Consider the following 72,089-nt stretch of genomic DNA (forward strand, 5'->3'; position numbering starts at 1 on the left):
ACCAATAGTACATACATCTAAAAGCTGTGTATTGTACGAGTACAAATACGGGTGCATACGAGTAGAATTGTTGATGAAATTGAACGAGGATGTAATTGTAAGCATTTTTGTTAAGTAGAAGTATTTTGATAAGTGTCTTGAAGTCTTTCAAAAGTGTATGAATACATATTAAAACACTACATGTATATACATTTTAACTGAGTCGTTAAGTCATCGTTAGTCGTTACATGTAAATGTTGTTTTGAAACCTTTAGGTTAACGATCTTGTTGAATGTTGTTAACCCATTGTTTATTATAACAAATGAGATGTTAAATTGTTATATTATCATGATATTATGATATATAATATATTTTAGTATGATATATATACAGTTAAATATAATTACAACGATAATCGTTACATATATGTCTCGTTTCGAAATCATTAAGTTAGTAGTCTTATTTTTACATATGTATTTCATTGTTAATACACTTAATAATATATTTACTTATCATTTAACATAATTAACCAAGTGTATCAATATCTTAATATGATTCATATGTACCTAGTAAGACGTTGTTATAACGATAATCGTTATATATATCGTTTTCGAGTTTCTTAAATTAATAGTCTCATTTTTATGTATATAACTCAATGTTAAAATACCTAATGAGATACATACTTATAATAAAATCATGTTAACTATATATATAACCATATATATGTCATCGTATAGTTTTTACAAGTTTTAACGTTCGTGAATCACCGGTCAACTTGGGTGGTCAATTGTCTATATGAAACCTATTTCAATTAATCAAGTCTAAACAAGTTTGATTGCTTAACATGTTGGAAACACTTAATCATGTAAATAACAATTTCATTTAATATATATATAAACATGGAAAAGTTCGGGTCACTACATCATCCTCCTTCACCCGCATTTGATGATACCCAGAACGTAAATCAATTTTTGAATAAATTGACGAGCCTTGTAGTTGATCAAATAAGTCGTCAATTCTCGGTAGTGGGTAGCGGTTCTTGATGGTAAGTTTGTTCAACTCCCAATAGTTGATACACAACCTAAATGTACCATCCTTCTTCTTGATAAACAAAACAGGAGCTCCCCACGGTGATGTGCTTGATCGAATGAAACCAAGCTCTAAAAGTCCTTGTAATTGACTCCGAAGTTCCTTCATTTCGCTGGGTGCGAGTCTGTATGGAGCACGAGCTATTGATGCAGCTCCCGGTACAAGGTCTATTTGAAATTCAACAGATCGGTGTGGAGGTAGTCCCGGTAATTCTTTCAAAAATATATCGGGAAATTCTGTTGCGATGGGAACATCATTGATGTTCTTTTCTTTGGAATTGACTTTCTCGACGTGTGCTAGCACAGCATAGCAACCTTTTCTTATTAGTTTTTGCGCCTTCAGGTTACTAATAAGATTTAACTTCGCGTTGCTCTTTTCTCCGTACACCATTAAGGGTTTTCCTTTTTCTCGTATAATGCGAATTGCATTTTTGTAACAAACGATCTCTGCTTTCACTTCTTTCAACCAGTCCATACCGATTATCACATCAAAACTCCCTAACTCTACTGGTATCAAATCAATCTTAAATGTTTCGCTAACCAGTTTAATTTCTCGATTCCGACATATATTATCTGCCAAAATTAATTTGCCTTTTACTAATTCGAGTAAAAATTTATTATCCAAAGTCGTCAATGGATAACTTAATTTAGCACAAAAATCTCTACTCATATAACTTCTATCCGCACCCGAATCAAATAAAACATAAGCAGATTTATTGTTAATAAGAAACGTACCCGTAACAAGCTCCAGGTCTTCCTGTGCTTCTGCCGTATTAATATTGAAAACTCTTCCGCGGCCCTACCCATTAGTATTCCTCTGATTCGGGAAATATCTAATAATATAGCCCGGTTTTCCACATTTATAACTGACTACGTTGGCATCTAAATGTGTCACCCCTAGGTCCATGGATTGTTTTGAATTTAAGCCCTATTTAAAATGTTTTAGTAATAAACTTTATATTTTTCTTTCGAATAAATATAAGGTTAAGACTAACTAAATAAAATCTAATTTTCATCGGATTCTTTTTAGATAGCTACTATTCCTTAAGTATTTAAATTGAGACCTAGCCAAGTTTTGACTTTCGCCAATACCCAAATCGTAACGGTTTCCCTTTTTACAATTTCACTGTCATATAATTAGGGTTATAATACTTATCCATATAGCCCGGTGTTAATAACTTATCCATAAATTCGTCTAGATCATTTTTAATGTTGAAGCTTAATTTATGTAAATAAAAACAACTTTCGTTATTTAAATTTAATAAATTAAGTGGCAAGGATTAAATACCTAATTACACAATAATGGTTCTTTTAACTAGGCTCAATATTAAAAATACTAAAGTTACATTTTAACTTTTACAAATGGTAACAATCCATTTCACTAGGGGCTCTACATCTAAGCAAACACTATGAAAATTTAGCTATTCATTACGCTAGGGTAAACATAAAAATATGGATATGCAAACATAATAACAACGATAATTTTAACTAAATAAACTTACTAAAAATTCTTCACTTTCATTAACTTCAAATGGTAGAAAATTACAATAATAACACCCTTTTCACGCGTACAATAACACCCTTAATCACGAATAATACACCCTTAATATTTGAAACTATCCTAAATATTGAACCTTGAGATTAAAATGAAAATGATACAGAGTACTAAAAATAAATGACAATAATTTGTATGTGTGTATATTAATTGTATGATATCCCCCCTCTTGCTTTCAACATGTACTCAGTATTTATCATTGAGAAATAGTAGTAGGTGAAGCTTAATTGGTTCCTTGCTGTAGCACAATTCAGAAAAAGAATTGATTTTTAAACACAAAAGCAGCCGCCCCATTTCAGTTTCATGATTAACTCGGCCTAACATTACGCGTTTCGTGTAGAGGTCACACGATTCGCGTAAGGCTAAATTACTACGCGTTTCGTGTGACTCTACACGATTCGCGTAAGAGATAATGGCAGTTTTCTTTATTTTTCTTTTTCGTTTGTTCTATGTTGATCCCGTGTTGACGTTAAATTGACTTGGCACTTTCCATTTGAACTCTTTTCTTCAATTATCTTGTACTTTCATTCGGATAAACGTTTCTTGATATAAATTTGGTTAAAACTATCGTTTTATCGTCGTTTCTTCGAATAGCAAGCTCTTGTCTACTTTTATCATTTTTCTCGTGAAATGCTCATTGAATTTCTTTGTAGATGGTGAAAACCTATGAAATATAAGTGATATTGCGTCGAATAATATGTATGTTTAGAGCAATATCAAAATACCCCACACTTGAACGTTGCTTGTCCTCAAGCAATTACATCTTTGAACAGAATCGGAACATTATATATATCTTTATTATCGAACATTAGATCACACAACACACACTACACGAAATGAAACACACGCTATGTGAAATATATTACACAACACAGTATTTATTGGATCACACGCACACCACACGAAACGAAATTCTGACAATAGAAACAAACATGAAACTCATGATTAGGGTTTAAAAATTTGGATCCTTAGGGAAAATTGGACCTTGTGAAAACGTTTTATGATTTTATAAAATGTCATGCTAGTTTTTACACTAGACACGTTTTCCGGTTTTAACCTCAAATTCCGGTTGAGGGTAACTGAAAACCGAAGTCTCAGTCGGTGATTAGCAAGCTATTCGCCCCCATGATTGTAGTATCATGGAACTTGAAGCCGAATGTCCAAAAAATGGTTTTACACAAATATAATTCATAAAATAGCATAAGTTTTAGAACAAAATTATATCGTGTCCAAATATCATCGGTGAACCATGAGTTTGCACACCTCAATTTGTTATGGCATATGTATGTTGACCGCGGTCAAACATAGATGCGGTTAATCTTTACGGAGATTATCCATCTGGGGATTAGATTCATTAGTCTTAAAAGCTAATTTGCATTGTGCCCCCCCATTGTACGAGACAGATCCATCTCATGGTTAGGATAAGTCTGACCACCAAAAACCCTATTTGATGCTGAGGTTAGGTGGATTTCCAGCCGATTTTAGGGATGACTTTACAAGATTTTTCGTCAACCTACAGCTGTTCTGGACTACATCTTCTAACATAAGTTAGCAAGTGTGTCAATTTGGAAGACCTTACTTCCTTACTGGATGGACTTGATTCATCCTCTATTACTCGTAATAATGGAATATTCAGGTTTATACGTTCCAAAGCAATGATATCTGCAATAACTTCATAGAAACATGTGATATATGGTTCTCAACATAAGGTTTTATAAATTCTTGTTATACTTGGTTTTCTTTTATAGGTTTTAAACAAAGAAACTTATGCGTTTTTAATGTATTGAGACAACAATTTCAGTTTTTGACACCTGATCTTTAATTGCTCGTAGTTACCTTAAAAATTTATTTGTTATATTTGTTTAAAGATTTTCAAATTTTCATAAAAACCAATAACTTATAAGTTCTCGAGAATTTATATATTCCCACCCCACACTTAAGATTGTGTAATGCCCTCATTACATAAAATCAGATAATAATGTATAAATTTGAGATGACAAATAGTGTGAAGTATTTGGAACTTCTTTTGTATACCGATTTGGATTTTCAAATTGTTTTACCTATGATTTTATCCAACGTTTGTATCACAATGTATTTCGATGTTTCGTTTCGTCTAATTGCATTTTCTTCTGTACCTGTCAAAATCATGTTAAAAACATACAAAACATGGGGTTGTACTTCAATCGTACAAAACAATATTTCCCCACACTAATTTCTTACTAATATATAATAAAACATAAGAAGTATAAAAAGTATCAATACACACCATACAATTATGTTATTACACACCATAAAAATAAAAATGTTTAAAACAATAGAACTAGTCAAATGGGCTCCAAAATGGTCCTCCTCGTTCGCCCTCCTCCTGTTGCTGTCGCTGCCGTTGCTCGTTTAGGCGTTGTTCCTCGTAGAAACGCCTATATGCATCCTGACTCGCGGCTATGGCGGCGTTATGGTCATAGGGTGGAGGTATAGGGTCATTGGGTGTCTGCCATGGGGGATATGATGGAAAGGCTGAGGGTGCGTAAGCTTGCGGGTTAGACGCGTATAGATATGCCTGTTGGTGCGCCCACTCTAATTGATTTCCCATTCCCCTCTGATCATATCGGATGTTGGACAGCATATTATATTGATCTAGCTGGGTATGCCTGATGTCCCCTAATTGCCGAGATAAAGCAGTGTACTGATCTTCTGATCTCGCTCCTCAGTTTTGATATGAATTACGTACATCTAAACTCAATGCGTTAAACGAGTTTTGGAGCATATCGAAATCAGAAGTACCTGTATGAGACGAGCTAGCCTGATCTGTCTCTCTGCGTCTCCTCCTAGCTTCCCTCGCGGGTTCATCATCCTCCTCCATAGGTGCGTGAGCAGCAACTTCCTGTTGCCTTAAACTACGTACCCCACCCCTTACACGTATAGCCTTAGCTGTCCTATACACCTCCAATCCCAAATTACGAACCGGTTGATCTATTGGTTGGATTGGAGGGTCAAATTCGTTCGGGTCGAGACCGAACCAGGCTGCCAAACACGTGACATAGTGACCCCCCGACATGTCACTGGATCCTCGAGCACCCTTACCAAAATGGGCTAAAAAGTAGGCCACTCCATAGGGTATACTAATAAATGTATCCCTATCTCTAATTGCATCCAAATACCAAAGGTCAACATAATTAATCTTATCTGTATTAAGGAATGCCCTTTGGTTAATTGTGTTCGCTATAAATTTATGAATTATTCGATAGCGAACATCAGTGATCTTAAGGTATGATTCTTGGCCTGCTACATAAGTATTCTTTTGGGAAAAAGAGCGCCAGACACTCAAAGAATCATAATCTCCTGTATACCTAGCTCCTGTAAAAATATATTCCCAAAAACCTGGAGCATTCATCTCATTACCGTCGTAAATCCCTAAAGCCATAGTCATGTCGCCTAGGGACATTACTCTATCTACACCACCCAATCTAAATTGTAGAAAACTAGTATCTTCGATATTTTCCGGGTGTATATTCATCCTAACGGTAGAATAAAATTCTAAACACCATTCTCTATATACAGGAGAATTTAACCTAAACAATCTCTCAAAGTCATTATAATACCTAATTTCCCCAAATTCATTCGTGAAACTTTGGGTTAAAATTTCCCTTATCGGTGTATCTAAATTGACTGGGTCTCCTAGGGGATCCCAATCAACAACGTAAACTGGAGAGATGGTTCGATTTACCAGAATGAGTAAATCCTTTACTTTTTGCACCCTTTGATGTAATTCGTTAGGAAATTGCAGGATCGGGTGTAGGTTCAAGAGTTGTTGTTCCATTTCGGGGGTAACTTGATCTTGTGCTTGTTGTTGGTTAAATGCCCTCATTCTAAATGGTCCCTGCATAACATTTTAAAAACAAGGAAATCATCCCAATAGGATGTGTCAATGTTAGCAAAGAGTTTAAATTCAACAAACAAGCTTGTTTCATCACCACATGAATCAATTTATTTCAACAACTTTGGAATTTTTAGTTCTATGATTCAAAACAAAGCAGAAACAAACCAAAAATCATAAATCAAAAATCAAGTTTCATATGCAAAGTTTAATTCACAAGTGAAAACACGCAATTTATCTAAGTGTATCTAATTCAACTCAATCACATTGCGTGTATTTCAACTTCTAAACAATCCTTAATAGCATTAAAGTTCATACTTGATTCATTAAAATGAACTTGCAAAAAATTAACAAATTTAGGCTAAAATTAAAAATCACATAGTCAAACAATCAAAATCATGTTCAAAAGTTCTAACTACTAACAAAACACTCAAAAACAACTAATTACAACCAAAATAACACACCTCAGTATCAATTTCCTAATTTTCCCCAATTTTGTATAAACCCTAATTTTCAATAACCAAGTAAACATCATTTTTTTTATGCTAATCGGGTTTATTATCCTACTAACAACATAGATATAGCATTAATCAAGCAAAATTCAACAAAAACATGCATATAAATCGGATTAAAGCTATAAAGAAAAATAATGAAAAACTTGAAGAACACTAAGTAAAATGGGTTTAGGACCCTTACCAATCTAGGCATGTTGAAAGATTGAAGAATTGGAGAAGATTGGAAGTGTTAATTTAAGTTTTTGGGTGTGATTTTCGGGTTTTTGTGTTGGGTTTTCGTCACAGCAGCAGAAATAAAAAAAATTGGAGTATGAAAACTGTCTGCTGCTCGATCTGTTATGTTCAGCTATTTTTGACCTTACGCGTTTCGCGTAGGTCTACGCGATTCGCGTAAGCTTTGTATTCCACACGTTTCGTGTAGGTCTACACGATTCGCGTATGCTTTGTCTGTTTTTTTTTTTTTTTTAAACTTATAAACAATTGATTTTAAAATATCTTTTATAGATTTATATTTGTAACGGAAATTCGGTTGTTACACCTGATCTTAATCCGTTTATAAATTTTTTAATTTCAATTTATAAAATTCAATCCATTAAAAGTTAAAGTTTTTAATGTTTTTCGAAAACAAATTTAAAATAAAATAAAAACACTCTATTTTTGTGTTAAAATTATTAACATTTTTAATTTTAAAACAAGTACATGAAAAATAAAAATTACACAAAATTAAAATACACTCTATTTTTTTTTTGTATACCCCTAAATCAACTAATTTTCAAACTTAAAACTTTGTTTCCTATCGATTAGGTAGAGATAAATTCGGTCGTCAAACCTATCATTATCCACGACAAAGATTTACAAGTTATATATTTTTACGGTTATTGATAAAAAGGTATATTTTGCAATCTACTGTAGACTTTTAGAATTTAACAAAAAAAATTTGTGCAATTTGAAGAATGAAAATTCAGTTGTGACACCTAAACATTTTCATTTTCAAAGTAACAAGTTAAACTCAAGGCGTTTCACCTTCAATTTAGTAGAAAGGATTTTTTTTTTTTTATTTTGTTTTCGTGGTTTACTATTTAACAGATATCTTATGAATCCAACAAGAAATTTCGTGCAATTTGAAAAATGATAATTCAGTTGTAACACTTAACATTTATCGTTTTCAATGAAAACATATTGAACTCAAGGTTCATCACTTTTAAATGGTAGACCGTTTTAATAGAACATACAACAAACAAAAACAAACCAAACACACCAAAACATTACACACAAAAATGCATAAACACACAATTGGCGAGAAAAAGATTTAAAGAGTGAAGCCTCGTTGGCTCGCCTCGTAGTGGAGTCGCATTATTTCGCTCCCCATTGCTTCGTAGGCGTAACCTCGCTGGTTTAAGAGGTTTTCTTCTGCACATTTTAAAGGCCCTTCTCGGCATAAGGTTACGTACTCGTAATTAGAGTCCGTTTGGTTCTTTGGGCAATCTCCGGAGTGAGTCGATTTTCCACATTTCACACATTTACCCAAATGACGTGCTCGACACCTTTTAGCTGATTTAGATTTTCCTCTTGCATAGTTTGTCTCATTTAGTTTCTGTCTTTCTTCTTTCCTCACCTTATCGCATCTTTTCTTAATATCTAACACCACATCCCTCGGTAATAAAACACAAAAATGCACAAAATCCCCTGCAGCGGCGCCAAAAAGTTGATGTTGCGAATCGTAACCTTTATTTATGAACGGATTTGAGTTGTTTTGTTACACGAATTTATTTATTGTATATGTGGTATTTTATTGAATTCAGGTTGATTTCACACATATATAGGCAACTAGTCCTATCCGTGTAGTTTAGTTTGTTGGTAAATCCGATTCGTTCCACAGGGAGATGAAGTGTTTAATGATTTTTAATAGTCTTTGATGTCAAACTTAGTTAAAGGGGATTTTGGATTAGGAATTTATAATATAACAGTAACAGAAAATAACTTAACTAATTTACTTCATAAATAAAATTACAAGATTACAATAAATAACTTAAAAAGGAACTAAATGAAATTATGCTAATTATGATGCATTAATTATATTACTAGATGGTAATTAGTAAAATAGTAATTTTTAATAAAACTATATGTTTAGAATTTTGTTTTGAGTAATTATAATATAAACTTATTTAAATTAACTAAATGACAAGTTTTAATTATATTAATATAAATTATTAGGAATAGTAATTTAACTAATTACAAACTAATTATAAATTATAAACTTTTAATTAACACTAATTATAAGGTTAAAACATGTATTAAAGTATTTTATAATAAGTAATATAAATTATGTAATAATAACTTAAATATAATAATTAAAATAATTAAAACCCTAATTTTACCCTAACTGGTACTGTAGCCGCGTTATTACCTTACGCGTTTCGTGTATTTATACGCGTATCGCGTATAATTTAAAACTTACGCGAATTGTGTGATTCTGATCGTACAGTTTGATTTACAGGCATACGCGTTTCGCGTATACCATACACGATTCGCGTATGACTTATAGGATGTGACAAACAGTCTGTTACGGATTTAAATGTTTTTATGTATTGTTTTTATATTTTAAAATAATAATTCGTAAATATTGATAATAATACGTTTACAAGAAATAATAATGGGATAAAAGGGAGTGTTTACTTAAATGTGTCACCCCTAGGTCCATGGATTGTTTTGAATTTAAGCCCTATTTAAAATGTTTTAGTAATAAACTTTATATTTTTCTTTCGAATAAATATAAGGTTAAGACTAACTAAATAAAATCTAATTTTCATCGGATTCTTTTTAGATAGCTAATATTCCTTAAGTATTTAAATTGAGACCTAGCCTAGTTTTGACTTTCGCCAATACCCAAATCGTAACGGTTTCCCTTTTTACAATTTCACTGTCATATAATTATTGATATTACCCAAACCACCGAAGTTTATTTCTAAATTGGTGTTAATAACTTATCCATAAATTCGTCTAGATCATTTTTAATGTTGAAGCTTAATTTATGTAAATAAAAACAACTTTCGTTATTTAAATTTAATAAATTAAGTGGCAAGGATTAAATACCTAATTACACAATAATGGTTCTTTTAACTAGGCTCAATATTAAAAATACTAAAATTACATTTTAACTTTTACAAATGGTAACAATCCATTTCACTAGGGGCTCTACATCTAAGCAAACACTATGAAAATTTAGCTATTCATTACGCTAGGGTAAACATAAAAATATGGATATGCAAACATAATAACAACGATAATTTTAACCAAGTAAACTTACTAAAAATTCTTCACTTTCATTAACTTCAAATGGTAGAAAATTACAATAATAACACCCTTTTCACGCGTACAATAACACCCTTAATCACGAATAATACACCCTTAATATTTGAAACTATCCTAAATATTGAACCTTGAGATTAAAATGAAAATGATACAGAGTACTAAAAATAAATGACAATAATTTGTATGTGTGTATATTAATTATATGATATCCCCCCTCTTGCTTTCAACATGTACTCAGTATTTATCATTGAGAAATAGTAGTAGGTGAAGCTTAATTGGTTCCTTGCTGTAGCACAATTCAGAAAAAGAATTGATTTTTAAACACAAAAGCAGCCGCCCCATTTCAGTTTCATGATTAACTCGGCCTAACATTACGCGTTTCGTGTAGAGGTCACACGATTCGCGTAAGGCTAAATTACTACGCGTTTCGTGTGACTCTACACGATTCGCGTAAGAGATAATGGCAGTTTTCTTTATTTTTCTTTTTCGTTTGTTCTATGTTGATCCCGTGTTGACGTTAAATTGACTTGGCACTTTCCATTTGAACTCTTTTCTTCAATTATCTTGTACTTTCATTCGGATAAACGTTTCTTGATATAAATTTGGTTAAAACTATCGTTTTATCGTCGTTTCTTCGAATAGCAAGCTCTTGTCTACTTTTATCGTTTTTCTCGTGAAATGCTCATTGAATTTCTTTGTAGATGGTGAAAACCTATGAAATATAAGTGATATTGCGTCGAATAATATGTATGTTTAGAGCAATATCAGTTGGCATTACTTGCTTCGACACTACTTGTTCTGACATTACTCGTTCCGACATTATTTGTTCCTTTAGTTCTGTTATACATTGGTCCGTAGACCTCACACTTTGTCGCGTTATGACCATTTCTTTTACACCTGTTGCAAAATGTTGTGCAGAACCCCGGGTGATACTCTTCACACCTTTGGCATGGCTGATTCTGATTATTGTTGTTGTTGCGGTTGTTATTATTGTTGGGACAATTATTGTAATTGTTGTTGTTGGGAGGTTTGTTGTAGTTGTTGTTTTTGGGATTGCGATTGTTGTTGTTGCGATTTATGTTGCGGTTATTTGGATAGTTGTTGCGATTGTGGTTGTAATTGTTGTTATGGTACTGGTGACTCTTGTCATTGTTTTCCTCCCACTTCCTCTTGAGTTGTTTCGTGTTGGGTTCTTCAGCCGCCTGCTCTTTAATTCTTCCCTCAATCTGGTTTATGAGTTTATGAGCCATCCAACTTGCCTTTTTATGGAAGCGGGCTCGTGTGAACTCACATCTTCTTGAATCCTTTCTGGTAATCCTTTTACAAATGCGTCGATCATCTCTTCTTCATCTTCGAACGTTCCCGAACACAATAGGCACAACTCTGTGAATCGTCGTTCATATGTGGTAATGTCGAACCCTTGTGTTCGTAACTCTCTAAGCTCTGCCATGAGCTTATTGACCTCGTTTCTAGGACGGTACTGCTCGTTCATCAAGTGCTTGAATGCTGACCATGGTAGTGCGTAAGCAGCATTTTGTCCTACCTGTTCAAGATAGGTGTTCCACCACGTTAACGCAGTACCTGCGAAGGTATGCATGGCGTACTTAACTTTGTCCTCTTCAGTACACTTACTTATGGTAAACACCGATTCGACCTTCTCGGTCCACCGTTTTAATCCAATTGGACCCTCGGTTCCATTGAATTCTAGAGGTTTGCAGGCAGTGAATTCTTTGTAGGAGCATCCTACACGATTTCTTGTGGAATTAGTTCCACTGCTAGATCCAGAGTTATTGTTATTTTGCATCGCAGCCTGTACTGCGACTATGTTTGCTGCAAGGAAAACACGGAAATCTTCCTCGCTCATGTTCAAGTTATTACGAGTCGTCGGTGCCATTTCCTTCAAAAATAGCCAAAAGAATTGAGTTAATCATATAGAATTTAAGAGTAGTTAATAGTATTTCGTAGCATAATATGAACTTAAAGCTTTTTCTTCATATTAGCATTTTATAGTTTTAATTCGGGTAGTACCTACCCGTTAAGTTCTTACTTAGTAGCTACTATACAATTCAATTACTACGATTCTATATGAAAAACTGTTTACAATAATATTTCGCGTTCAAACTTTTATACAATAATTTACAAACATACAATATCACTATTATACATATAGGATGAAATATAGCACATAATAACTTTAATACAAGGCAGTTGCAAAGACAATTCTAGTTAATACGCAAGTCGTTCAGCAAAGGCAATAAAGACACGTAATTCATAAGTCCAGAAACAAGTCATGCATTCGGGTTTTACTAGTATTATTTCCCATCCTTGGTCTTGTGGAAAATAACCATTGTGACCGTTGGCTAGCCAACATGTTGTAACGTCGTCAAAAGGACGAGGGTTACGTAATGCCCAACAGCCCGCAACAATTTAAAAACCTTGTCTCTCACCTCAACTACCGAGTACGTCACTTGTGGGAACTGATAATGCTAAAAACAAACATATATTACATAGCATTATTCCTCAAGAAAGACAAGCTTTTAGTTGAAATTGTCCTATTTACAAGTGATATTCGTTTAAATAATAAAAGGTGAAGACAAAAGACAGATTCGACGAATTGAAGACACAAACGACCAAAAAGCTCAAAAGTACAAAATACAATCAAAGAGGTTCCAATTATTGATAAGAAACGTCTCAGAATTACAAGAGTACAAGATTCAAAACACAAAGTACAAGATATTAAATTGTACGCAAGGACGTTCGAAAATCCGGAACCGGGACCAGAGTCAACTCTCAACGCTCGACGCAACGGACTAAAAATTACAAGTTAACTATGTATATAAATATAATATAATATATAATTAATTATATAAATTATATATATATTATATTTATATATTAAAACCGTCGGCAAAGAAGATCCAAAAAGGGATGAGCTGTAAAAGCAAACTCCGCGACTTGCGGAGTTTGAAGGGCAAAAATACCGCGACTCGTGGAGCCCCAAATTCTGAAAATGCCTATAAAAGCTCGCGCATTCTGAACGTTTTATATATCCATATATCATCTCTCTCTATATACGTAAATATATATATATATATATATATATATATATATATATATATATATATATATATATATAATTTATATTTTAATTTTAATTTTAATTAATAATAATAAGGGTATGTTAGCGAATGTTGTAAGGGTGTAAGTCGAAATTATGTCCGTGTAACGCTACGCTATTTTTAATCATTGTAAGTTTTGTTCAACCTTTTTAATTTAATGTCTCGTAGCTAAGTTATTATTATGCTTATTTAAGCCGAAGTAATCATGATGTTGGGCTAATTACTAAAATTGGGTAATTGGGCTTTGTACCATAATTGGGGTTTGGACAAAAGAACGACACTTGTGGAAATTAGACTATGGGCTATTAATGGGCTTTATATTTGTTTAACTAAATGATAGTTTGTTAATTTTAATATAAAGATTTACAATTGGACGTACCTATAAATAACCATATACACTCGATCGGACACGATGGGCGGGGTATTTATATGTACGAATAATCGTTCATTTAACCGGACACGAGAATGGATTAATAGCCACTAGAATTATTAAAACAGGGGTGAAATTATGTACAAGGACACTTGGCATAATTGATAACAAAGTATTAAAACCTTGGGTTACACGCAGTCGATAACCTGGTGTAATTATTAAACAAAGTATTAAGACCTTGTTACAGTTTAAGTCCCCAATTAGTTAGAATATTTGACTTCAGGTATAAGGATAATTTGACGAGGACACTCGCACTTTATATTTATGACTGATGGACTGTTATGGACAAAAACCAGACGGACATATTAAATAATCTAGGACAAAGGACAATTAACCCATGGCCATAAAACTAAAATCAACACGTCAAACATCATGATTACGGAAGTTTAAATAAGCATAATTATTTTATTTCATATTTAATTTCCTTTATTTTATATTTAATTGCACTTCTAATTATCGCACTTTTATTTATTGTTATTGTATTTAATTGCACTTTTAATTATCGTACTTTTTAATTATCGCAATTTTATTTTATCGCACTTTTATTTATCGCAATTTCATTATCGTTATTTACTTTACGCTTTAAATTAAGTCTTGTATTTATTTTTAATATTTTATATTAGGTTTTAACTGCGACTAAAGTTTTAAAAATCGACAAACCGGTCATTAAACGGTAAAAAACCCCCCTTTATAATAATAATAATACTTACATATATATATTTGTATTTTTATAAAGTAAAACTAATATAGCGTTAAGCTTTGTTTAAAAGATTTCCTGTGGACGAACCGGACTTACTAAAAACTACACTACTGTACGATTAGGTACACTGCCTATAGTGTTGTAGCAAGGTTTAAGTATATCCATTCTATAAATAAATAAATATCTTGTGTAAAATTGTATCGTATTTAATAGTTTTTCCTAGTAAAATATAAGCTATTTCATATACGCCTCGCATAAAATCAAGTATTTTTGGCGCCGCTGTCGGGGAACGCCGAAGCGAAACGCCACATATAAAAAAAAGATTTTTATTTTAGTTTACTTTTATAAAAAAATACGCTTTTGTGAAAATACGTTTTAAAAATTCAAAAATATAAAAAGAAAAACAAAAATTTATATATTTTTAAGAGTTTATTAAATATATAAAGTTTTTTATTTATTTTAGTTTATAAAAATATAAGTTTTATTTAATTTATATAAATATTTTATATAAATATTAAAACAGAAAAATATATAAAATATAAATAAAAAAATAAAAAATATATATATATAAATTTGAACCTGTCCGAATTTGAACCTGTTTCTGAACTGAAACTGCAACCTCCGCGACCCGCGGAGTTTTTGAACTGGGTTCACCGCAACTCGCGGAGCCTCCCTGACAGACAGGCCACATAACCCTAATCGCATTAATTACGGAGTATTATTAATTATTATTATTAATAAACCCTAAATTAGTTTAATTATTATTATTATTTAGTTTAAGTTTTTAAATTAATTAATAATATTAAATTATAATTAGTTTTATTTATATATAAAAAATTAATACTTTTATAAAATAAATAATATAAAAATAATATTTTTATAAAAATTGTACTCTTTATCAATTTTATGCCTATTTTTATTTTTGTAACTTTTTAATCGTTTATTCGTAATATTTATATTTTTCGTTCGTAGCTAGTTTTAAGTTCTAGTATTTTGCCGTAGCTTATTTTTATTTCTAGATTTTTAGGTTTTGCCGTAAAATCCCTTAAGTGCTTTTTCTTTAGACTAAGATTTATGTGCTTTAGAATTTTGTGACGCCTTTTTAAGTTTTGGTACCTTTTTAAGATATTACCATTTGGGATATAGTTTTTCTTTTAAGCTTTAATATTTTTAGACGCAACTTTTAATTTTTTAGTTTTTAGTTCCTTTTTAAGTTTTAACGCGCTACTTTCTTATTTTTATTTTTCGACGCCTTTTACCTATGTATCAATTATCACTCCAATTAGTAATCTCAATTTGCAATTTTAATTTTAAGTTAGTAATAGTAATAAGGTTGGGTTAGTCGAGTGTTTTAAAGTTTTATAGTCATTTTTTTTCTTTTTCGACGCCTTTTATTTTTCAACCCTTTTCTTTTTCGACCTATTTCGACGCGCTCTTTCTTTTTCTTTCTTATTTCTCGCCATTCTAGTTTTTAGGACATAGATTTTTATTCTATTTCTTCTCTAAATTTCTTTAAATTACGAAAATTTATTTTAAGTGGTTAAATTGATAGACATCAAAATTTTCTGGTTCGTAGTAATAGTTGGATTTGTACGTGGACCGGGTTATTGGAGCTAAACAGTACTCAATTATATTGAGACCAAACGAATCCTGCCCCTCTGCTACATCTTTTGGCTATTCGAAACGTGGGCAAAATCAAAAAAGTCTATTAATTGGATAACTTATATAATTTTTCTTTCCTTTTAAAAACTAATAGGATATTCAGTGAATGCACCGAGCAAGACGTTCACCAACTTTTGTACGTTCACCACCTATAACTCGATCAAGACATCTAGCAAATATTGTCGCCGTTGATTTTCTTTTAGAATCGTCATCCAGTCGACCAAGTACTCCAATTCAAATTTCCGATAATCCATTTTTTGAACCCGACCTCACAATTGAGAATCCGGAAAATATTCAGGGACGATTCATAGATCCTGAACCATTAATTTTTCCTCCGGAACCACCAATCATTCAAACAGAGATTGTTGAGGAACGAACCATTAAATCAGAATCCTCTAGTGATTCAGATTCAACAAATTCAATCATGGAAAATCTGGAACCTCTAAGTATGGAAGACCGAATGAGAGCTAAACGCACTGGCCAAGGTCACGCAATTACTCATCCAGACATTAATGCGTCAGATTATGAAATTAAAGGACAAATCCTACATATGGTGACTAATCAATGCCAATTTAGTGGTGCGCCAAAGGAAGATCCAAATGAACATCTTCGTACCTTTAATAGGATCTGCACACTATTTAAAATAAGAGAAGTGGAGGATGAACATATATATCTCATGTTATTTCCCTGGACTTTAAAGGGAGAAGCCAAAGATTGGTTGGAATCGTTACCTGAAGGGGCGATCGATACATGGGATGTTTTTGTTGAAAAATTTCTTAAACAATTCTTTCTGGCATCTAAAGCCATAAGACTTCAAGGAGAAATTGTTACGTTCACACAGAAACCAAATGAAACTCTATATGAGGCGTGGACCAGATTTGGAAAGTTATTAAGAGGATGTCCGCAACATCGTTTAGACACTTGTCAAATAGTACAAATATTCTACCAAGGATGCGACATCACTACAAGGAAAGACATCGATATAGCAGCTGGTGGTTCTATTATGAAGAAAACAGAAATTGATGCTTATAAAATTATTGATAACACTGCTTCCCACTCACATGAGTGGCACCAAGAAAAAGATATCGTTAGATCATCTAAAGCAGCTAGAGCCGATTCTAGCCATGACTTAGATTCCATTTCTGCAAAGATAGATGCTGTCGAGAGACGAATGGAAAAGATGACTAAGGATAAACACTCAATACGAATTAGTTGTGAGCAGTGTGGAGGACCACATTTGACAAAAGATTGTCTCGGTATTGAACTAACAATGGAACAAAGAGAGCATGTTTCATATCTAAACCAAAGGCCTGGAAATAATTATCAGAATAATTATCAACCGCCAAGACCAATTTACAATCAAAACCAGAATTATAATCGAAATGTTCCATACCACAACCAACAAGGTCCTAGTAATCAACAAGTATCCAATAATACTTACAACCAGCAAAGACCTAATTTTCAAAACAAACCACCACAACCCGATGATAAAAAGCCAAATTTAGAAGATATGATGACGAAGGTAGTTAAATCTCAAACACAGTTTTTCACATCTCAGAAACAAACGAATGAACAAAATGCTCAAGCATTTAGAAATCAACAAGCTTCTATTCAAAATTTGGAACAAGAAGTAAGTAACCTAGCAAGGTTGATAGGTGAAAGAAAACCGGGAAGTCTACCTAGTGATACAAATGCTAACCCCCGGAATGAAACAGCTAAAGCCATTACCACAAGAAGTGGTACAACACTTAAACCACCTGAAATACCTGTAATTTCTGATGAAGCTATTCCTACTCCACAAGAACCACAACCAGAACAAGATAAGAAAAAAGAACCGGTAGTAGAAAAGGTTAATGAAGATAACACAGTTAAGGCTAAACCTTATGTTAAACCATACCAACCTCCACTTCCTTACCCGAGTAAAATGAAAAAAGAGAAACTTGAAGCCGAGCAATCCAAATTCTTGGATATGTTTAAACAGATAAATGTCAATCTTCCTTTCATTGATGTAATTTCAGGAATGCCTAGATATGCTAAATTCTTGAAAGATCTAATCACAAATAGAAAGAAAATGGAAGAACTCTCGGCTGTTACTATGAATGCTAATTGTTCAGCAGTGCTGTTGAATAAGATACCAGAAAAATTATCAGATCCAGGAAGTTTCACAATTCCATGTTTTCTGGGTAGTCTTAGTTCAATAGAAGCATTGGCAGACTAAGGTGCTAGTATAAATTTAATGCCGTATTCACTATACACTAAACTAGACCTTGGAGAATTGAAACCAACAAGAATAAGTATACAACTAGCCGATCGATCAATAAAATATCCTAGAGGGATAATGGAGAACATGCTAGTTAAAGTTGGTACTTTAGTATTTCCAGTAGATTTTGTTGTTATGGACATGGAAAAAGATTCTCAAGTTCCTCTCATATTAGGAAGACCATTCTTAAACACGACTAAAGCAATGATAGACGTGTTTGGTAAGAAACTGACCCTAAGTATAGAGGATGAGAGTGTTACCTTTTCAGTTGATAGAGCAATGCAACAACCGCAATCTGCAGATGATACATGTTATTATATTCAAACTATAGATTCACATGCAGAATTGTTAGAAGAATTTCCAGAATTACAAGGAACAGGAGAATGTTCTTTAGGAGAAGGAACTGAACCAATTGATGAAATTGAAATGTTAGCTATACTAATAGCTAATGGATATGAACCAAGAACAGAAGAAATTCAAATGCTAAAAGAAGAAGACAGATATCGATACAAATCATCGATAGAAGAACCACCGACATTAGAGTTAAAGCCACTTCCAAACCATTTGGAATACGCTTATTTACATGGTGAATCTGAATTACCTGTAATAATATCGTCTTTTCTTACTGAAAATGAAAAATCTCAACTCATTTCTGTGTTGAAAGCTCATAAACCAGCCATTGCATGGAAGATTCATGATATTAAAGGTATAAGTCCTTCGTATTGCACACATAAAATCCTTATGGAAGAAGGTCATAAAACGTATGTGCAACGCCAACGAAGACTAAATCCTAATATGCAAGATGTTGTTAAAAAAGAAATTATTAAACTGCTAGATGCAGGTTTAATATATCCAATCTCTGATAGTCCATGGGTAAGCCCAGTTCAATGCGTACCTAAGAAGGGTGGCATGACTGTTATTACAAATGAGAAAAATGAGCTTATTCCGACTAGGACTATAACAGGATGGCGTGTATGTATTGATTATAGAAAATTAAATGACGCCACCAGAAAAGATCACTTTCCCTTACCTTTCATTGATCAAATGTTGGAAAGGTTAGCCGAAAATAGTTACTATTGTTTTCTTGATAGTTTTTCCGGATATTTTCAAATTCCAATAGCACCCGAAGACCAAGAGAAAACCACATTCACGTGCCCTTATGGTACTTTTACTTACAAACGCATGCCATTTGGACTTTGCAACGCTCCTGCAACCTTTCAAAGGTGCATGATGGCGATTTTTCACGACATGATAGAAGAATGCATGGAAGTTTTCATGGATGACTTTTCAGTCTTCGGTGATACATTTGAATCATGTCTAGTTAATCTGGAACGAATGCTTATTAGATGCGAATAATCAAATCTAGTTCTTAGTTGGGAGAAATGCCATTTCATGGTTAAAGAAGGCATCGTTCTTGGTCATAAAATTTCAAAGGAAGGAATTGAAGTGGATAGAGCTAAAGTAGATGTAATTGCTAAACTTCCACATCCCACCAATGTTAGAGGAGTTAGGAGTTTTCTAGGGCATGGCGGTTTTTACCGACATTTCATAAAAGATTTTTCTAAAATTGCCACTCCTATGAATAAACTCCTAGAAAAGGATGCTCCATTCATCTTTTCAGAGGAATGTATCAAATCTTTTAATATTCTTAAAGAGAAACTCACTAATGCGCCGATCATGATAACACCAAATTGGAATTTACCGTTTGAACTTATGTGCGATGCAAGTGATTTTGCAATGGGAGCCGTTTTAGGTCAAAGGATTGAAAAACGATTTCAACCTATATATTATGCTAGTAAGACGTTACAAGGAGCACAAACGAATTACACAACTACTGAAAAAGAACTCCTTGCTATTGTCTTTGCTTTTGACAAATTTCGTTCATATCTCGTTCTAGCTAAAACGGTGGTCTATACCGACCATTCTGCACTTAGAAACCTATTTTCGAAACAAGATGCTAAACCAAGATTAATCCGTTGGATCTTACTCTTACAAGAGTTTGATATTGAAATCCGAGATAAAAGAGGAGCAGAAAATCTCACCGCTGATCATCTTTCTCGTCTTGAAAATCCTGAATTAGAAGTTCTAAATGAATCGGCCATACAAGACAACTTCCCTGATGAATATATATTGAAGATAGATTATAATGAAATTCCATGGTTTGCAGTGTGGGAATATTTGATAATGCTAAAAACGAACATATATTTCATAGCATTATTCCTCAAGAAAGACAAGCTTTTAGTTGCAATTGTCCTATTTACAAGTGATATTCGTTTAAATAATAAAAGGTGAAGACAAAAGACAAATTCGATGAATTGAAGATGCAAACGACCAAAAAGCTCAAAAGTACAAAATACAATCAAAGAGGTTCCAATTATTGATAAGAAACATCTCAGAATTACAAGAGTACAAGATTCAAAACGCAAAGTACAAGATATTAAATTGTACGCAAGGACGTTCGAAAATCCGGAACCGGGACCAGAGTCAACTCTCAACGCTCGATGCAACGGACTAAAAATTACAAGTTAACTATGTATATAAATATAATATAATATATAATTAATTATATAAATTATATATATATTATATTTATATATTAAAATCGTCGGCAAAGAAGATCCAAAAAGGGATGAGCTGTAAAAGCAAACTCCGCGACTTGCAGAGTTTGAAGGGCAAAAATACCGTGACTCGAGGAGCCCCAAATTCTGAAAATGCCTATAAAACCTCGCGCATTCTGAATGTTTTATATATCCATATATCATCTCTCTCTATATACGTAAATATATATATATATATATAATTTATATTATAATTTTAATTTTAATTTTAATTAATAATAATAAGGGTATGTTAGCGAATGTTGTAAGGGTGTAAGTCAAAATTCTGTCCGTGTAACGCTACGCTATTTTTAATCATTGTAAGTTATGTTCAACCTTTTTAATTTAATGTCTCCTACCTAAGTTATTATTATGCTTATTTAAGCCGAAGTAATCATGATGTTGGGCTAATTACTAAAATTGGGTAATTGGGCTTTGTACCATAATTGGGGTTTGGACAAAAAAACGACACTTGTGGAAATTAGACTATGGACTATTAATGGGCTTTATATTTGTTTAACTAAATGATAGTTTGTTAATTTTAATATAAAGATTTACAATTGGACGAACCTATAAATAACCATATACACTCGATCGGACACGATGGGCGGGGTATTATATGTACGAATAATCGTTCATTTAACCGGACACGGGAATGGATTAATAGCCACTAGAATTATTAAAATAGGGGTGAAATTATGTACAAGGACACTTGGCATAATTGATAACAAAGTATTAAAACCTTGAGTTACACGCAGTCGATAACCTGGTGTAATTATTAAACAAAGTATTAAGACCTTGTTATAGTTTAAGTCCCCAATTAGTTGGAATATTTGACTTCGGGTATAAGGATAATTTGACGAGGACACTCGCACTTTATATTTATGAATGATGGACTGTTATGGACAAAAACCATACGGACATATTAAATAATCCAGGAAAAAGGACAATTAACCCATGGGCATAAAACTAAAATCAACACGTCAAACATCATGATTACGGAAGTTTAAATAAGCATAAGTATTTTATTTCATATTTAATTTCCTTTATTTTATATTTAATTGCACTTCTAATTATCGTACTTTTATTTATTGTTATTGTATTTAATTGCACTTTTAATTATCGTACTTTTTAATTATCGCAATTTTATTTTATCGCACTTTTATTTATCGCAATTTCATTATCGTTATTTACTTTACGCTTTAAATTAAGTCTTGTATTTATTTTTAATATTTTACATTAGGTTTTAACTGCGACTAAAGTTTTAAAAATCGACAAACTGGTCATTAAACGGTAAAAAACCCCCTTTATAATAATAATATTACTTATATATATATATTTGTATTTTTATAAAGTAAAACTAATATAGCGTTAAGCTTTGTTTAAAAGATTCCCTGTGGACGAACCGGACTTACTAAAAACTACACTACTGTACGATTAGGTACACTGCCTATAAGTGTTGTAGCAAGGTTTAAGTATATCCATTCTATAAATAAATAAATATCTTGTGTAAAATTGTATCGTATTTAATAGTTTTTCCTCGTAAAATATAAGCTATTTCATATACGCCTCGCATAAAATCAGGAACATTTTATTTAAAAGTTGCAACCCAATGTCCTTTTTCTCAATTTGGTGAGAAACGAACATTATTAGTCCGTAAGCATAACATGTTTCTTTATGTTGCATGTTAGAAGCTCTTTCTAATGAACGGAGTCCTATGTTGGAATGTGTTGAGTCAAAATAGGTTCGTAACCCGTAGCGTAAAATTGCATCTGGGTTTCCCGCACTAAATGCCTTAAAGAAAACTTGGCGTAACTTAAAGTCTCCCCAATGTGATATACCCCATCTTTCAAAGGAAAGCCTTTTATAAACTAAGGCATGCTTGGAACTTTCATCAAATGTTCTACAAACTAATTTCACTGTGAATAATTGTGCCGACGAATTCTGGCCGACTTTAGACAAGATTTCATCAATCATGTCCCCGGGTAGGTCTTCTAAAATTTTTGGTTGTCTATCCTTAACATCCATTTTTGTTTTTATACTTTAAAATAAACAAGGATTAGATTCGCAAAAGATAATTAACAAACAATACAAGCAATTTTTGCATATAACATAAAAATACAAACACACTACAATACATATATTACACAGCATGATTACAACTCTTTATTTCGACTCACTCGTTTCTTCTTCTTCGGACTTAGTTCGTTTGGCTAAATTCCTAGGGATTCATGGTGATCCTCTAATACGAGCCGTCATTTTCACAAATGGTTTAGAAAAACCTGGTGGCCTAGATGTTCCCGGATTATTGTTAAAATCTAAGAAATACAGGCGTTTACGATACACATAAAGTTCATCGGGGTCGGAATCATGTTTCTCTATTTTGATGCGCTTTCCCTTATTATTCTCTTTTGCCTTATTAAATTGAGTTGGGGTAATTTCTATAACATCATCGAAATCCTCGTCGGGATCTGATGTTAAAGTGAAGGGGTACAAAATAGTAGTATTTTTACTGCGAAATACTATTAAATACGATACAATTTTACACAAGTTATTTATTTATTTATAGAGTGGAAATACCTAAACCTTGCTACAACACTTATAGGCAGTGTACCTAATCGTATAGTAGTGTAGTTTTTAGTATGTTTGGTTCGTCCACAGGGAACTAGCCAAGTTTAACGCTATATTTTTAAAACTATATTTGTAAATATATAAATATATATATAAGTAGTATTATTATTATAAAAGGGGGTTTTTTTACCGTTTAATGACCGGTCTTTCGATTTTAAAACTTAAGTCACAGTTAAATCCTAATATAAAATATTAAAAATATAACTTAATTTTATGCGTAAAGTAAATAACGATAATGAAATTGCGATAAATAAAAGTGCGATATGAAAGGACCCGTCCTAATCCATCCGGACGAAGTCCATATCGATTATAAACGAATCACAATAGTTGATTACATCGCGAGGTACTTGACTTCTATATGATACATTTTACAAACATTGCATTTGTTTTTAAAAGACAAACTTTCATTTCATTGAAAGTCGACGACATGCATATCATTTCATAATACATCCAACTATACTTGACTTAATAATGATCTTGATGAACTTGAAGACTCGAATGTAACATCTTTTAAAATATGCCATGAATGACTCCAAGTAATATCTTTAAAGTGAGCAAATGCACAGCGGAAGATTTCTTTAATACCTGAGAATAAACATGCTATAAAGTGTCAACCAAAAGGTTGGTGAGTTCATTAGTTTAACATAAATAATCATTTCATAATTTTAATAGACCACAAGATTTCATATTTCCATTTCTCATAAACATACGTCCCATGCATAGAGACAAAAATATCATTCATATGGATTGAACACCTGGTAACCGACATTCACAATATGTATATAAGAATAACCCCATCATTCTGGGGTCCTCCTTCGGACATGATATAAATTTCGAAGTACTAAAGCATCCGGTCCTTTGGATGGGGCTTGTTGGGCCCGATAGATCTATCTTTAGAGTTCGCGTCAATTAGGGTGTCTGTTCCCTAATTCTTAGATTACCAGACTTAATAAAAATGGGCATATTCGATTTCGATAATTCAACCATATAATGTAGTTTCAATTACTTGTGTCCATTTCGTAAAACCGTTATAAAAGCAGCGCATGTATTCTCAGTCCCAAAAATATATATTGCAAAAGCATTTAAAAAGGGAGTAAATGAAACTCACAATACTGTATTTTGTAGTAAAAATACATATGACGACATTGAACAACTGAACGATGCAGGGTTGGCCTCGGATTCACGAACCTATACCATTTGTGTATTCATTAAAATATATAATAGAAATCACGTAATTTCATTTATTAATATATATGTAATTGTAGTTATATAAAATTTATAATAAATTTCATTTAAAATCATATATTTATATTATATCTTAAATTATGTGTTATATATGTTTATTTTGTATATATAAATCTAAAATGATTATTATAGTTATACTAGTATATATATATATTTAGTATTATATTAAAAGATACTTAATTTGTTATATGTAACTATATAATGTTAATATGTTTTTCATATAGTTATATGGAATGTCAATATAATTATAGTATATATAATAAATGTGTTTTTATGTACAAAATATTTATTTGTTAAAAAATGATAAATTCGATATTAATGTTTTACAAGTGATAATAATAATAACACTACTTTTATCGATCATTTTAATACTAATGATTATAATTTTAATAGTAATAATAATAATAATAATTATATTACTAATAGTAACAATATTGTTGATAATAATAATAATGATCTTAATAACAATTTTATCTATAATACTTAATAATACTAATAAAAATAATATTACTAATAATATCAATAATAATCATCATAATAATAATGTTAATAATAACAATACCTATCATAACAAAAACAATAATAATAAGAATATTTAGTATTAACACATTACAACAACAACAACAACAACAACAACAACAACAACAACAACAACAACAACAACAACAACAATAATAATAATAATAATAATAATAATAATAATAATAATAATAATAATAATAATAATAATAATAAAAATAATAATAAAAATAATAATAAAAATAATAATAATAATAATAATAATAATAATAATAATAATAATAATAATAATAATAATAATAATAATAATTAAAATAATAATAATAAAATTTGGTATTGAAAACTACCTCACTAGATCTTTTCTAAAAAGAATTGTCATGAGCAGGGATTGAACTCGCGACTTCTTGCTACTCCAGAACACGCCCAAACCACTCGCCTATCTTCTATTTTTCTGATATCTATCCCAACTAAATATATATAAATCGTTTATTCTGTTTCCTTTTCTACTTCATCTTCTTCAATTTTCAATTCAACCAAAAATCATAATCAAAGCAATGAATTACCAGCTCAGTTCTTAAACTTGGAATTTAAAATACCAATTACTATCTGTGTTTGATTTGCATTTACAGACGTGACCCAAAAAAAAAATATATTAATAAAACCTCCTGAACACAGTAGCTGTTCGTAATAAAAAAAAATTAAAGAACTCAAATTTAGATTTCGAAATTTAGGATATGAGGTTTATACATGAGTGAAGTAAAATCAATTGTAACTTATCAGACTCAAAACAAACGAAAATAAAATAATCAAACAACAATCTGTCTTCGAAGAAGAAGAAAAAAAATATATAAATAAATATGAAGAACTCAAAATCACTTTCAAAGATTTAGGAAGTTTTGGACCAAAATTACTGAACGAAAATAGTTGCAAATCCCTCTTAAAAACTTTATGAACTCTCAATTGATACAGAAACGTCCAATTGTATTCGAATTACACGATGAACACAAATTGTTGACTTTTTATTTGAAAGATTTGACTCGTAAATTATCAATCAATATGATGATTTGGAACTGGAAAATTTACAGAGAGTTTCAATATATGATTCCTAATAACTCTGTAATTTTAGATTTTAACAATTGCTTCAAATTTGAGTTTTGATAAGAAAAAAAAATGGCGAGAGGTATCGAGCAGGAAGAACAACAAATATATATATCTGTTCTCTTTTTTTTTTTAAATCAGTTATCTGAAGTGAAAAAATAAATTTGTGAGGTTTGAATGATTGAATAACAACAAAAAAAATATTGCTCAAAGTCATTGTAGGGTTTACTAGTATTCACGAGCTGAAAAGAAAGGCAGAAAGAACAAAAAAAATGAAAACAGATAAATGATTCCTTGTAACCTTATGTCTTTATATTTTATTTACTTTATATCTAATTAATATAAATAATCAATAATTATCTTATTAATATTGTTAATAAAAAAAATATCAAAATAAGACTAGTAGAAATAATAATAATATTAATAATAAAAAATATCAAAATAATACTAATAATAATATTAGCGATAATGATAACAACTTGTATCCTAATAATAATAAGAATAATAAATTTTAATAATAATGATTCCTTAATGATAATTGATAGTAAAAATATATCTAATAATAATACTACTAATGAAACAAATATAACAACTTACATGTATTAAATTTTTATATCTATGTATTATATATTATAATAATATTAATAATACATATATTAATATCTAATGATAGTGAAAGTAATAATAATAGTATTAGTATAGCATTTGTATTTTTATATATTAATAATATGTTTTTATGTATTATTTAATAATATCATATATTTTATATTTATACATTTTATCGATATACATACATTAATATTTATGTTTATACATCATATACATATTCAAATTACTATATATAATTATGTTTTACAAATCAAGTTTTATTACTTTGATGAATGTATTAATTATATACATTAAACAATTAAACTCAAAGTATAACCTTATTCATTTAATACTTTGTTAATCGATGACAAATTATGTATATTCAAAATCATTTACATTCATCATACACTTTATAATAACTTTAACAGTTTTAAATAATAATAAAAAATTAAGTTATTTTAAGTTATCTTTTATATAATCAAATTACATCATAGTTTAAGTTATAATATATAATTATTATTTATATATATACATCTATATATACACAATTGTTCGTGAATCGTCGGGAGTTGGTCGAGGTTCGAGTGTTTACATGAATACAGTTTAAATTGATTTGTGACTCAACATTACAGAATTTGCTTATCGTGTCGGAATCATATAAAGATCAAGTTTAAATTTGGTTGGAAATTCCCGTGTCATCACAGTACCTACCCGTTAAAGAAATTTCGTCCCGAAATTTGAGTGAGGTTGTCATGACTAACAATAAGAATGTTTTCGTGCCGAATATGAGTTGATAAATAGAGTTTTATCATTATTGAGTAATATAGATAAAACGATTTGATTATGTAAAGCGTACGAGTGAAGCTGTTTATAAAGATTGAGATAGAGCTTTAACGTTTTGACGTAGTCACGGTGGATTTCCGGAATTCCAGGGATTTAAAGAAAATCTTCGAAATCTAAGAGATTTGATTCTTCGGCGAATAAAGAGATTAAGATCTCTATAATTAAATACGGTGATCTGCCTCGATTTTTCTATCAGATATTTCACTATAAATTAACTTCTTTCGCTCCATTACTTTTATCACTCCTATACTTAATTCCCAAATTCAAAAGATTGAGAATATGCTTAATCCAGTTCTGATCCTTGTCCTTATTCTGACTATCGCAACAATCATCCTTCTTTTCCAACCTCCACCGGAGGAATTTGTTTTCTTCTACTTCTCCCTTGGGATTATAGTGTTTTTAATTCTCCCGTGTCTTTATGTTACGTTAAACATTGACATACACGATTTGTAATTTATGTGTTGTTATCGGGCTTTATATCTTCCCTTATACTTCGAAATCCTTGCTTCTGTTTTCTATAATCATTTTCATCCCCAGTTAATACTCCCCCTATTTGCTGCGATTTATACTCCAATTTCTATTTCAGAGCTTTGTCCCTTCGTTTCTTCTTCTTGCGATTGGGCATCTCTTGTAATGGTCCAGAATTCGTAGATATGAGTTTCAGAATGAACGTTGTTAATGTTCTAAGAAAGAAACGGTAATAGCACAATTTGACTTGTCAAATTACCAGAATTCAAGGAAAGATAGGACTATCAAGAAAAATATTTTCTTGATATGTTTATAGACTAGACAGAACGTAAGAGTCGTGTAACATGGCACATGTTGACGTTATGATCTATGAATCATCATGTTCCATTTAGGAACTCAGCATGACTTACTGTAATATAATCCCGTTGATCAAGTGTCATTATATTATACTAACTCATGCATCAGTTCCCAATATTACTTCAATAACATTTATATTTTAAGCTCGAAAGTTTACAGAATATAGAAACTAACAGTTTCTATATGATGTAACACTGATAGCACTAATAGATTAATGATTCAGATAAAAATAGTTATGATAATATCTTCAGAATATGGAGGATATTTATAATGAAAGATACGATGATATCTTGGAATTTCTAATATCGAGGGATGGTGAAGAAAATTTGTCCGTAAGAGTTTGGATTCAGAAGCAAGGTATTCGCTAAAGATTTCATCAGAAACAGAATCATTTGAATTCTTTGAAGTCAAACTTATTCTTTGTGATTTGTCCACGGCTGCCTTCATAGTTTAGCATAATCCTCTTTTCGGTACTAAATTTTTTTCTATTGAATGTTTCCAATATAATGATACACAGGAAGCACGAAGAGGCATATAATTTTGGACGAGAATATTTATGAAAATATCCTCAGAAATATCGAAGATATTGATGATGATATTTTGAAAATTTCTAAGTTCGATGGTTGATGGAGAAAATTTTTCGCAATATTTTAACATGACTTCGGAGCAATATATTCACTAAAGATTTCAACGGATCCAGAATTATCTGGATTCTTTGAATATAGGGTATGGTCCTTGTATTTGTCCTTGGTCTCCTTCATGGTTAACTCTACCCGTTTTCCAGTTCCAACGTTTCTGAGCTTTTCCAACATATTATTCTTTATCATCAAACTTTCGATGATTAAGGTCGTTTACGGTTATCTACAGTTTCTGCTGCTTCATTCAGCTTTTTCAACATTCAGAGTATTGATTTGTAGACTGAGTGCTTTTCAGAATTTCAGAATGAAAGACCATAATTCTAAAAGATACATGTTATACATATAACTGTTGATGTAGATATGCTGTGAGTTTTCAAAGTACCAATTGTTGATTCCCGGTATTTGGTATGACAGTTCTCGTTACAAGATACGGATGAGAATATGATGAGACTTCAATAGATAAATGTGTTGATTTGTCGGAGGGATTTAAGCCCAAAGAGCAACGAGGTTGTTGGTACGTCTGCTGGTAATAAGTTGAAATATAAAAGGTTCCCCGGTAACAATAAAAGAGCATGCATATAAATCAAGGTGATAATAAGGTTGTTTCGAATGAAAAATCGAAGTTGACTTGCTGGAGCTGTAACAAAATTTGCTACTTTGAAAGGAATTACCAAGTTATTTTGGGTAATAATAACACTAAAGGAATTAGCACAGATACGTGTTAAACATTTACTCAGGTTCTGAGTGTATTCAGGTGCATAACTATATGCATCACTCTTTTCTTCCGTAGATGAAGTGCGGTTGGTTCATCCTCTCGATTGAGGTGTTTTCAAGAATCATGAAAGGTTTGAACGCAGATTGTAATCGTCAATATACAATCGAGGTTTAAGATGAAATCAAGTGGAAAACTTGAAGAATTGTTTAGTTTCATATGTTATAATCAATATTTTAATTCATTTTTAATTGTCCAATCTTATTAGTCCACAGTCGATAGTCCACAGCTAATAGCCCAGTAATTCATATATAGTTTAATATATTATATTCGAATTAATTAATACGTGTCGTGACCCGTATACGTCTCAGACTCGATCACAACTCAAACTATATATATTATTTGAGAATCAACCTCAACCCTGTATAGAGAACTCGATCATTACTGCATATAGAGTGTCTATGGTTATTCCAAATAATATATATAGATGCGTCGATATGATATGTCAAAAACTTGTATACGTGTCTCGATATTTAAAGTGCGTAAAATAAATAACAGAAATTAAATAACTATAAATAAAGTGCATAAAGTAAATAACAGAAATTAAATGACGATAAATAAAATTGCGAGAATGTAAATTGCGATAATTAAAATGCGATAAAGAAATAAATTACGATAAATAAATTGCGATAAATAAATTGCAATAAATAAATGTAATCAGTTAGCTAGGAACAGTTAGCTGGAACAGTTAGCGTGGATTCTTAACAAAGTTTTTCGTAGTTAATTTGTTTGTTTCTATCATATTTTTATTTCGTCAAATGTTTTCTTCATTATGCCACTTGTTGGATTCTGATAGGTCAAAATCCAAATATGAAATTGAGTGAAAATGGTTATTCTGCGATGAACGGATACGTATGTCAGTGGTTGTAAGTAGGATAGTAAATGATTGTTGAATCAGATTCGAAGAATGTACAGTGTATCTTATTAATGTGAGATCTAAACATTTCTCGGGTATTACCTACCCGTTAAAATATTTTCACCATTAATTGTTTGTACAAAAGAATTTTTAATTACAATCTTTATGACAATATACTTACATACATATTCTCTTCAGATGTAATCATGGGTTTAATGAGTTAATATGATATTAATCTCATTTGCTTTTCGGTTTGAGCTAGAATAAATAATCTCTAAGACTTTAGAGATTACATAACTGCCATGAAGAATGAAGATAATTGATGTAGAACGATACGTAGATTATTGATTATAATTGATGTACAGAATGAGATGTTGAGGCGTGTTTTATTGATGGTACGGTTGCTGTTACTGATGGTACTGTTGGTGCCGGTGATGTTGCTGGAGCTGGTATGTTTTGCACCATATTTTTACAAGGCTACAACTAGTGTACGAAGTTCGTTGACTTCTTATATTATTCCGGGATGATTGTCGGTCGGAACGAACGGATGAATAAAGTTTTGAATCTGAGTTATGATATAGTCGTGGTGAGGTACTCTGTGATAGAAATTGGTGTTTCGAACAGGTTCGTCGGTAAATATTTCAGGTTCTTCGCCAAAAGGTGAATTCGATTAGTGGAAGGGATCGCCTTCTGCGTGTCTCCATTGATTAAGTCAACTACGAGTCCATCAGGTGAATTGAGGATGGATGATTGGTTGATTCATTCTGATGATGTTGCTTCTGGAACTTAGATGACTATCCATCCGGAACAACTGTCGGGATAACTATCAGAATAGCTGTCGGAATCCGAGGGACTCGAACTAGTTGAAGGATTCATCTCGTATGATCATATGAAGGATTTTCGATAAGAAATAGATTATACGATGTAGATTAGTATCCTGCAATACATAATTTATATATGCATATATAATACTAAAATCTCATAAGTTACGGAGGAATCTACGGAAGCTGTCAGGAAAAGATAACAATAAAAGATACGCTAAGATATGAATTTTGTCTATACACTATTCATGCAGTCAATGAAATAAGATGTGTCTAGACTAAGAATGATAAGCAGATGATTTCCGACTAGAAATGATAAGCAAAACTTTTGACATGCAGACACGGTCGAAGTCCAGACTCACCAATGCATCCTAACGACTTATCAGTTAGACACACTAATGCAGACCCGGTTCACTAAGACCACCGCTCTGATACCAACTGAAAGGACCCGTCCTAATCCATCCGGACGAAGTCCATATCGATTATAAATGAATCACAATAGTTGATTACATCGCGAGGTACTTGACCTCTATATGATACATTTTACAAACATTGCATTTGTTTTTAAAAGAAAAACTTTCATTTCATTGAAAATCGACGACATGCATATCATTTCATAATACATCCAACTATACTTGACTTAATAATGATCTTGATGAACTTGAAGACTCGAATGTAACGACTTTTAAAATATGTCATGAATGACTCCAAGTAATATCTTTAAAGTCAGCAAATGAACAGCGGAAGATTTCTTTAATACCTGAGAATAAACATGCTATAAAGTGTCAACCAAAAGGTTGGTGAGTTCATTAGTTTAACATAAATAATCATTTCATAATTTTAATAGACCACAAGATTTCATATTTCCATTTCTCATAAACATACGTCCCATGCATAGAGACAAAAATATCATTCATATGGATTGAACACCTGGTAACCAACATTCACAATATGTATATAAGAATAACCCCATCATTCCGAGATCCTCCTTGGGACATGATATAAATTTGGAAGTACTAAAGCATCCGGTCCTTTGGATGGGGCTTGTTGGGCCCGATAGATCTATCTTTAGAGTTCGCGTCAATTAGGGTGTCTGTTCCCTAATTCTTAGATTACCAGACTTAATAAAAATGGGCATATTCGATTTCGATAATTCAACCATTTAATGTAGTTTCAATTACTTGTGTCCATTTCGTAAAACAGTTATAAAAGCAGCGCATGTATTCTCAGTCCCAAAAATATATATTGCAAAAGCATTTAAAAAGGGAGTAAATGAAACTCACAATACTGTATTTTGTAGTAAAAATACATATGACGACATTGAACAACTGAACGATGCAGGGTTGGCCTCGGATTCACGAACCTATACCATTTGTGTATTCATTAAAATATATAATAGAAATCACGTAATTTCATTTATTAATATATATGTAATTGTAGTTATATAAAATTTATACTAAATTTCATTTAAAATTATATATTTATATTATATCTTAAATTATGTGTTATATATGTTTATTTTGTATATATAAATCTAAAATGATTATTATAGTTATACTAGTATATATATATTTAGTATTATATTAAAAGATACTTAATTTGTTATATGTAACTATATAAAGTTAATATGTTTTTCATATAGTTATATGGAATGTCAATATAATTATAGTATATATAATAAATGTGTTTTTATGTACAAAATATTTATTTGTTAAAAAATGATAAATTCAATATTAATGTTTTACAAGTGATAATAATAATAACACTACTTTTATCGATCATTTTAATACTAATGATTATAATTTTAATAGTAGTAATAATAATTATTATTATATTACTAATAGTAACAATATTGTTGATTATAATAATAATGATCTTAATAACAATTTTATCTATAATACTTAATAATACTAATAATAATAATATTACTAATAATATCAATAATAATAATCATAATAATAATGTTAATAATAACAATACCTATCATAACAAAAACAATAATAATAAGAATATTTAGTATTAACACATTACAACAACAACAACAACAACAACAATAACAATAATAATAATAATAATAATAATAAAAATAAAAATAATAATAATAATAATAATAATAATAATAATAATAATAATAATAATAATAATAATAATAATAATAATAATAATAATAATAATAATAATAATAATAATAATAAAATTTGGTATTGAAAACTACCTCACTAGATCTTTTCTAAAAAGAATTGTCATGAGCAGGGATTGAACTCGCGACCTCTTGCTACTCCAGAACACGCCCAAACCACTCGCCTATCTTCTATTTTTCTGATATCTATCCCAACTAAATATATATAAATCATTTATTCTGTTTCCTTTTCTACTTCATCTTCTTTAATTTTCAATTCAACCAAAAATCATAATCAAAGCAATGAATTACCAGCTTAGTTCTTAAACTGGGAATTTAAAATACCAATTACTATCTGTGTTTGATTTGAATTTACAGACGTGACCAAAAAAAATTATAAATAAAACCTCCTGAACACAGTAGCTGTTCGTAATAAAAAAAAATTAAAGAACTCAAATTTAGATTTCGAAATTTAGGATATGAGGTTTATACATGAGTGAAGTAAAATCAATTGTAACTTATCAGACTCAAAACAAACGAAAATAAAATAATCAAACAGCAATCTGTCTTCGAGGAAGAAGAAAAAAAAATATAAATAAATATGAAGAACTCAAAATCACTTTCAAAGATTTAGGAAGTTTTAGTCCAAAATTACTGAATGAAAATAGTTGCAAATCCCTCTTAAAAACTTTCTGAACTCTCAATTGATACAGAAATGTCCAATTGTATTCGAATTACACGATGAACACAAATTGTTGACTTTTTATTTGAAAGATTTGACTCGTAAATTATCAATCAATATGATGATTTGGAACTGGAAAATTTATAGAGAGTTTCAATATATGATTCCTAATAACTCTGTAATTTTAGATTTTAACAATTGCTTCAAATTCGAGTTTTGATAAGAAAAAAAAATGGCGAGAGGTATCGAGCAGGAAGAATAACAAATATATATATCTGTTCTCTTTTTTTTTTAAATCAGTTATCTGAAGTGAAAAAATAAATTTGTGAGGTTTGAATGATTGAATAACAACAAAAAAAATATTGCTCAAAGTCATTGTAGGGTTTACTAGTATTCACGAGCTGAAAAGAAAGGTAGAAAGAACAAAAAAATGAAAACAGATAAATGATTCCTTGTAACCTTATGTCTTTATATTTTATTTACTTTATATCTAATTAATATAAATAATCAATAATTTTCTTATTAATATTGTTAATAAAAAAAATATCAAAATAAGACTAGTAGAAATAATAATAATATTAATAATAAAAAATATCAAAATAATACTAATAATAATATTAGTGATAATGATAACAACTTGTATCCAAATAATAATAATAAGAATAATAAATTTTAATAATAATGATTCCTTAATGATAATTGATAGTAAAAATATATCTAATAATAATACTACTAATGAAACAAATATAACAACTTACATGTTTTAAATTTTTATATCTATGTATTATATATTATAATAATATTAATAATACATATATTAATATCTAATGATAGTGAAAGTAATAATAATAGTATTAGTATAGTATTTATATTTTTATATATTAATAATATGTTTTTATGTATTATTTAATAATATCATATATTTTATATTTATACATTTTATCGATATACATACAATAATATTTATGTTTATACATCATATACATATTCAAATTACTATATATAATTATGTTTTACAAATCAAGTTTTATTACTTTGATGAATGTATTAATTATATACATTAAACAATTAAACTCAAAGTATAACCTTATTCATTTAATACTTTGTTAATCGATGACAAATTATGTATATTCAAAATCATTTACATTCATCATACACTTTATTAATAACTTTAACAGTTTTAAATAATAAAAAAAATTAAGTTATTTTAAGTTATCTTTTATATAATCAAATTACATCATAGTTTAAGTTATAATATATAATTATTATTTATATATATACATCTATATATACACAATTGTTCGTGAATCGTCGGGAGTTGGTCGAGGTTGGAGTGTTTACATGAATATAGTTTAAATTGATTTGTGACTCAACATTACAGAATTTGCTTATCGTGTCGGAATCATATAAAGATCAAGTTTAAATTTGGTCGGAAATTCCCGGGTCATCACACGATAAATAAAATGACGATAAATAAAATTGCGATAATTAAAAGTGCAATTAAATATGAAATAAAGGAATTATGCTTATTTAAACTTCCGTAATCATGATGTTTGACGAGTTGATTTTAGTTTATTACCATGGGTTAATTGTCCTTTATCCTGGATTATTCAATATGTCCGTCTGGTTTTTGTCCATAACAGTCCATCAGTCATAAATATAAAGTGCGAGTGTCCTCGTCAAATTATCCTTATATCCGAAGTCAAATATTCCAACTAATTGGGGACTTAAACTATAATTACACCAATTTTCCTTGTATATAATTCACCCCTGTTTTAATAAGTCCATTGACTATTAATCCATTCCCGTGTCCGGTTAAATGAACGATTATTAGTACTTATAAATATCCCGCCCATCGTGTCCGATTAAGTGTATGTGGTTATTTATAGGTACGTCTAATTGTAAATCTTTATATTAAATTAACAAACTATCATTTAATTAAACAAATATAAAGCCCATTAATAGCCCATAGTCTAATTTCCACAAGTGTCGTTCTTTTGTCCAAACCCCAATTATGGTACAAAGCCCAATTACCCCGTTTTAATATTTTAGCCCAACATCATGATTACTTCGACTTAAATAAGCATAATAATAACTTAGCTAGGAGACATTAATTTAAAAAGGTTGAACATAACTTACAATGATTAATAATAGCGTAGCGTTACACGGACAGAATTTCTACTTACACCCTTACGACATTCGCTAACATACCCTTATTATTGTTAAAATCAAAATTAAAATTAAAATTATAATATATATATATATATATATATATATATATATATATATATATATATATATATATATATATATATATATATATACGTGAGATAGAGAGATAGAGAAAAGATGTGTTAATTTCAGCCAAAACACGCGAAATTTATAGATGTGGCCTGAAAATTGGGGTCATGCGACCGCATGATTTTTCTACTTCCTGGCCATACGATCGCATGGCCTGGGATTCCAGCTCACATACTTTTGTTTGCTTTCTTGTCGACGGTTTTATTAAATAATATAATATATAAATAATTTTAAGAATTAATTATATATTATATTATATTCATGTGCATAGTTGACTTGTAATTTTTAGTCCGTTGCGTCGACCGTTGAGAGTTGAGTCTGGTCCCGATTCCGAATTTTCGAACGTCCTTGTGTACTATTTAATATCTTGTATTTTGCGTTTTGCGTCTTGTACTCTTGTAATTTTGAGACGTTTCTCATCAATAATTTGAACCACTTTGATTGTACTTTGTACTTTTTAGCTTTTTGGTCGTTTGCGTCTTCAATTTGTCGAATCTGTCTTTTGTCTTCACCTTTTATTTTTTAAACGAATATCACTTGTAAATAGAACAACTGCAACTAAAAGCTTGTCTTTCTTGAGGGATAATGCTATGAAATATATGTTCGTTTTTAGCATTATCAAATATTCCCACACTTGAGCGTTGCTTGTCCTCAAGCAATATAGTCTTGAAATAAAAATACTAGAATCACTTCTTTATTTTTCACACTTTGTACATTAGTGATTTTAATACGGCAGTATGAACAATGGTAGTAGCGATGTGGTTTACAGTCCCACATGACTATGAAAATTTAGATCCTTAAGGAAATTGGATCTTTATGAAGATATTTGATCTTTTGAAAATTCAATCTAGCTTTTACCCTAGATAAGTTTTCTAGAATAACCCTTCACCGGTGTTCGCGAAATTGTTTTTGTGGGTTTTGTGGGTTTCAGATTTGAAAATTTTAGCTCAAAACTTGTGGTTTTGTATCACCCACTTGCTAACCTTGTATTAGGAAAGCAACACGTCCAGTATACTTGCTCCATATATTACCTTTCGGTAAACTACCGTCCGGTTGTAAAGGAAAGCGTTGAACAAGCAACTGTTAAGGTAATGTCCCGTGACATGCTTTTAATTATGGTCTATAACGTGTCGGATGCAATTACTATCCTTTGCAGGAGCAATAGTAAATATCACCCTATAGTTTTTCGGTCTGGTACAAGGTCCTGTCTTTGACCATGCTATGCAACCACTGTTCTTACGGTTGACACCCGATTTGGTTCAGGTGACCTAATGAATTCCAGGTGAATTCCTAGGATTTTACGTTCAATGGTAATGAACACATTAAAAATGGATTTTCAGAAAATAAATCGGTTTGTAATTTTGATCAAAATATTTTCTCGTTCAAGCTCGAGTTTAGATATCATCGAATTCCATGAGTTTGTAATTCTCAATCTTTAAAGTCAATCTCAAGGATTGAGTAATATCAGGCTTAAAAGCTAATTTTTGATCTTTAAGGAGATTATCCTTTCTGGGGATCTGATTCATTAGTCTTATAAGCTAATTTTCATGATGCCCCCCATTGTACGAGACAGATCCTCTCATGGTTAGGATAAACCTGACCACTTGGCGACCCTGTTTGATGCTGAGGTCCATGGATTTCCAGCTGATTTTCGAGAAAACTTTTCAAGGTTTTTTGTAGACTCTACAACTGGTCTGGACGACAACTTCCTAACCTAAATCAAGAAGCACGTTTCTTTTTCGGAAGACTTTACTTCCTTTTAATGATAGAGATCCATCTTTTCTTTCAAATATATTATAAGAAATTAGGTAAAACTGATAAAATTGTCCAAAATAAAAGTATCTTCAGTTATTTGTACAAAAATATGTGATATATATTTTAAATAACTTGGTAAATTTTTCCTACACTTGGCTTTTATTTTCCTTTCTTTGCCTTTTTATTGTCCTCTATTCCATTTTAAATGAATTCTAACATTTTGGGTTGTTTCTCAATTTATGTCTTTTCTGAGGTAACAATAATTTCGGTGTTAACACCTAGTTTTATCGTTCATAAATATGTATAAACATGATTTTGAATTCATTTATTTGAAAATTTTGAAAAATTTTACTAGAATTGGGTAGTCAGTATATAAGACTAGGGCTGTTCTTTATTATCAGAGAGCACTAGATTCAAATACAACTGCTGCGTTACTAGTATTTTTAATGGTAACCAAATGTATAAGTTAAAATTTTAAAAATCCGAAAGAATTTGATCCCTTCCCACACTTAAGATCTTGCAATGCCCTCATTTGCAAGAAATCAGTAACAATTTAAATTATTGAGGGTGAGTAGCGTAGAAAAATGATTAATTTTTACCAAAGTTTCTAAACATATTGGCGTTTGTTTGTTGAATGATAAATGGTGCACATCATTTGTTCATTCCATCTTGTTGTTACATCACATTTGTTTTTCATTTTGTCGTCAAAATTAGTAGCTTTTGCTGAACTTAATGCCAGTCTTTGAAAATGCGCTGTTTTACCCTGTTGTGTATATGAAATAAAATACATACAATACAAATATAAACATGCATGGTAATTTGAAATGAGACTTAAAATCCCACTTTCAAATCAAATATGAAATATTAGTACAACATAATAAAAATATTAAACTTACATAAAAGTATCAATATTTGTATGTTTAAACATAAAAAAAAAAAAATCATAAAAATAACCAACGGAACTATATCAATCTGCATAGGGGTTCCAGTTCATGTCGTCGAGCGGGTTCCATGGTTGGTTATAGGTGTACTGATAGGCCTGGTTAGGGTCGTAGAGAGTAAATAGTGGTCGCATATCGGGCTGGTGTGGAGGATAGTAAGCAGGTCGAGTCGGTACGTAGTGATCCTGAGGTGATAACTGGCTCATGATCTGATGCTGATGATAGTACCATCTATCATGCTGTCGTTTCCTGGAATGCTCGTACTCATTCCAAGCTTGCCACTGCTCGTATCGATTATGTCTATCCTGATTTGTCATTTCTACCTCATCTATACGCTGGTAGACGTCAGTCATAGCCTCCCTAATGACATCCCTAATGTCATCTGCTTCCTCCATTTCCTCATCTGAACCTCTCTCTACATGTGGATGACGACCAACATAGGGTACTGCCTGATTGCGTCTGCTCTTCAATACCTTAGCACCCTGATAGACCTTCAATGCTAAAGTATCATCCTGTTCCCTACAAACCAAGAGTGAACCCCCTTGATCCCTATCTACACTCAAATACTCTCTAATGAGAGTAACAAAAATACCTTCTCCTATTATTCCCCCTTCCTGTATTCTGGCTACCACTTTGGACAGATAAAAACCAACACAGTAGGGAATATTAACAAAGCTTCTATTGTTTCGAATACTGAATACACTTAAGGTAAAATAAGTCATGTAAAGTCATCTTCTCCTTGTTTTTACCTCTTTGTGTAATCGAATTAGCTAAAAATCAATGTATAATACATAGCTCTGCTTTGTTAATATCTAAGTATGAGTGTATTCCTCCTAGCGAAAAAAACATTATAATTTGACATACGCCTCCAGACGGCGTTCGCGTCAAAATTCCTATCTACCCTTTCACCATGATAAATCAAATTCATACAATCAGGTAGTAGTAATTCACTAGGAGTGTAAATCTGTAAAGCCCTGGCCATGTCCAACATGGACATCCTGTACATCCTACGGCCAAGTATAAATCTAAGAAAACTTCTATCATCTAACCTATCTACATCCGCATTTAACGCTATAGTACTCATAAGCTCAACACACCATTCCTTATATACAGGCCTACGAATGGTGAATAAACTTTCTCAATCGGGAACAGAAGAGCTGCCATACCTTTGGATCAGATGCAGTCTAACTGAGTTAGCTAGTTGGACCCTTTCCAAAGGCTCCAAATCGATTACCCTCGGCACTTCTACATTTTTCGTTACTAGTTTGAATTTGTTACTTTGATATGTTGGGTAATCTCTCCAGCTTCGATCAAATCTCAAATTGGGATGCAACTGTGCTTCATGAATCGTTGGGTGTTCTACTATCGGATGAATCGGAAAAATTACGTAGGCATCAACATATTCTTGTTGCGGATCATAATAAGATACGTGTTGATCAGGTTGTTGTTGTTGTTCCTATTATTGCTCCGGTTCATATTGCATTTCTGGTTCAGGTTCTGGAGTAGGTTATCTAGACGATGATGATGCACCATAAGTATCGGTAAATCTCTGCAAAACATATTAAACACAAAATTTGTGCATCCAAATATTCATTAGTGTTAGCAAAATAACAACTTGAAACAATTACAATAACATGTTAAATCAAAATTAAACTTATACACATTTTCACAATTTTTACAATTCTACACTTTTTTCAACCTAGATTTCTTTCAAATACACTCAAAAATTCGCAATTTTTAACCAAAATCAACCAAATTTCTTGCTATAATCCGCTCTAATCATGAAATTGTTCAGAAGCTTTTCAAAGAAGGTAAAGATTTCACCCCTAAACCTCTTTAAATTTGATTTTTAGTGTTCTTGAGCTATAATTTACCTAATTTGATTTTGTTAATTTCTAGTGTAATTAGAGTTAAATTGTTAGTATATTATGCATGTATAACCTAGATTGATGCTATTTAACATGATTTGAAGCCAAAAACTTCAAAAATTTTAGGAATCTAGGGTTTGTGTTCTTGAGCAATTTGGGGCTTTTTGATATAAATAGGTTATGGCCGATTTTTTTCATGAATTATTGCTAAATTAAGTAGTGTAACATGTTTAGGTAGCTAAATGATCCAAAATTTGATCCTAAACATGATTTTTGAGAATTAAAGTAGACTTTTTAGGTCTAAAATTCATGAACTTGATTAAATTGATGTAAATGCCATTTGAAACTTGTTTAATTGCTAGTAATGGTTATTTTAACATGTTATTTGAGTTGAATGCTTATGAACTTTGTAAACATTTTCATAAATGCTTATTTGAAAAAAGTGTAGAATTGTAAAAATTGTGAAAATGTGTATAAGTTTAATTTTGATTTAACATGTTATTGTAATTGTTTCAAGTTGTTATTTTGCTAACACTAATGCATATTTGGATGCACAAATTTTGTGTTTAATATGTTTTGCAGAGATTTACCGATACTTATGGTGCATCATCATCGTCTAGATAACCTACTCCAGAACCTGAACCAGAAATGCAATATGAACCGGAGCAATAATAGGAACAACAACAACAACCTGATCAACACGTACCTTATTATGATCCGCAACAAGAATATGTTGATGCCTACGTAATTTTTCCGATTCATCCGATAGTAGAACACCCAACGATTCATGAAGCACAGTTGCATCCCAATTTGAGATTTGATCGAAGCTGGAGAGATTACCCAACATATCAAAGTAACAAATTCAAACTAGTAACGAAAAATGTAGAAGTGCCGAGGGTAATCGATTTGGAGCCTTTGGAAAGGGTCCAACTAGCTAACTCAGTTAGACTGCATCTGATCCAAAGGTATGGCAGCTCTTCTGTTCCCGATTGAGAAAGTTTATTCACCATTCGTAGGCCTGTATATAAGGAATGGTGTGTTGAGCTTATGAGTACTATAGCGTTAAATGCGGATGTAGATAGGTTAGATGATAGAAGTTTTCTTAGATTTATACTTGGCCGTAGGATGTACAGGATGTCCATGTTGGACATGGCCAGGGCTTTACAGATTTACACTCCTAGTGAATTACTACTACCTGATTGTATGAATTTGATTTATCATGGTGAAAGGGTAGATAGGAATTTTGACGCGAACGCCGTCTGGAGGCGTATGTCAAATTATAATGTTTTTTTCGCTAGGAGGAATACACTCATACTTAGATATTAACAAAGCAGAGCTATGTATTATACATTGATTTTTAGCTAATTCGATTACACAAAGAGGTAAAAACAAGGAGAAGATGACTTTACATGACTTATTTTACCTTAAGTGTATTCAGTATTCGAAACAATAGAAGCTTTGTTAATATTCCCTACTGTGTTGGTTTTTATCTGTCCAAAGTGGTAGCCAGAATACAGGAAGGGGGAATAATAGGAGAAGGTATTTTTGTTACTCTCATTAGAGAGTATTTGAGTGTAGATAGGGATCAAGGGGGTCCACTCTTGATTTGTAGGGAACAGGATGATACTTTAGCATTGAAGGTCTATCAGGGTGCTAAGGTATTGAAGAGCAGACGCAATCAGGCAGTACCCTATGTTGGTCGTCATCCACATGTAGAGAGAGGTTCAGATGAGGAAATGGAGGAAGCAGATGACATTAGGGATGTCATTAGGGAGGCTATGACTGACGTCTACCAGCGTATAGATGAGGTAGAAATGACAAATCAGGATAGACATAATCGATACGAGCAGTGGCAAGCTTGGAATGAGTACGAGCATTCCAGGAAACGACAGCATGATAGATGGTACTATCATCAGCATCAGATCATGAGCCAGTTATCACCTCAGGATCACTACGTACCGACTCGACCTGCTTACTATCCTCCACACCAGCCCGATATGCGACCACTATTTACTCTCTACGACCCTAACCAGGCCTATCAGTACACCTATAACCAACCATGGAACCCGCTCGACGACATGAACTGGAACCCCTATGCAGATTGATATAGTTCCGTTGGTTATTTTTATGAATTTTTTTTTTTTTTATGTTTAAACATACAAATATTGATACTTTTATGTAAGTTTAATATTTTTATTATGTTGTACTAATATTTCATATTTGATTTGAAAGTGGGATTTTAAGTCTCATTTCAAATTACCATGCATGTTTATATTTGTATTGTATGTATTTTATTTCATATACACAACAGGGTAAAACAGCGCATTTTCAAAGACTGGCATTAAGTTCAGCAAAAGCTACTAATTTTGACGACAAAATGAAAAACAAATGTGATGTAACAACAAGATGGAATGAACAAATGATGTGCACCATTTATCATTCAACAAACAAACGCCAATATGTTTAGAAACTTTGGTAAAAATTAATCATTTTTCTACGCTACTCACCCTCAATAATTTAAATTGTTACTGATTTCTTGCAAATGAGGGCATTGCAAGATCTTAAGTGTGGGAAGGGATCAAATTCTTTCGGATTTTTAAAATTTTAACTTATACATTTGGTTACCATTAAAAATACTAGTAACGCAGCAGTTGTATTAGAATCTAGTGCTCTCTGATAATAAAGAACAGCCCTAGTCTTATATACTGACTACCCAATTTTGGTAAAATTTTTCAAAATTTTCAAATAAATGAATTCAAAATCATGTTTATACATATTTATGAACGATAAAACTAGGTGTTAACACCGAAATTATTGTTACCTCGGAAAAGACATAAATTGAGAAACAACCAAAAATGTTAGAATTCATTTAAAATGGAATAGAGGACAATAAAAAGGCAAAGAAAGGAAAATAAAATCCAAGTGTAGGAAAAATTTACCAAGTTATTTAAAATATATATCACATATTTTTGTACAAATAACTGAAGATACTTTTATTTTGGACAATTTTATCAGTTTTACCTAATTTCTTATAATATATTTGAAAGAAAAGATGGATCTCTATCATTAAAAGGAAGTAAAGTCTTCCGAAAAAGAAACGTGCTTCTTGATTTAGGTTAGGAAGTTGACGTCCAGACCAGTTGTAGAGTCTACAAAAAACCTTGAAAAGTTTTCTCGAAAATCAGCTGGAAATCCATGGACCTCAGCATCAAACAGGGTCGCCAAGTGGTCAGGTTTATCCTAACCATGAGAGGATCTGTCTCATACAATGGGGGGCATCATGCAAATTAGCTTATAAGACTAATGAATCAGATCCCCAGAAAGGATAATCTCCTTAAAGATCAAAAATTAGCTTTTAAGCCTGATATTACTCAATCCTTGAGATTGACTTTAAAGATTGAGAATTACAAACTCATGGAATTCGATGATATCTAAACTCGAACTTGAACGAGAAAATATTTTGATCAAAATTACAAACCGATTTATTTTCTGAAAATCCATTTTTAATGTGTTCATTACCATTGAACATAAAATCCTAGGAATTCACCTGGAATTCATTAGGTCACCTGAACCAAATCGGGTGTCAACCGTAAAAACAGTGGTTGCATAGCATGGTCAAAGACAGGACCTTGTGCCAGACTGAAAAACTATAGGGTGATCTTTACTATTGCTCCTACAAAGGATAGTAATTGCATCCGACACGTTATAGACCATAATTAAAAGCATGTCACGGGACATTACCTTAACAGTTGCTTGTTCAATGCTTTCCTTTACAACCGGACGGTAGTTTACCGAAAGGTAATATATGGAGCAAGTATACTGGACATGTTGCTTTCCTAATACAAGGTTAGCAAGTGGGTGATACAAAACCGCAAGTTTTGAGCTAAAATTTTCAAATCTGAAACCCACAAAACCCACAAAAACAATTTCGCGAACACCGGTGAAGGGTTATTCTAGAAAACTTATCTAGGGTAAAAGCTAGATTGAATTTTCAAAAGATCAAATATCTTCATAAAGATCCAATTTCCTTAAGGATCTAAATTTTCATAGTCATGTGGGACTGTAAACCACATCGCTACTACCATTGTTCATACTGCCGTATTAAAATCACTAATGTACAAAGTGTGAAAAATAAAGAAGTGATTCTAGTATTTTTATTTCAAGACTATATTGCTTGAGGACAAGCAACGCTCAAGTGTGGGAATATTTGATAATGCTAAAAACGAACATATATTTCATAGCATTATCCCTCAAGAAAGACAAGCTTTTAGTTGCAGTTGTTCTATTTACAAGTGATATTCGTTTAAAAAATAAAAGGTGAAGACAAAAGACAGATTCGACAAATTGAAGACGCAAACGACCAAAAAGCTAAAAAGTACAAAGTACAATCAAAGTGGTTCAAATTATTGATGAGAAACGTCTCAAAATTACAAGAGTACAAGACGCAAAACGCAAAATACAAGATATTAAATAGTACACAAGGACGTTCGAAAATTCGGAATCGGGACCAGACTCAACTCTCAACGGTCGACGCAACGGACTAAAAATTACAAGTCAACTATGCACATGAATATAATATAATATATAATTAATTCTTAAAATTATTTATATATTATATTATTTAATAAAACCGTCGACAAGAAAGCAAACAAAAGTATGTGAGCTGGAATCCCAGGCCATGCGATCGTATGGCCAGGAAGTAGAAAAATCATGCGGTCGCATGACCCCAATTTTCAGGCCACATCTATAAATTTCGCGTGTTTTGGCTGAAATTAACACATCTTTTCTGTATCTCTCTATCTCACGTATATATATATATATATATATATATATATATATATATATATATATATATATATATATATATATATATATATATATATATATATATATATATATATATATATATATATATATATATATTATAATTTTAATTTTAATTTTGATTTTAACAATAATAAGGGTATGTTAGCGAATGTCGTAAGGGTGTAAGTAGAAATTATGTCCGTGTAACGCTACGCTATTATTAATCATTGTAAGTTATGTTCAACCTTTTTAAATTAATGTCTTGTAGCTAAGTTATTATTATGCTTATTTAAGTCGAAGTAATCATGATGTTGGGCTAAAATATTAAAACGGGGTAATTGGGCTTTGTACCATAATTGGGGTTTGGACAAAAGAACGACACTTTTGGAAATTAGACTATGGGCTATTAATGGGCTTTATATTTGTTTAATTAAATGATAGTTTGTTAATTTAATATAAAGATTTACAATTAGACGTACCTATAAATAACCACATACACTTAATCGGACACGATGGGCGGGATATTTATAAGTACTAATAATCGTTCATTTAACCGAACACGGGAATGGATTAATAGTCAATGGACTTATTAAAACAGGGGTGAATTATATACAAGGAAAATTGGTGTAATTATAGTTTAAGTCCCCAATTAGTTGGAATATTTGACTTCGGATATAAGGATAATTTGACGAGGACACTCGCACTTTATATTTATGACTGATGGACTGTTATGGAAAAAAACCAGACGGACATATTGAATAATCCAGGATAAAGGACAATTAACTCATGGTAATAAACTAAAATCAACTCGTCAAACATCATGATTACGGAAGTTTAAATAAGCATAATTCCTTTATTTCATATTTAATTGCACTTTTAATTATCGCAATTTTATTTATCGTCATTTTATTTATCGTATGATGACCCGGGAATTTCCGACCAAATTTAAACTTGATCTTTATATGATTCCGACACGATAAGCAAATTCTGTAATGTTGAGTCACAAATCAATTTAAACTATATTCATGTAAACACTCCAACCTCGACCAACTCCCGACGATTCACGAACAATTGTGTATATATAGATGTATATATATAAATAATAATTATATATTATAACTTAAACTATGATGTAATTTGATTATATAAAAGATAACTTAAAATAACTTAATTTTTTTTTATTATTTAAAACTGTTAAAGTTATTAATAAAGTGTATGATGAATGTAAATGATTTTGAATATACATAATTTGTCATCGATTAACAAAGTATTAAATGAATAAGGTTATACTTTGAGTTTAATTGTTTAATGTATATAATTAATACATTCATCAAAGTAATAAAACTTGATTTGTAAAACATAATTATATATAGTAATTTGAATATGTATATGATGTATAAACATAAATATTATTGTATGTATATCGATAAAATGTATAAATATAAAATATATGATATTATTAAATAATACATAAAAACATATTATTAATATATAAAAATATAAATGCTATACTAATACTATTATTATTACTTTCACTATCATTAGATATTAATATATGTATTATTAATATTATTATAATATATAATACATAGATATAAAAATTTAAAACATGTAAGTTGTTATATTTGTTTCATTAGTAGTATTATTATTAGATATATTTTTACTATCAATTATCATTAAGGAATCATTATTATTAAAATTTATTATTCTTATTATTATTATTTGGATACAAGTTGTTATCATTATCACTAATATTATTATTAGTATTATTTTGATATTTTTTATTATTAATATTATTATTATTTCTACTAGTCTTATTTTGATATTTTTTTTATTAACAATATTAATAAGATAATTATTTATTATTTATATTAATTAGATATAAAGTAAATAAAATATAAAGACATAAGGTTACAAGGAATCATTTATCTTTTTTCATTTTTTTGTTCTTTCTGCCTTTCTTTTCAGCTCGTGAATACTAGTAAACCCTACAATGACTTTGAGCAATATTTTTTTTGTTGTTATTCAATCATTCAAACCTCACAAATTTATTTTTTCACTTCAGATAACTGATTTAAAAAAAAAAGAGAACAGATATATATATTTGTTATTCTTCCTGCTCGATACCTCTCGCCATTTTTTTTTCTTATCAAAACTCGAATTTGAAGCAATTGTTAAAATCTAAAATTACAGAGTTATTAGGAATCATATATTGAAACTCTCTATAAATTTTCCAGTTCCAAATCATCATATTGATTGATAATTTACGAGTCAAATCTTTCAAATAAAAAGTCAACAATTTGTGTTCATCGTGTAATTCGAATACAATTGGACGTTTCTGTATCAATTGAGAGTTCAGAAAGTTTTTAAGAGGGATTTGCAACTATTTTCATTCAGTAATTTTGGTCTAAAACTTCCTAAATCTTTGAAAGTGATTTTGAGTTGTTCATATTTATTTATATTTTTTTTTCTTCTTCCTCGAAGACAGATTGCTGTTTGATTATTTTATTTTCGTTTGTTTTGAGTCTGATAAGTTACAATTGATTTTACTTCACTCATGTATAAACCTCATATCCTAAATTTCGAAATCTAAATTTGAGTTCTTTAATTTTTTTTTTATTACGAACAGCTACTGTGTTCAGGAGGTTTTATTTATAATTTTTTTTTGGTCACGTCTGTAAATTCAAATCAAACACAGATAGTAATTGGTATTTTAAATTCCAAGTTTAAGAACTAAGCTGGTAATTCATTGCTTTGATTATGATTTTTGGTTGAATTGAAAATTAAAGAAGATGAAGTAGAAAAGGAAACAGAATAAAAGATTTATATATATTTAGTTGGGATAGATATCAGAAAAATAGAAGATAGGCGAGTGGTTTGGGCGTGTTCTGGAGTAGCAAGAGGTCGCGAGTTCAATCCCTGCTCATGACAATTCTTTTTAGAAAAGATCTAGTGAGGTAGTTTTCAATACCAAATTTTATTATTATTATTATTATTATTATTATTATTATTATTATTATGATTATTATTATTATTATTATTATTATTATTATTTTTATTATTATTATTATTATTATTATTGTTATTGTTGTTGTTGTAATGTGTTAATACTAAATATTCTTATTATTATTGTTTTTGTTATGATAGGTATTGTTATTATTAACATTATTATTATGATTATTATTATTGATATTATTAGTAATATTATTATTATTAGTATTATTAAGTATTATAGATAAAATTGTTATTAAGATCATTATTATTATAATCAACAATATTGTTACTATTAGTAATATAATAATTATTATTATTACTACTATTAAAATTATAATCATTAGTATTAAAATGATCGATAAAAGTAGTGTTATTATTATTATCACTTGTAAAACATTAATATTGAATTTATCATTTTTTAACAAATAAATATTTTGTACATAAAAACACATTTATTATATATACTATAATTATATTGACATTCCATATAACTATATGAAAAACATATTAACATTATATAGTTACATATAACAAATTAAGTATCTTTTAATATAATACTAAATATATATATACTAGTATAACTATAATAATCATTTTAGATTTATATATACAAAATAAACATATATAACACATAATTTAAGATATAATATAAATATATAATTTTAAATGAAATTTAGTATAAATTTTATATAACTACAATTACATATATATTAATAAATGAAATTACGTGATTTCTATTATATATTTTAATGAATACACAAATGGTATAGGTTCGTGAATCCGAGGCCAACCCTGCATCGTTCAGTTGTTCAATGTCGTCATATGTATTTTTACTACAAAATACAGTATTGTGAGTTTCATTTACTCCCTTTTTAAATGCTTTTGCAATATATATTTTTGGGACTGAGAATACATGCGCTGCTTTTATAACTGTTTTACGAAATGGACACAAGTAATTGAAACTACATTATATGGTTGAATTATCGAAATCGAATATGCCCATTTTTATTAAGTCTGGTAATCTAAGAATTAGGGAACAGACACCCTAATTGACGCAAACTCTAAAGATAGATCTATCGGGCCCAACAAGCCCCATCCAAAGGACCGGATGCTTTAGTACTTCGAAATTTATATCATGTCCCAAGGAGGATCCCGGAATGATGGGGTTATTCTTATATACATATTGTGAATGTCGGTTACCAGGTGTTCAATCCATATGAATGATATTTTTGTCTCTATGCATGGGACGTATGTTTATGAGAAATGGAAATATGAAATCTTGTGGTCTATTAAAATTATGAAATGATTATTTATGTTAAACTAATGAACTCACCAACCTTTTGGTTGACACTTTATAGCATGTTTATTCTCAGGTATTAAAGAAATCTTCCGCTGTGCATTTGCTGACTTTAAAGATATTACTTGGAGTCATTCATGGCATATTTTAAAAGTCGTTACATTCGAGTCTTCAAGTTCATCAAGATCATTATTAAGTCAAGTATAGTTGGATGTATTATGAAATGATATGCATGTCGTCGATTTTCAATGAAATGAAAGTTTTTCTTTTAAAAACAAATGCGATGTTTGTAAAATGTATCATATAGAGGTCAAGTACCTCGCGATGTAATCGACTATTGTGATTCATTTATAATCGATATGGACTTTGTCCGGATGGATTAGGACGGGTCCTTTCAGTTGGTATCAGAGCGGTGGTCTTAGTGAACCGGGTCTGCATTAGTGTGTCTAACTGATAAGTCGTTAGGATGCATTGGTGAGTCTGGACTTCGACCGTGTCTGCATGTCAAAAGTTTTGCTTATCATTTCTAGTCGGAAATCATCTGCTTATCATTCTTAGTCTAGACACATCTTATTTCATTGACTGCATGAATAGTGTATAGACAAAATTCATATCTTAGCGTATCTTTTATTGTTATCTTTGCCTGACAGCTTCCGTAGATTCCTCCGTAACTTATGAGATTTTAGTATTATATATGCATATATAAATTATGTATTGCAGGATACTAATCTACATCGTATAATCTATTTCTTATCGAAAATCCTTCATATGATCATACGAGATGAATCCTTCAACTAGTTCGAGTCCCTCGGATTCCGACAGCTATTCTGATAGTTATCCCGACAGTTGTTCCGGATGGATAGTCATCTAAGTTCCAGAAGCAACATCATCAGAATGAATCAACCAATCATCCATCCTCAATTCACCTGATGGACTTGTAGTTGACTTAATCAATGGAGACACGCAGAAGGTGATCCCTTCCACTAATCGAATTCACCTTTTGGCGAAGAACCTGAAATATTTACCGACGAACTTGTTCGAAACACCAATTTCTATCACAGAGTACCTCACCACGACTATATCATAACTCAGATTCAAAACTTTATTCATCCGTTCGTTCCGACCGACAATCATCCCGGAATAATATAAGAAGTCAACGAACTTCGTACACTAGTTGTAGCCTTGGAAAAATATGGTGCAAAACATACCAGCTCCAGCAACATCACCAGCACCAACAGTACCATCAGTAACAGCAACCGTACCATCAATAAAACACGCCTCAACATCTCATTCTGTACATCAATTATAATCAATAATCTACGTATCGTTCTACATCAATTATCTTCATTCTTCATGGCAGTTATGTAATCTCTAAAGTCTTAGAGATTATTTATTCTAGCTCAAACCGAAAAGCAAATGAGATTAATATCATATTAACTCATTAAACCCATGATTACATCTGAAGAGAATATGTATGTAAGTATATTGTCATAAAGATTGTAATTAAAAATTCTTTTGTACAAACAATTAATGGTGAAAATATTTTAACGGGTAGGTAATACCCGAGAAATGTTTAGATTTCACATTAATAAGATACACTGTACATTCTTCGAATCTGATTCAACAATCATTTACTATCCTACTTACAACCACTGACATACGTATCCGTTCATCGCAGAATAACCATTTTTACTCAATTTCATATTTGGATTTTGACCTATCAGAATCCAACAAGTGGCATAATGAAGAAAACATTTGACGAAATAAAAATATGATAGAAACAAACAAATTAACTACGAAAAACTTTGTTAAGAATCCACGCTAACTGTTCCAGCTAACTGTTCCTAGCTAACTGATTACATTTATTTATTGCAATTTATTTATCGCAATTTATTTATCGTAATTTATTTCTTTATCGCATTTTAATTATCGTAATTTACATTCTCGCAATTTTATTTATCGTCATTTAATTTCTGTTATTTACTTTATGCACTTTATTTATAGTTATTTAATTTCTGTTATTTATTTTACGCACTTTAAATATCGAGACACGTATACAAGTTTTTGACATATCATATCGACGCATCTATATATATTATTTGGAATAACCATAGACACTCTATATGCAGTAATGATCGAGTTCTCTATACAGGGTTGAGGTTGATTCTCAAATAATATATATAGTTTGAGTTGTGATCGAGTCTGAGACGTATACGGGTCACGACACGTATTAATTAATTCGAATATAATATATTAAACTATATATGAATTACTGGGCTATTAGCTGTGGACTATCGACTGTGGACTAATAAGATTGGACAATTAAAAATGAATTAAAATATTGATTATAACATATGAAACTAAACAATTCTTCAAGTTTTCCACTTGATTTCATCTTAAACCTCGATTGTATATTGACGATTACAATCTGCGTTCAAACCTTTCATGATTCTTGAAAACACCTCAATCGAGAGGATGAACCAACCGCACTTCATCTACGGAAGAAAAGAGTGATGCATATAGTTATGCACCTGAATACACTCAGAACCTGAGTAAATGTTTAACACGTATCTGTGCTAATTCCTTTAGTGTTATTATTACCCAAAATAACTTGGTAATTCCTTTCAAAGTAGCAAATTTTGTTACAGCTCCAGCAAGTCAACTTCGATTTTTCATTCGAAACAACCTTATTATCACCTTGATTTATATGCATGCTCTTTTATTGTTACCGGGGAACCTTTTATATTTCAACTTATTACCAGCAGACGTACCAACAACCTCGTTGCTCTTTGGGCTTAAATCCCTCCGACAAATCAACACATTTATCTATTGAAGTCTCATCATATTCTCATCCGTATCTTGTAACGAGAACTGTCATACCAAATACCGGGAATCAACAATTGGTACTTTGAAAACTCACAGCATATCTACATCAACAGTTATATGTATAACATGTATCTTTTAGAATTATGGTCTTTCATTCTGAAATTCTGAAAAGCACTCAGTCTACAAATCAATACTCTGAATGTTGAAAAAGCTGAATGAAGCAGCAGAAACTGTAGATAACTGTAAACGACCTTAATCATCGAAAGTTTGATGATAAAGAATAATATGTTGGAAAAGCTCAGAAACGTTGGAACTGGAAAACGAGTAGAGTTAACCATGAAGGAGACCAAGGACAAATACAAGGACCATACCCTATATTCAAAGAATCCAGATAATTCTGGATCCGTTGACATCTTTAGTGAATATATTGCTCCGAAGTCATGTTAAAATATTGCGGAAAAATTTTCTCCATCAACCATCGAACTTAGAAATTTTCAAAATATCATCATCAATATCTTCGATATTTCTGAGGATATTTTCATAAATATTCTCGTCCAAAATTATATGCCTCTTCGTGCTTCCTGTGTATCATTATATTGGAAACATTCAATAGAAAAAAATTTAGTACCGAAAAGAGGATTATGCTAAACTATGAAGGCAGCCGTGGACAAATCACAAAGAATAAGTTTGACTTCAAAGAATTCAAATGATTCTGTTTCTGATGAAATCTTTAGCGAATACCTTGCTTCTGAATCCAAACTCTTACGGACAAATTTTCTTCACCATCCCTCGATATTAGAAATTCCAAGATATCATCGTATCTTTCATTATAAATATCCTCCATATTCTGAAGATATTATCATAACTATTTTTATCTGAATCATTAATCTATTAGTGCTATCAGTGTTACATCATATAGAAACTGTTAGTTTCTATATTCTGTAAACTTTCGAGCTTAAAATATAAATGTTATTGAAGTAATATTGGGAACTAATGCATGAGTTAGTATAATATAATGACACTTGATCAACGGGATTATATTACAGTAAGTCATGCTGAGTTCCTAAATGGAACATGATGATTCACAGATCATAACGTCAACATGTGCCATGTTACACGACTCTTACGTTCTGTCTAGTCTATAAACATATCAAGAAATTATTTTTCTTGATAGTCCTATCTTTCCTTGAATTCTGGTAATTTGACAAGTCAAATTGTGCTATTACCGTTTCTTTCTTAGAACATTAACAACGTTCATTCTGAAACTCATATCTACGAATTCTGGACCATTACAAGAGATGCCCAATCGCAAGAAGAAGAAACGAAGGGACAAAGCTCTGAAATAGAAATTGGAGTATAAATTGCAGCAAATAGGGGGAGTATTAACTGGGGATGACAATGATTATAGAAAATAGAAGCAAGGATTTCGAAGTATAAGGGAAGATATAAAGCCCGATAACAACATATAAATTACAAATCGTGTATGTCAATGTTTAACGTAACATAAAGACACGGGAGAATTAAAAAACTATAATCCCAAGGGAGAAGTAGAAGAAAACAAATTCCTCCGGTGGAGGTTGGAAAAGAAGGATGATTGTTGCGATAGTCAGAATAAGGACAAGGATCAGAACTGGATTAAGCATATTCTCAATCTTTTGAATTTGGGAATTAAGTATAGGAGTGATAAAAGTAATGGAGCGGAAGAAGTTAATTTATAGTGAAATATCTGATAGAAAAATCGAGGCAGATCACCGTATTTAATTATAGAGATCTTAATCTCTTTATTCGCCGAAGAATCAAATCTCTTAGATTTCGAAGATTTTCTTTAAATCCCTGGAATTCCGGAAATCCACCGTGACTACGTCAAAACGTTAAAGCTCTATCTCAATCTTTATAAACAGCTTCACTCGTACGCTTTACATAATCAAATCGTTTTATCTATATTACTCAATAATGATAAAACTCTATTTATCAACTCATATTCGGCACGAAAACATTCTTATTGTTAGTCATGACAACCTCACTCAAATTTCGGGACGAAATTTCTTTAACGGGTAGGTACTGTGATGACACGGGAATTTCCGACCAAATTTAAACTTGATCTTTATATAATTCCGACACGATAAGCAAATTCTGTAATGTTGAGTCACAAATCAATTTAAACTGTATTCATGTAAACACTCGAACCTCGACCAACTCCCGACGATTCACGAACAATTGTGTATATATAGATGTATATATATACATAATAATTATATATTATAACTTAAACTATGATGTAATTTGATTATATAAAAGATAACTTAAAATAACTTAATTTTTTATTATTATTTAAAACTGTTAAAGTTATTATAAAGTGTATGATGAATGTAAATGATTTTGAATATACATAATTTGTCATCGATTAACAAAGTATTAAATGAATAAGGTTATACTTTGAGTTTAATTGTTTAATGTATATAATTAATACATTCATCAAAGTAATAAAACTTGATTTGTAAAACATAATTATATATAGTAATTTGAATATGTATATGATGTATAAACATAAATATTAATGTATGTATATCGATAAAATGTATAAATATAAAATATATGATATTATTAAATAATACATAAAAACATATTATTAATATATAAAAATACAAATGCTATACTAATACTATTATTATTACTTTCACTATCATTAGATATTAATATATGTATTATTAATATTATTATAATATATAATACATAGATATAAAAATTTAATACATGTAAGTTGTTATATTTGTTTCATTAGTAGTATTATTATTAGATATATTTTTACTATCAATTATCATTAAGGAATCATTATTATTAAAATTTATTATTCTTATTATTATTAGGATACAAGTTGTTATCATTATCGCTAATATTATTATTAGTATTATTTTGATATTTTTTATTATTAATATTATTATTATTTCTACTAGTCTTATTTTGATATTTTTTTTATTAACAATATTAATAAGATAATTATTGATTATTTATATTAATTAGATATAAAGTAAATAAAATATAAAGACATAAGGTTACAAGGAATCATTTATCTGTTTTCATTTTTTTTGTTCTTTCTGCCTTTCTTTTCAGCTCGTGAATACTAGTAAACCCTACAATGACTTTGAGCAATATTTTTTTTGTTGTTATTCAATCATTCAAACCTCACAAATTTATTTTTTCACTTCAGATAACTGATTTAAAAAAAAAAAGAGAACAGATATATATATTTGTTGTTCTTCCTGCTCGATACCTCTCACCATTTTTTTTTCTTATCAAAACTCAAATTTGAAGCAATTGTTAAAATCTAAAATTACAGAGTTATTAGGAATCATATATTGAAACTCTCTGTAAATTTTCCAGTTCCAAATCATCATATTGATTGATAATTTACGAGTCAAATCTTTCAAATAAAAAGTCAACAATTTGTGTTCATCGTGTAATTCGAATACAATTGGACGTTTCTGTATCAATTGAGAGTTCAGAAAGTTTTTAAGAGGGATTTACAACTATTTTCGTTCAGTAATTTTGGTCTAAAACTTCCTAAATCTTTGAAAGTGATTTTGAGTTCTTCATATTTATTTATATATTTTTTTTCTTCTTCTTCGAAGACAGATTGTTGTTTGATTATTTTATTTTCGTTTGTTTTGAGTCTGATAAGTTACAATTGATTTTACTTCACTCATGTATAAACCTCATATCCTAAATTTTGAAATCTAAATTTGAGTTCTATAATTTTTTTTTTTATTACGAACAGCTACTGTGTTCAGGAGGTTTTATTTATATATTTTTTTTTAGGTCACGTCTGTAAATGCAAATCAAACACAGATAGTAATTGGTATTTTAAATTCCAAGTTTAAGAACTGAGCTGGTAATTCATTGCTTTGATTATGATTTTTGGTTGAATTGAAAATTGAAGAAGATGAAGTAGAAAAGGAAACAGAATAAACGATTTATATATATTTAGTTGGGATAGATATCAGAAAAATAGAAGATAGGCGAGTGGTTTGGGCGTGTTCTGGAGTAGCAAGAAGTCGCGAGTTCAATCCCTGCTCATGACAATTCTTTTTAGAAAAGATCTAGTGAGGTAGTTTTCAATACCAAATTTTATTATTATTATTGTTATTATTATTATTATTATTATTATTATTATTATTATTATTATTATTATTATTATTATTATTATTATTATTATTATTATTTTTATTTTTATTATTATTTTTATTATTATTTTTATTATTATTATTATTATTATTATTATTATTATTATTATTATTATTATTATTATTATTATTATTATTATTATTATTGTTGTTGTTGTTGTTGTTGTTGTTGTTATTGTTGTTGTTGTTGTTGTTGTTGTTGTTGTAATGTGTTAATACTAAATATTCTTATTATTATTGTTTTTGTTATGATAGGTATTGTTATTATTAACATTATTATTATGATGATTATTATTGATATTATTAGTAATATTATTTTTATTAGTATTATTAAGTATTATAGATAAAATTGTTATTAAGATCATTATTATTATAATCAACAATATTGTTACTATTAGTAATATAATTATTATTATTATTATTACTATTAAAATTATAATCATTAGTATTAAAATGATCGATAAAAGTAGTGTTATTATTATTATCACTTGTAAAACATTAATATCGAATTTATCATTTTTTAACAAATAAATATTTTGTACATAAAAACACATTTATTATATATACTATAATTATATTGACATTCCATATAACTATATGAAAAACATATTAATATTATATAGTTACATATAACAAATTAAGTATTTAAGTATCTTTTAATATAATACTAAATATATATATACTAGTATAACTATAATAATCATTTTAGATTTATATATACAAAATAAACATATATAACACATAATTTAAGATATAATATAAATATATGATTTTAAATGAAATTTATTATAAATTTTATATAACTACAATTACATATATATTAATAAATGAAATTACGTGATTTCTATTATATATTTTAATGAATACACAAATGGTATAGGTTCGTGAATCCGAGGCCAACCCTGCATCATTCAGTTGTTCAATGTCGTCATATGTATTTTTACTACAAAATACAGTATTGTGAGTTTCATTTACTCCCTTTTTAAATGCTTTTGCAATATATATTTTTGGGACTGAGAATACATGCGCTGCTTTTATAACTGTTTTACGAAATGGACACAAGTAATTGAAACTACATTATATGGTTGAATTATCGAAATCGAATATGCCCATTTTTATTAAGTCTGGTAATCTAAGAATTAGGGAACAGACACCCTAATTGACGCGAACTCTAAAGATAGATCTATCGGGCCCAACAAGCCCCATCCAAAGGACCGGATGCTTTAGTACTTCGAAATTTATATCATGTCCGAAGGAGGATCCCAGAATGATGGGGTTATTCTTATATACATATTGTGAATGTTGGTTACCAGGTGTTCAATCCATATGAATGATATTTTTGTCTCTATGCATGGGACGTATGTTTATGAGAAATGGAAATATGAAATCTTGTGGTCTATTAAAATTATGAAATGATTATTTATGTTAAACTAATGAACTCACCAACCTTTTGGTTGACACTTTATAGCATGTTTATTCTCAGGTATTAAAGAAATCTTCCGCTGTGCATTTGCTCACTTTAAAGATATTACTTGGAGTCATTCATGGCATATTTTAAAAGATGTTACATTCGAGTCTTCAAGTTCATCAAGATCATTATTAAGTCAAGTATAGTTGGATGTATTATGAAATGATATGCATGTCGTCGACTTTCAATGAAATGAAAGTTTGTCTTTTAAAAACAAATGCAATGTTTGTAAAATGTATCATATAGAAGTCAAGTACCTCGCGATGTAATCAACTATTGTGATTCGTTTATAATCGATATGGACTTCGTCCGGATGGATTAGGACGGGTCCTTTCATATCGCACTTTTATTTATCGCAATTTCATTATCGTTATTTACTTTACGCATAAAATTAAGTTATATTTTTAATATTTTATATTAGGATTTAACTGTGACTTAAGTTTTAAAATCGAAAGACCGGTCATTAAACGGTAAAAAAACCCCCTTTTATAATAATAATACTAATTATATATATATTTATATATTTACAAATATAGTTTTAAAAATATAGTGTTAAACTTGGCTAGTTCCCTGTGGACGAACCAAACTTACTAAAAACTCCACTACTGTACGATTAGGTACACTGCCTATAAGTGTTGTAGCAAGGTTTAGGTATTTCCACTCTATAAATAAATAAATAACTTGTGTAAAATTGTATCGTATTTAATAGTATTTCGCAGTAAAAATACTACTATTTTGTACCCCTTCACTTTAACATCAGATCCCGACGAGGATTTCAATGATGTTATAGAAATTACCCCAACTCAATTTAATAAGGCAAAAGAGAATAATAAGGGAAAGCGCATCAAAATAGAGAAACATGATTCCGACCCCGATGAACTTTATGTGTATCGTAAACGCCTGTATTTCTTAGATTTTAACAATAATCCGGGAACATCTAGGCCACCAGGTTTTTCTAAACCATTTGTGAAAATGACGGCTCATATTAGAGGATCACCATGAATCCCTAGGAATTTAGCCAAACGAACTAAGTCCGAAGAAGAAGAAACGAGTGAGTTGGAATAAAGAGTTGTAATCATGGTGTGTAATATATGTATTGTAGTGTGTTTGTATTTTTATGTTATATGTAAAAATTGCTTGTATTGTTTGTTAATTATCTTTTGCGAATCTAATCCTTGTTTATTTTAAAGTATAAAAACAAAAATGGATGTTAAGGATAGACAACCAAAAATTTTAGAAGACCTACCCGGGGACATGATTGATGAAATCTTGTCTAAAGTCGGCCAGAATTCGTCGGCACAATTATTCACAGTGAAATTAGTTTGTAGAACATTTGATGAAAGTTCCAAGCATGCCTTAGTTTATAAAAGGCTTTCCTTTGAAAGATGGGGTATATCACATTGGGGAGACTTTAAGTTACGCCAAGTTTTCTTTAAGGAATTTAGTGCGGGAAACCCAGATGCAATTTTACGCTACGGGTTACGAACCTATTTTGACTCAACACATTCCAACATAGGACTCCGTTCATTAGAAAGAGCTTCTAACATGCAACATAAAGAAACATGTTATGCTTACGGATTAATAATGTTCGTTTCTCACCAAATTGAGAAAAAGGACATTGGGTTGCAACTTTTAAATAAAATGTTCCTGATTTTATGCGAGGCGTATATGAAATAGCTTATATTTTACGAGGAAAAACTATTAAATACGATACAATTTTACACAAGATATTTATTTATTTATAGAATGGATATACTTAAACCTTGCTACAACACTTATAGGCAGTGTACCTAATCGTACAGTAGTGTAGTTTTTAGTAAGTCCGGTTCGTCCACAGGGAATCTTTTAAACAAAGCTTAAAGCTATATTAGTTTTACTTTATAAAAATACAAATATATATATAAGTAATATTATTATTATAAAGGGGGTTTTTTACCGTTTAATGACCAGTTTGTCGATTTTTAAAACTTTAGTCGCAGTTAAAACCTAATGTAAAATATTAAAAATAAATACAAGACTTAATTTAAAGCGTAAAGTAAATAACGATAATGAAATTGCGATAAATAAAAGTGCGATAAAATAAAATTGCGATAATTAAAAAGTACGATAATTAAAAGTGCAATTAAATACAATAACAATAAATAAAAGTGCGATAATTAGAAGTGCAATTAAATATGAAATAAAATACTTATGCTTATTTAAACTTCCGTAATCATGATGTTTGACGTGTTGATTTTAGTTTTATGCCCATGGGTTAATTGTCCTTTGTCCTGGATTATTTAATATGTCCGTATGGTTTTTGTCCATAACAGTCCATCATTCATAAATATAAAGTGCGAGTGTCCTCGTCAAATTATCCTTATACCCGAAGTCAAATATTCCAACTAATTGGGGACTTAAACTGTAACAAGGTCTTAATACTTTATTTAATAATTACACCAGGTTATCGACTGCGTGTAACTCAAGGTTTTAATACTTTGTTATCAATTATGCCAAGTGTCCTTGTACATAATTTCACCCATATTTTAATAATTCTAGTGGCTATTAATCCATTCCCGTGTCCGGTTAAATGAACGATTATTCGTACATATAATACCCCGCCCATCGTGTCCGATCGAGTGTATATGGTTATTTATAGGTTCGTCCAATTGTAAATCTTTATATTAAAATTAACAAACTATCATTTAGTTAAACAAATATAAAGCCCATTAATAGTCCATAGTCTAATTTCCACAAGTGTCGTTCTTTTGTCCAAACCCCAATTATGGTACAAAGCCCAATTACCCAATTTTAGTAATTAGCCCAACATCATGATTACTTCGGCTTAAATAAGCATAATAATAACTTAGCTAGGAGACATTAAATTAAAAAGGTTGAACATAACTTACAATGATTAAAAATAGCGTAGCGTTACACGGACAGAATTTTGACTTACACCCTTACAACATTCGCTAACATACCCTTATTATTATTAATTAAAATTAAAATTAAAATTATAATATAAATTATATATATATATATATATATATATTTACGTATATAGAGAGAGATGATATATGGATATATAAAACATTCAGAATGCGCGAGGTTTTATAGGCATTTTCAGAATTTGGGGCTCCGCGAGTCATGGTATTTTTGCCCTTCAAACTCTGCAAGTCGCGGAGTTTGCTTTTACAGCTCATCCCTTTTTGGATCTTCTTTGCCGACGGTTTTAATATATAAATATAATATATATATAATTTATATAATTAATTATATATTATATTATATTTATATACATAGTTAACTTGTAATTTTTAGTCCGTTGCATCGAGCGTTGAGAGTTGACTCTGGTCCCGGTTCCGGATTTTCGAACGTCCTTGCGTACAGTTTAATATCTTGTACTTTGCGTTTTGAATCTTGTACTCTTGTAATTCTGAGATGTTTCTTATCAATAATTGGAACCTCTTTGATTGTATTATGTACTTTTGAGCTTTTTGGTCGTTTGCATCTTCAATTCATCGAATTTGTCTTTTGTCTTCACCTTTTATTATTTAAACGAATATCACTTGTAAATAGGACAATTGCAACTAAAAGCTTGTCTTTCTTGAGAAATAATGCTATGAAATATATGTTCGTTTTTAGCATTATCAAATATTCCCACACTGCAAACCATGGAATTTCATTATAATCTATCTTCAATAGATATTCATCAAGAAAGTTGTCTTGTATGGCCGATTCATTTAGAACTTCTAATTCAGGATTTTCAAGACGAGAAAGATGATCAGCGGTGAGATTTTATGCTCCTCTTTTATCTCGGATTTCAATATCAAACTCTTGTAAGAGTAAGATCCAACGGATTAATCTTGGTTTAGCATCTTGTTTCGAAAATAGGTATCTAAGTGCAGAATGGTCGGTAAAGACCACCGTTTTAGCTAGAACGAGATATGAACGAAATTTGTCAAAAGCAAAGACAATAGCAAGGAGTTCTTTTTCAGTAGTTGTGTAATTCGTTTGTGCTCCTTGTAACTTCTTACTAGCATAATATATAGGTTGAAATCGTTTTTCAATCCTTTGACCTAAAACGGCTCCCATTGCAAAATCACTTGCATCGCACATAAGTTCAAACGGTAAATTCCAATTTGGTGTTATCATGATCGGCGCTGTAGTTATTCATAAGATTACCAAATATCCATATCCATATATGTATGTGTCAAAAGTCAAATTTATTAATAAGTAAGCGGAAGCATTTTAAATCTAATCTTTTAACAAGTTTAACCATTTAAACATGAATCCCTTTGATAGATCTAGTCTTGTAATATATGCTAAAATGTAAATAGAGCTAGTTATGGAGTTTTTACCTCCTCTAATCAAAGAGGGTGAAGAAACTAGATGTAGAGAAGAAGATGATGAAAAAGGGCTTGTTTCTCACTTGAAACCTCAAGTTTTGTATACCCACAAGTATGCAACCAACACCACCTTTAGTTAGGATTTACAAGACACCAAATTACAAGCAAAATCAAACCAAAACCACCTTTTGGAACCCCTTCAAAATCGGCCAAAAAAATGGAGGAGGAAGAAGAAGATATTTGCTAGTTTGAAACTTGAGAGAAGTGTGTGTAAAGTTGTGCAAGAGTCATATGCATGTATGGGAGACTACAACTAGTTAAAGCAAGCATGGGAGGTGTCTTGGGACTCCCCAAAACCGTCCTCCTTTGTTCTTTTTTTTTTTTTTTTTAATTAATGATTAAAGCATGCTTGAAACTAGTTACATACACTTTATTATGCATGTACATTTATATATGTTATAAACCTTTTATAAACATATAAATATACATATGTTACATGTACATGTATATTATTTATAAGCCACTTATAAATATATACATATAAGTTACTTGCACATCTATTCTATTTCATAACCATTTTATAAAATTATAACACACAAATAAGTTTAATCAACCAATTAAACTTATACTTAAAATTATCCAAATAATTTAATCTCAAGTATTTTACTTTAGAGAACCAATTTTCTAAAGTTTAAGTGTCAAGTATTAGTTTTAATAATCCAATCATTAAACAAATACATAAAGGTGTTGATAAACTTGTTATTGGGTATGACCCGACTTGGATCATAACATATTAGCCACATTAATTTATTATGTCTCTCGGGCATATAAAATACTATCAATCTCCCACTTGCACGAGAAACATAAGGAATTAATGCAAGTGACGGATACCACCTAACGACCGTCCATCACCCCCAATATGTTATGACTTAGTGCCATTCAATAACATCATCCCTTTCGAGTTCCCATCTCGAATATGATTAGGTGAATCTTTCACTATATCCTTTTGTCCTAGATGTCATGCTAAATCCAAGAGACATAGAGTGATCACTCTCTTATAGATTTAGCTTTATCAGGCCTTAGACATCTGACTCTCAACAAATAAGAGGGACAAATTCCATCTTGACTACATACGTCCTAGACACTACACCTTGCATCATACCTGAAGCCTCCCTTATGAGCTACCATGTTTCAGAATAGCGAAGGAAGGAATCAAAGCACAATACTCGGTGAATATCTGAACCCAATATGTATCTCAGGTCAGAGGATACAATGATATTCTCCTTTACTCAAGATTACATGTGATCAACCACAAAGGCTCCATACAGTAAACCTTGAGAGCGGGTCTTCCAATATTTGTGTCCCACAAATATCTATGAACCTTGGTTGCAACCTTGCCCCACATTCAGTCCTTGAATGTTAACCAATCCAAGTTCATAATAGTCTAAACCTCACACTTGTTCCCACAATTGTGATCAACTACGGAATTTAGAATAATAATTTATTCATGGATAAATATGCAACATTGGAACATGACTCATAATTAAATTAATACCATAATTATATTAATGAGTTTGAACTAATTCGTTCCGTTACAATACATAAAGTAGATCAATTCCAATCACTAGAATATCGAAGCCCTAACGCACAAACATGTCCCTCATGTTTTGGCCCATGTAAAAGCTTCGTGAGTGGATCCGCAACATTATGATCTGTGTGAACTTTGTGAATACATATCTTTCCCTTTTCAACCTCATCCCTGATGTAGTTGAATCTCCGCTCAATGTGACGAGTCTTTTGATGAGCACGAGGTTCCTTGATTTGAGCAATCGCACCCTCGTTGTCACAAAAGATCTCAAGAGGGTCCTGAATGGAGGGGACCACTCCTAAGTCGTCGATGAATTTCTTCATCCATGCAGCTTCCTGAGCTGCCAGTGAGGCGGCAATGTACTCCGACTCTGTAGTGGATAACGCAACAACCTCCTGTTTCGAACTCTTCCAAGAGACCGCACCACCATTTAACATGAAGACATAACCGGATTGTGATCGAGAGTCATCTCGATCAGTTTGGAAACTCGCGTCCACGTAACCTTTTACGGCGAGTTCCTCCTCACCAGACCCATATATTAGAAACATATCCTTAGTTCTCCTAAGGTATTTCAATATACTTTTAACAGCAATCCAATGACTGTTTCCTGGGTTATTCTGGTATCTACTTGTCAAGCTTAGAGCGCATGACACATCCGGTCTAGTACATATCATCGCATACATGATAGACCCAATAGCAGATGAGTATGGGACTTTCTTCATTCTCTCTTGTTCATCTTTCGTGGTAGGACACTGAGATGAATTGAGAACGGTTCCTCTTTGAATAGGTACCAAACCTTTCTTAGAGTTTTCCATCTTGAACCTTTTCAAGATTTTATCAATGTATGTACTTTGACTTAAACCTATCAATCTCTTGGATCTACTCCTATAGATCCCTATCCCCAATATGTATTGTGCGTCTCCAAGATCCTTAATGGAGAAGCAACTCTTTAGCCAAGTTTTGACTCCTTGCATCGTGGTAATATCATTCCCAAATAATAATATATCATCCACATATAGCACAAGGAACATTATAGAGCTCCCACTAGCCTTCTTGTACACACAAGCTTCATCACCATTTTTAATGAAGCCAAATTTCTTTGCCTCTTCATTAAAGCGATGATTCCACATTCTAGATGCTTGTTTCAATCCGTAGATTGATTTCTTCAACTTGCATACCTTTTTAGGATTTTTCGGATCAACAAAACCTTCGGGCTGTACCATATAGACATCTTCCTCAAGATATCCATTTAGGAAAGCGGTTTTGACATCCATTTGCCATATTTCATAGTCATAGTGAGCAGCAATGGCAAATAATATCCTAATAGACTTTAGCATTGCCACTGGCGAGAAAGTTTCATCATAATCAACCCCTTGAGTTTGAGTGAAACCTTTTGCTACAAGTCTAGCTTTGTATGTATCCAAGTTTCCATGTATGTCGGTTTTCTTCTTGAAAAGCCATTTGCAATCAATTAGCTTGGAGCTAGGAGGTTGCACAACAAGTTCCCAAACTTGGTTTTCATACATGGATTACATCTCGGCGTTCATGGCTTCCTGCCATTTATCTTTATCAATTCTTGATAAAGCATCTTTGTAGTTTGTCGGTTCATCCAAATCAACCGTATAGCAACCTTCCACGAGAAACCCATATCTCTCGGGAGGATTACTAATTCTACTAGATCTTCGAACGTCTTGTGTACCTTGATCATCCACTTGATCATTTTCAACATCCTCATGTTGAGTACTAGTGCCAACCAATTGTGTATCATCGGCTTGATCTTGTACCTCTACAAGATCTATCTTCCTTTCACCATCACCTTCCATAAGGAACTTGGTTTCAAGGAATTCCGCTTTCCGAGCAACAAATACGGTTTGCTCGGATGGATCATAGAAGTAATATCCCATGTCATCTTTGGGATATCCTATGAAGATACACTTTGTGGATCGAGCATGTAGCTTATTTGCTACATAACGCTTAGGATAAGCTTCACATCCCCATACTTTCAAGTATGAAAGTGAAGGAGGTTTTCCAAACCACATCTCATGAGGAGTTCGTTCCACCTTCTTGGTTGGGGCCATATTTAAAATACGAGCCGCGGAGCTTAGACAATAACCCCAAAATGATAGAGGCAACGAGCTTCTTGCCATCATAGATCGAACCATATCCATTAGGGTTCGGTTCCTCCTTTCGGAAACTCCATTAAGTTGGGGTGTTCCGGGTGGAGTAAGTTGTGAGATAATCCCACAACTCCTAAGATGATCTTGGAAGGCATCGCTTAGGTATTCACCTCCTCTATCGGTACTGATGTCAAAGCAGAGGGGTATAAAATACTATTAAATTTTAGCAGGAAAATACTATTAAATACGATACAATTTTACACAAGATATTTATTTATTTATAGAATGGATATACTTAAACCTTGCTACAACACTTATAGGCAGTGTACCTAATCGTACAGTAGTGTAGTTTTTAGTAAGTCCGGTTCGTTCCACAGGGAAATCTTTAAACAAAGCTCAACGCTATATTAGTTTACTTTTATAAAAATAAAAATATATATATAGGTAATATTATTATTATAAAGGGGGGTTTTTACCGTTTAATGACCGGTTTGTCGATTTTAAAACTTTAGTCGCAGTTAAAACCTAATGTAAAATATAAAATAAATACAAGACTTTAAATTAAAGCGTAAAGTAAATAACGATAATGAAATTGCGAATAATAAAAATGCGATAAAAATTAAATTGCGATAATTAAAAAGTACGATAATTAAAAGTGCGATAAAATGAAATAACAATAAATAAAAGTGCGATAATTAGAAGTGCAATTAAATATAAAATAAAGGAAATAAAATATGATATAAAAGAATTATGCTTATTTAAACTTCCGTAATCATGATGTTTGACGTGTTGATTTTAGTTTTATGCCCATGGGTTAATTGTCCTTTGTCCTGGATTATTCAATATGTCCGTCTGGTTTTTGTCCATAACAGTCCATCAGTCATAAATATAAATTGCAAGTGTCCTTGTCAAATTATTATTATACCCGAAGATAAATATTCCAACTAATTGGGGATTCGAATTGTAACAAGGTTTTAATACTTTGTTTAATGAATACACCAGGTTATCGACTGCGTGTAAACCAAGGTTTTACTACTTTGTTAACAATTACACCAATTACCCTTGAATGTAATTTCACCCCTGTTTTAATTATTCTAGTGGCTATTAATCCATTCCCGTGTCCGGTTAAATGAACGATTATTCGTACATATAAATACCCCGCCCATCGTGTCCGATCGAGTGTATATGGTAATTTATAGGGACGCCCAATTGTAAATCTTTATATTAACATTAACAAACTTTCATTTAGTTAAACAAATATAAAGCCCATTAATAGCCCATAGCCTAGTTTCCACAAGTGTCGTTCTTTTGTCCAAACCCCAATTATGGTACAAAGCCCAATTACCCAATTTTAGTAATTAGCCCAACATCATGATTACTTCGTTTTAAATAAGCATAATAATAACTTAGCTACGAGACATTAATATAAAAAGGTTGAACATAACTTACAATGATTAAAAATAGCGTAGCGTTACACGGACAGAATTTCGACTTACACCCTTACAACATTCGCTAACATACCCTTATTATTAGAATTATAATTAAAATTAAAATATAAATTATAAATATAAATATATATTACTTCGTATGAATGAGAAGAAAAAAAATATGGTGATAATTTTGATCAGAATTCGGGTTGATTTATAGCCAGGAATGATTTTTGGGGCTCCGCGACTCGCGGCAAAATGGCCTTCAAACTCCGCGAGTCGCGGAGAGGTATTTTCAATTCACACCCTTGGAGTTTCTGGCTGCCGACAGTTTTTTATATATATATATAATATATATATAATTAATATAATTAATTATATATTATATTATATTTATATACATAGTTAACTTGTAATTTTTAGTCCGTTGCGTCGAGCGTTAAGAATTGACTCTGGTCCCGGTTCCGGATTTTCGAACGTCCTCGCGTATAATTTAATATCTTGTACTTTGCGTTTTGAATCTTGTACTCTTGTGAATTTGAGACGTTTCTTATCAATAATTGGAACCTTTTTGATTGTCTTTTGTTCTTTTGAGCTTTTTGGTCGTTTGCGTCTTCAAATCGTCGAATCTGTCTTTTGTCTTCACCTTTTATTATTTAAACGAATATCACTTGTAAATAGAACAATTGCAACTAAAAGCTTGTCTTTCTTGAGGAATAATGCTATGAAATATATGTTCGTTTTTAGCATTATCAAATATTCCCACACTTGAGCGTTGCTTGTCCTCAAGCAATATCGTTTTGAAATACTAGAATCACTTCTTTATTCTTCACACTTTGTACATCAGTGATTTCTATACGGCGGTATAAACAATGGTAGTAACGATATGGTTTACAGTCCCACATGACTATAAAAATTTAGATCCATTAAGGAAATTGGATCTTTATGAAAACATTTGATCTTTTGAAATCTAGTTTTTACCCTAGATAAGTTTTCCAGAATAACCCTTTACCGGTGTTTGCAAAATATTTTTGTGGGTTTGGTGGGTTTCAGATTCGAAAATTTTAGCTCAAAACTTGCGGTTTTGTGTCACCCACTTGCTAACCTTGTATTTGGAAAGCAACACGTCCAGTTTACTTGTCCCGTATATTACCTTTCGGCAAACTACCGTCCGGTTTTAAAGGAAAGCGTTGAACAAGCAACTGTTTAAGGCAATGTCCCGTGACATGCTTTTGATTATGGTCTATAACGTGTCGGACGCAATTACTATCCTTGGTAGGAGCAATAGTAAAGCTCACCCTTATAATTTGTCGGTCTGGCACAAGGTCCTGTCTTTGACCATGCTATGCAACCACCGTTCTTACGGTTGACACCCGATTTGATTCAGGTGACCTAATGAATTCCAGGTGAATTCCTAGGATTTTACGTTCAATGGTAATGAACGCATTGAAAATAGGGTTTTCAGAAAACAAATCGGTTTGTATTTTTGATCAAAATATTTTCTCGTTTAAGCTCGAGTTTAGATATCATTGAATTCCATGAGTTTGTAATTCTCAATCTTTAAGGTCAATCTCAAGGATTGAGTAATATCAGGCTTAAAAGCTGATTTTTAATCTTTAAGGAGATTATCCTTTCTGGGGATCTGATTCATTAGTCTTATCCAGCTAATTTGCACGGTGCCTCCCCATTGTACGAGATAAATCCTTCTCATGGTTAGGATAAATCTGACCACTTGGCGACCCTGTTTAATGCTGAGGTCCGTGGATTTCCAGCTGATTTTAGTGATGACTTTTCTAGATTTTTCGTCAACCTACAGCTGGTCTGAACGACAACTTCATGACCTAAATCAAGAAGCGCGTGTCTTTTTCGGAAGACTTTACTTCCTTTTAATGATGGAATTGATTCATCGTGTAGATCCATCTCTTCTTTTCTTTCATTGGGTAAAACAGTTTAGTTTAGTCCAAAGCAAAAGTATTTTCAGTTATTTGTTACAGATATATGTGACATATGTTTAAAATAATTTGGTAAATTTTCCCACACTTGGCTTTTTATTTTTCTTTTTATCGTCCTCTATTCCATTTTAAATGAATTTTAACATTTTAGTTTGTTTCTCAATTTATGTCCTTTCCGAGGTAACAATAATTTCGGTGTTAAAACCTAGTTTTATCGTTCATAAATATGTATAAACATGATTTTGAATTCATTTAATTGAAAATTTTGAAAAATTTTACTAGAATTGGGTAGTCAGTATATAAGACTAGGGCTGTTCTTTTTTATCAGAGAGCACTAGATTCTAATACAACTACTGTTTTACTAGTATTTTTAATGGTAACCAAGTGTTTAATATAAAAATTTTTAAAATCCGAAAGAATTTAATCCCTTCCCACACTTAAGATCTTGCAATGCCCTCATTTGCAAGAAATCAGTAACAATTTAAATTATTGAGGGTGATTTGTGTGAAAATGATTAAATTTTTACCAAAGTTTCCAAATATATTGGCGTTTGTTTGCTGAATGATAAATGGTGCACGTCATTTGTTCATTCCGTCTTGTTGTTATTTCACATACATTTTGCATCATTGTCGTCAAAATTACTTGCTTTTGCTGAACTTAATGCCAGTCTTTGAAAATGCGTTGTTTTACCCTGTTGTGTACATAAGATAAACTGCAAACATATATACATATTTTTGAAGTTTGGTTTATTACCCCACATTCAAAAATTATTAAAATATAAGAATAAAAGTTAGAAAATTATAAAAATTATTACAATATTAACAAAAATATTAAATATATCAATAATTACAAATTACAAAATAAAAATAAAAATAAATAAACTAAGGATGATATTGGTACCAATAGGGGTTCCACGCATAACCATAAGTGCTATAGAATGCCTCGGCAGGGTCATACGTAGGATATGGTGGCTGCATCTCTATCGACCAAGGAGGGAAGACGGGTTTCGGTGTAGGAATATAGTTTCTACCTATGTGTTGGCAATGCGCTATGATCTGGTTCTGATGAACTTGCCAATCTTCAAATGCTCTCTGTCTAGCATTTTCGTATTCCTGAGAAGCTATAAACCTATGCATTTCTTGCCCCCTCCTACATTACCTTGTTCCTGGTTTCTCTCTACCTGTGGATGTCTACCATTGTATCGTACTGCGGCGTTATTTCGCCGCTTCAACACTTTCGCACCATGGTATACATTTAAACCTATAGTGTCGCGGGGTTCCGGCTCTTCTACTAATAATCCCCCCCGACTTATATCCACACCGAGATATTCACCAATCAAAGTAATAAAAATACCACCTCCTATTATGCTATGTGGACGCATCCCTCGAACCATAGCTGATAAATAATAACCCACACAATATGGTATACTTACAGCGCTGTGTGGGTCTCGAATACACATATGGTAAAACAAATCTTGTTCATTTACCTTTTCTTTGTTTTTACCCCTTTGTG

This window comes from Rutidosis leptorrhynchoides, chromosome 3 (assembly GCF_046630445.1).
Source record: "Rutidosis leptorrhynchoides isolate AG116_Rl617_1_P2 chromosome 3, CSIRO_AGI_Rlap_v1, whole genome shotgun sequence".
NCBI classification, from domain to species: domain Eukaryota; kingdom Viridiplantae; phylum Streptophyta; class Magnoliopsida; order Asterales; family Asteraceae; genus Rutidosis; species Rutidosis leptorrhynchoides.